The 72089-nt window shown below is 40.3% G+C and overlaps 1 protein-coding gene across 1 annotated transcript; it reads left to right on the plus strand.

The window, feature by feature from the left end:
• The first annotated feature begins 6204 nt into the window (after nucleotides 1-6204).
• Slc30a8 (solute carrier family 30 (zinc transporter), member 8) lies at nucleotides 6205-38229 on the plus strand. The gene is given in 10 exon segments (XM_013512711.1): nucleotides 6205-6275; nucleotides 13102-13301; nucleotides 19540-19686; nucleotides 23679-23832; nucleotides 28111-28261; nucleotides 29822-29894; nucleotides 29897-29926; nucleotides 34323-34457; nucleotides 35788-36425; nucleotides 37665-38229. Coding segments are annotated over 9 exon segments (1107 nt in total). The 3' UTR covers nucleotides 35934-36425; nucleotides 37665-38229.
• Nucleotides 38230-72089: the final 33860 nt, after the last annotated feature.

Genomic DNA, 72089 nt, shown 5'->3' on the forward strand with positions numbered 1-72089 from the left:
TTAGCAAGAGAGGCAGAAGTCAGAACTCAAAGCCTCCAGATTTGTCAGCTGAGTTCATTCAGCATGAAAGCTTGATCATTTCTTCAGAAGTAGATAAAACGGGGACTTGGCTTGGATTCAGGTATCCAGTATGCTAGTCTGGGGAAGAGCTGTCCTCAGGGGTGAGTTAATACTCCACTGGGTAGAAGTTAGGTAATCACATCTACTCAGTAAAGAGGTTCAATTAGCAGCTAGTGACCACACTGATTAGAGAAGAAAGCTCTCTAGCTTTTAATCTGGCCAGTCAGCGGTGCACAGGATGTATTTGCACAGACAATGAACACACTGTGTTCCAACTTCAGGGCTGATCAGTATACCCTCTGTGGATGGGGCCTGGTCTTTATTAAAAAGTTAATGAGAACTGAATATATAATAAAAAGTGGTTGAAAAATCTGATCCTCCTTTGTTAACAATATTCATAATAACTGGTGATTATAACAGGTACTAGAAGACCACATTATCTTAATGCAGAATTGATGTTTACCTGTATGTCTTTGAATAGAAAAAGTCTAAGGAATCTCTGAGCTTCTTTTTTACCAGCTTTCTTAGAAAATAACTGTGACTAAGAAATGCAGGTTATACCAAATCCCATTCTATCCACCTCTATCAAACACTGTCCATACTGTTCCATCATCTTTATTTTTGTTATGTGAGTATTGCTTGTAACAGAATGTTGTCAGTGTATCTTAGACATTATTTTTAACAGCTTAATATGAACATTTATAATAATTAAAATGAAACTTTCATTTTTTGAATGGTGAGGCATCACATTTCTGGTGAAGACTGAGTCATCTTTGTTTTAGATTCTAGATGTTCAAGGAGAATGTTATCTTGGCATATGAGGCTCCTTAAAAATCTGCTGCTAAGTAGACTTTTTTCAAGCATGCATTGTGTCTGCTTGTTTTTACTAAGTGAATGCTGCTCTCTTTCAGAGTGAGCTGACCGCAAAGTCCACGGGCCCTGTCAATGGCGCCCTGACCCGTGTCTGGGTGACAGGGTAGAGAGCTTAGGGTTGCAAGAAGGAGCATGAGGCCTCACTTGTCTTTGTCAGATGTGAATTCAAAGTTATCACCCTCTGATTGTCCTGGTGAGATTTGCTACAATTGGATTAGCAGCATTTTTAAAGTGCTGCCTCAATGAAAAGAAAAAAAGTGCAGCCTTATTGGCAGAAGATTCACTAATACCAAGGAAGGGATGAATTAGTTGGCATGCCTTATGGTTGTGCTTCTGAGCAGAAAAGACAGCTGCTGTCTTTTGACGAATTTTGGGTCTGAGGCAAAAAGCAATGGCTCAGTCTTTCCGGAGAAAGTTCCAAGGCGGCTTTTGTCTTGTCTCCAGGACTATCTCCTGAGAGGCAGGCTTGTCATCCAGGAGTCAAATAAATCCAGGCTGGGAGATGCAGAAGAGAAGATGAGCGGTGTGTTTGCCCTCTTGGCATGCATCCATGGCTCTCTGCTAAAAATCCTTCTCCTTAAGACAAATTATGGGTCCCTGAGGCCCTTCACCAAAGGAAAGTAAGCAGTACTCAGGCAAATTAAGTAGTGCATCCCGGATACAGGCAAAAGGGCTCAATCACTATTATTTTTTCCAGTTCAAGAACTTGAAGTTTTTTATTTCAGTGATATTCAGTGCATGTTTAAACCAGAGTGGGAATTATCTGCAAGTGAATATTTGTCTACCTTTTGCATGCTAATTTCTTAAAATCATGACTTTAGTCTATGTAATCTTCTTTTGCTTGACTGCCTACATAAAATAAAGAAGCCAAAAGATATTGCTTTGAGAAGTCTGTAAAAATATAACCATACCTAGCCTACGCAGTGATCATAAGGGTTAATTAATTCAAATTTGCAGTGTTTGGCAAAGAAAGTGTGGGAAAGAGAGACAATCGATAAAATATATCCTTCATAAACATGTCAACAACCTATCTGCAATATTTCCTCCCAAGCACTGCCAGTTTATTTTTGTATTATTTATTTGCATCCCTGAGACTTAATAAAATATTTCTCTTATTATTTTAATATCAATATTTTATCAAGTCTTCTCTTTCTCAATAAATATAAATTACATTTTGGCTATTTTCTATAGCTCAACTTCTTTAAAAATAAAAACGGTGAAAGAAAAATTTATATGGTCCTCATTAATCAAGAAGCAAATAAAATCAGATGGCTTTCAATCCATTTTCCAGTAATGTATGAAGTGTTAGATGTGGTTTGTGTTTTGTATATGTTTGCTTTAGATTAAAATGAAAATTTCATAATGCTAGCTGAAATACAACCCAATTAAATTTTTAATGTCTTTGTTTTCATGGTTCTGGATCTAACTTTTGAGAAACTTACACTGCAGTGACAACCATATAACCACCTTCCTGAGGCAATGCTGCACAACTTGGAACCAATGAGATATTTACTGTCTGTGTGGTGATATACAAGCCCAGCCTCCTTAGTAGATGATTACATGGTAGAGATTGAGTTTCTTTCCCTGTTATAGAAAAGAAGTCCTTAAAGGATGGCCAATTCCGAATGGCATTTGCTGGCTAATAGGTAGTGAGAGCAGGCATAAATTTGTAATTTGTGAAAGGTGAGCCCCGAGAATTTGAAAGAGCTATCCAAAGTCATATGGCTGATGGCAGGTTCAAGACCTCAGGCCTTCTTTCCAAAAAGCTCTCCTTCCTTGATGGATATTTCCATTCAGGGTGATCCTTAGCCTCATACAGAGACTGAAGGAGTATCTCAGGGCCAACCAAGATATGGCTAAGGGCATAGCCACACACAGCTATATAAAACAGTTCATATGCCAGAGATTCTGTGAAGAAATTTTATACATATTCTCTTTTTCTCTTCACAAGAGCTCTGCAAGGTGGATTTCATTATGTTCCCATTTTATGAGAAACTGAAAAACACCAAGGTAACTCAACTTGTTCGAGATCATATATCTTGGTCAAGCCAGAAACCAAACCTAAATCTGTCTTATTTGAGAGCTCATGTATTAAACTACTTCCCCACTCTACCTCTGCACAAGAAAGGAAAGGACCAAACATGACAAAGTCCTCATTTATTATTTTCAAAGGGCTCCTTCTTACATCTCCTTTAAAAATAGTCACAAACAATGGCCTCATGAAATGTTTCTGAAATAGGAATTTAAATTTGAAGAACACAAATTGTGGTAACATGGTAGCTTTGCATAAATATGTCCTTTTTGCAGATGAAATATGGAACAATGAGTAGGACCCCTGTGTGAATTATTTTTGCACAGGTATTAGCTACTGTTTGTAAAATCCTATTAAGAAATTTTTGCCGACAACAGCCAGCACTGGGAGCTAAACAAGTTCCTCCGTTATGTCAGTGATGCTCCTGTGGCTGACAGAATATTTATCCCCAGAGGTAACTGTTATAAATTGCATTTTACTCCTTCAGTTGGCGCAAGCTTGTGATGGAGAGTGGGTGGAGAGGACAACCTGCAGTTCAGGGTGGTTTGGAGCTGGTTGCCTAGGAAACTGAGATGTGCAACCCATTGCCCACAAAAACCAGCTGTCCACAAGAGAGGGGATTTTCTTTTTTGATTTGAGTTGCTTTTCAAATGCTCTTCCCATACCTCTTGAGGTGCTAATTGGGGCTGCTGGCCTTCTGCGGGCATGGCGTGGCAAGGTGGAAAGCAGCTTAGTGAGGCAGGATAGGACGGTTGTTATGAACACTGTGTATTCGGGATGGGGGTGATGGCGCGGTTCAAATGAGCTTCTAAGACGATGAGTTGATCAACAGATGAATATTTTATGTAGCGCAACATCTAGGCAATCTTGATCGTAACTTCTGTGCATCTAAATTTATAGCACCAAAACTTACTTTTGTAACATGAAAGTTTTATTTGCTATAATCTACTCTTCCCTGCTCTTGTGTTACTTGTGATAGAAGCCTTGGTTCATAGTATTTATTTTCAAGGGTAGCACTAAGAAATTCATAAATCTTTGATGAAAGTGGTGTCAAATTCCCCAATACTTTTAAAAGATACACATTTAATTTTTAAATGTGTCATGCATGTCCGCTTGCGTTTTATAGGTGTACGCATACATAGTTAATGTAGCTGGTATTTAACCATATGAAATGCTAATATTAGACCACACAAAGCCTATAAAAGTGTCAATCTTATACAGTTCAACTTAAAAATCAATAGCAGGAGTTGTAGGATGCTGTTTTTGGTATGCAGTATTCTTGTCCTTTTTTTTGCCTGCATACCCTATTTCCTTTCTTCTCATCTCCACCTCACTTTATCCTATTCTAGCCCCATCCAACCCCGACTCCCCTGTTCCAGGGGTAATTCACATTACAACCTAGAACAGAACATTCAGAGCCATGAAATCAGAAACAGATGTACACAATCTGTGCACTCGCACCCATCCCAGAGATGAAGCTTTGGAATAGAATCCCAGACTCCTGGATTGTTATTTACAGCCAAATATTCTCCTTCCTATAATTAAATGTTATGTCTCTTCTTTCCCCCTATCCTTAATGGGATTTTACTCTCATTTTGAGTAGTTTCCTTGTTTTTTAACTGTTCACTCACTTGAATTCTATTCCTCTCCTGTGTGCTAGAAATTGCTCACATGTGCTGAAAGCTGTAATCATGGCACGGTGTCACATGGGGCACTTGTAGTCATTGTTTTCTGGCTTCCTAACTTTGCCTCCACCTAATAACTTATTCGTTTGCAAAGTAAAAGTAAGTTTATTGGAGAAGAAAATACTTTTGCTTTTATCCTACTAGCATTAGACCCCAGATTTCTTGTCTTCTCCGGCCAGGACAAACGGCCTTCTCCAAGCTACCTTCCTAGTTTCTTACCGTCAAAGCAAAGTCAACAGTCAATTGCACAAAGGGGTCCCATGAAAAAGGGCCTTGAATGGATGTGGTTGGCCAGAGTGTTTGAAGTCTTATGAGTCTTGAGAGGTGCAGCTACCCACTGATGTGGTAGGATGTAGTATTCTCACTCTCACCGAGGACAGCTTCTCTCACTGCTTGCTCTGTTGTGACTGGACCCACATTTATTTTTAGGTCATTGTAAGAAATCTCTGCCCAACAGGTGGGCAAATGCCCACATTGCTGTGCCCCTGGGCTGCTCCGATCTCACCTGTTCTGAGTGTTCACCAGAGGGAGACAGCTCAGTGATGTGGGCCTCACTGCTCTTCTCCACTCTGCACCCAGCCACCTCTTCATGCTTTGCCCCCACACAGGTGCCTGCTGTGACCAGCTCTGGTCACTGGGCTATGGTCCTACTTGGAAAGGAAAGTGCTTCTTCGTAAAGAAAGAAACCATCAAGTTCTAGGAGGTTGTGAATGGAGCTCTCTGGACCAACTCAGGGGGCTCCAGTCCTGGAAGTTATGGGGTGGTCTCTTGTCCTCAGCAGAGAAAACCCTGGTTGAGGAGAACACTTTTCATGCTGGTTCTTGTGTAAGGCAGGACTGTTACTTGCTTAGAGCATGGGCTGCCTTTCTCTGGCCTGTCAGGGGGTTTCAAAGCTGCCATAGCAGGAACAAATTCAGATCACAGACGTCAGGAGCCAATGACCCTTGTCCTCCCCGTCAGTAGTGAAACTCCAGAATAGTCCTCCAGGATGGGAAAAAAGTCCTGACAGCTGCTTAAAGGTTGTCTTATAACTAATTCCAGAAGAAGTACTCTTAGAGAGAGACCATAAAAATAAAGAAGAAGAAAAATGAGACCAGTATACACAAGAATAGAAGGGCAGCTATTCACAGCTCATGCAGGTGTGCTCTGAAAGTCAAACCCCTGCGTCAGCATTTAGTAGGAAACCCTTGAGCTCTTCCACCTTGCAGAAAGCACAATTGAATCAAACACACACACACACACACACACACACACACAAACACGCTTCATCAGATCCCACCTGCAAGTCTCTGAGGAAAGAGGCTCCTGTGGGTGAAAAATGAGAAAATGAGGCCGGGCGACAGTCCAAGGACGTGGTGGTTTTAGCAGACCTACGAAGAACACCGATGTAAGAGGCTGTTCATTTAAGTCTCCTGACAGCCTTTTCATAGTTTCTTTTTAAAGTGCATGAGTAATTCTAGTGTTGTTTTGTTTCCAAAACTGAATAATAAGTCAAACAACAACAACAAGAAAACCACTACCACCACCAGGTCAACAACTCCCATCATGACCACTATGGAGTCTCTGGAAAGAACTTACCTTGTGAATGCTAAAGCCACCAGGATGTATGCCTGCACATTAGACAGGTAAGAGACATCCATGTCTGCTTTATTTCCTATGTCTTAAATATTCAATAAATTCCTATATCCTGTTGCTTCTTTGCAATTGAGCATATTTTGGAACATTTTAGAAGTGTATGACTGACTTGTATAATTCATATCCTGAAATATGCAATTCGGTTCCTTGAATAGCCTAAGGGCATGAAGGAAAACTTTTATTTAAAATATTTTTCTTCTGTAGTTTCATGACAGAAAATAGACATGTACAATCTAATGAGTTTACTTTTTCTTTCCTGAGTTGCACTTTTAAGACTGACAGTATATTTTATTAAATTATATTTAGAAACAAATCAGAATTTTGGACAATAGAGCAAACTTGTGGTTATACTGGTCTTAAACTTAATTGTTTATATCATACATACACCTGTTATAAATACTGGCAGAATTTAATGATCGTCATAGTTCCAGTGCCAACTGTTCTGTACCAGAGTGTCAAATGCAATATAGTCATTCATTCTTTCATCTTTTTAAACAGCTATAGCTTAAGCACACCTTTGGATGTGTTTGACATATGATGGAAAAGAAAATATTCCTAGTCTTGGATCTCAGTCATCTAGCTTGAAGTCTAATATGGAAACTATTTGAGAAAGGGACAACTATAAAAAAACCTAGCACTGTCAGGCTGGGGTATTCAGTGAGGAGATTTCAAGGAATATTTGGTTTTCTACCTGGGTTTTGGGTCAGAAAAAGCTTTGTCAGAACTGATAGGTTAAGAATCTCAGAATAGAAAGGAACTCAAACAGGGTTAGATAAATCCTACACAGGAAGTTGTTTTTGAGAAAATTTTCTGAACTGAGATTACTGTGTGGCAAAGATAGGGCGTATAAACAAGAGAACTGAGTGTGCTGATCTGAGTCAGCACTTAAGAGAAATGTGTTAGTACACATAAATGAATGGAGGAAAATACAAAGTGAATTGACAGTAGGAGGACAATTTAAGAGATTACTTACTCATTAAAAACACAGGTAATGTTTTTGCATGTTTTCCAGAATCAAATTAATACTCTGAAGAATAGTAATAAGTTTGACAGTATCGAAAAATTTTTTTAACAATACAGGGACTTTTTAGAAGGTTATTTATTTATAACTTTGCTTTAAAATTTATATAACAAACAATCTACCATATACACTACCTCACATTAGAATGACTGCTTTTCTTAGAAAATAATGTAAGATGTGAGTTTTTGAGGTCATGAACACCAAAAACAAAGCCTTAGGTCAGCAGAAATTTTGGATAACAAACTGTTAACACTATGGACACTATGAAGAGAGTCTCTCTCTCTCTCTCTTTCTCTGTCTTTATATATGTGTATTTCCCCTCTCACTACACTAGACTGTTAGCCTCTGTAGCACAAAAAAGCCAAGCACTTGTAATCACAGAATCCTGTTCCCCTCATCAATGGGTATGATCTGCACAGTGCAGTGCTTATAAAAGCCACGAGTCTCATCGTTTTCTTGTTAAATAAAAATATTAAATCTGGAAGAGTTATTTATTCAACTATTCATTTTATCAGGTAGGAAATCATGTGTGAGTGAGAAAAATGCCTTCCCTAAAGTCGGGTGGCCTTATGGTCAAGCCTCCTGGGCCCTGCTTGTCAGCTTAGTATTCTCTTCCTTCCCCTCCACCCTGGGGCCTGCTGAATCCTTAACCCACAGCCTGTGAGGTCGTAGGCACCTTGATTGTCTTACTGTTTGTCCCCACTTCTAGTCTCCTATTTTCATGTACTTTGCTTTACGGGTGACTTTGTCACTTTGTATTCCTTCTTCTGTCTCCTTCCTCTTCTACTCACCACTGGTTTTCTATTTAAAATATGACCTGCTGTTAAGAAACTTAATGAACAAATGTTGCTGGGAAAACTGAATATTCAGAATTAATTAATGTGCTTTTCTGACATCATATTAAATAATTCACTAAAAATGGATCATAGGTATAAATGTAGGAGCTAAAACTATAAAATTCCTCTAAAGAAACTGCAAACAATTCTTTCAAGAAAATGAAAAGTCACAGATTGGAAGAAAATGTTTGCAAATTATTTATATTTTATGGTGTGTGCATTGGAAAGTAGGACTATTATAATTCAATAATAAAAGACAGATAAGTCAACTATAAATGTGAACAATTCAGATAGATGTTTCCCTAACAAATATACAAATTTGTAATTAGCATGTAAAATATGTTCAACAACATTAGTCATTAGGGAAAAGCAAACTGAAGCCACAGTAAAATATTATTTCATACCCACTAAGGTGACTATACTCAAAAAGATAAATAAAAGTATAATAAGCATTGGGAAGCATGTAGAGAAATAGGAACTCATATATATTGTGTGTGGGAATACACAATGGTGTGGTGCTTCCAAAAACAGTCTTGCGGTTTCACAAAAGGCTTGTTGTATATTATGACCCAGGAATTCCATGGTTAGGTATTTACTCAAGAAAACAAAAAAATACTTCCAAAAATTTGCATGTAAAATTTTCCTGACGTTATTCCTCACATCATAATTGCTCCATTCATCCCCAAAAGAAGCAACCCAATGTATTAAGTGGTTAACATATATATACAGTATTATATATCCATACAGTGCAGCATTTTTTGGAAACAATGTAAGACTGGTACAATATTTGCTACATGATGAATCTTGAAACGTTATTCTAAATGCAGAAGCCACTCGCAAAAGACTACATATTACATGATACATCTATGTGAGATGAGCAAACAAAAGGTTGATTTTTGATTATTTAAGATTCTTATGAAAATGTCTATCTTAAAAGTTATTTTCCACTTTATTATTTCCAGAGAACAATGATAATGCAATGTGGTTCGTGAAAACAGCAGAATAAGTTAAAAAGTGCATCTTTCTTCAGAGTCTTCATATTTTGTTTTGCTAATCATTTCAGGAATATGAACCGTGTAATGCTACTTCCCTGCTCAAAACCTTCCAGTTTCCTCCCTTTAGACTTTGAATAAAATTCCGCACTGTACACTGGCGTCCAGTTCTTTGACATCTGTGTCCACCTACTTTTTTTTAACCTCATCTTTTTTTCTTTTCTTATGCCACAGGAGCCATTATGTAGTTCAAAATGAGCTCTTCAAGCAGACACTGCTTGTCTTGCCTTTGTGTATCTGCACCAAAATGCCTCTGCTTGGGTATTTTTTGCTCACATAGGTAATCCTGGATCTTGCGATCTTTCTGTTAAGGCATCACCTCCCCAGAAGTGAAAATTAAGTTGAAAGTAGCTGAAAAATAGTGACTTCCCCTTCACGTCTCTTTCCATCATACTGCACAGCCTCTGCAGCTACTGATGCGGTTACTTCTTGTCTCCCTCTACTAGGACGGCAACTCCTTCCTTAAGGACACTGACACCTAGGACAAAGAAAATAGAGCATTAGCACTTCTGAGAGGGCAGGCACCTTGCAGGCACGCAGTACATAGTCATTGGATGAATGAATGAATGAAGTGTTGGAATTGCGTGGTGCCACCAAAACCTTCCTTCCATTTTCTAACAGAATATATAGTGATTTGTGGTTCTTAGGCTAAGCGATGTGAAAGTATATATAAAAAGGTGTGTAGTTACATAACACATAGTCAACACATGAAAAAAACAAGGTAAACAATAAAATTATTACCAGTTCCATTCTGGAGATATAATAGGAGAAGGACTTTACCTTTACCACCAAATGAAAATAAAAATGAAAGATTCTCTATGATGATAAAACATAAAACCCTGTTTTCTAAATCCCATTTTAACAAATGCGCTTAATTTTCTAGGCTACAGGCATAAAATGTTCTAATATTTCTCTATTTTTTTCATTCTGCTTCTCCCTCTGTTACTCTTTTTGATGTTATCTGGCCTGTTATTTCTACCCTTCCAAACTGTAACAGCATTTGAATGCATGACAATCTATTGGGATTTATTCACTAATAGAAAATTCTCATTACATTTTTAGATGCATCATAGCATTTGCTTTTTATTTCACTTGCTTTTAAGCCTCCTTCTTAAAAAATACTTCTTGGAATTCACATTGCTTTTGCAAATCAAGAGCCTGTTCTGCATCTAGAGAACCTTAGATTACTCTGCTCCCATGCAATGATGAGGAGTGTATTCTAACTCTGGTTTATTAACTTCTCTTAGCAACATAGCCCCTTTTCAGAGATCAGGGAGGCCTGTGGGCTCCTTCCTTCCCTATAGAACACAGAGACACACGAAACACCTCGACACACTGCATCCAGTTTCACTGGACATTCATTGTTGAGTCTGTGCTCAGTGCTTCAGGACCAGTCTCAGCTCAGACCACATTCATACCGTCAGAGTCCGGAACTGGGAAGCAGGACTCCAGTGTAAAAACTGCCTAGGTTTTTCATACTCCTTTGGTGTTACCGAGACGCTCAGTTGGTGGAATTCCTACCTGGATCTGTCCTCTAAGCTCTTCCAAGTTAAGTTCTCCTGGTCATCTATGACCTATTTTCACCAGCCACAGATTGATGAGAAATATAAAGCCAAATGTCCCATGACAACAGTAAATTTGACAGTGCTAGAACAACGACAGCCGCGCTTCACGCCTGCTGCCTTCTCAGCATAGGGAGCAAAGCTCTCTGTGTCCACATCGGCACTCAGGCTCCTCTGGACTGGTGTCCATTGCCGAGCCATGCTACCGCATTCTACGACTGAGTGTTATATCATGAAATCTACTCACTTTTGGAAGTGAACATTCTGTGCTGCTTGCCAAATGGTTTTTTGTTGCAACAGAGATCTGCTCAAAGCCCTAAGTGCTAGCAACGTCGTTGGTATCAGCGTTTGAAAATCAGCTTGGGTATATATGACAAAATCCTTAGAAATGTACACTTTGACCAGGTAATTTCCATTTTAGCACTATACTTTAAGCAAACAATAATACAGGCTGAGCAAAGATTAACTGGAAGAATACGAGTTATAGGCAGCTTGTATGGGCAAATAACTAGAAATAAAATTGTCAACTAATGAGAAATTGTTTAGTTATGCTATGGCATTTATATTAAATCTAAAATTCTCCATATGATAAAACAGAACATTTAATATAGTGATAAAGTTTTCACTCCATAGAGCTGGAAATCAGGTTCTAAACTTGTATCTTTAGAAGGATCATTTTGCAACACTGTTGTCCTATTCTTACCCATCCCAGCCCTTTTCTACTGAGTTGTTGCCCTGACATTTGGGTAGAATTTACATTATTCATGGATATAGGAATCAGCATACTTGGATTCAGCCAATTATCTAAATGTAAACAGGGCTATGTCAGTCAGCTCATCTGTATTCATCTGATGTAAATGGTAGATTCTTAAGCGGCCCACTCCAGATACTTGCTAGCAGTTGTGAGGAGTACTTTGTCTCTGTGTATATGAAAAAGGAAGCACATAGCCTGATTACCTTGGACAGCAATCTCACTATCATGAGGAAGACCAACCTTATCTTAAAACATAACTGAGAAAAATAGAGAAATGGAACTGGATCAGGAGACCAAACAGTGCCTGAAGCTTAGGTTCTTCTACATGTTTTCAGCTACAGACCAATAATTCTCCTTAGTCACTTATTCCAACCAAAGCTATATTTTCCATACTGTAACCCAAACCATTCTAATATGGATCCCAAGTAAGGTAAAAATGTGTATTTGCATATCACAGTTATATAATAAAATGTCAATAACATTTGGCTTTTGGAGGTGTACTTACCAGTAATTTATCTCTCTGATTTATAGTTTTCTGTGTAGATTTTCTACAGTGAATATATGTTTATCAAAAAAATACAAGTACAATTATTACAGTCATCATAAAAATTAAGCCAAAACCATCAGATTCTTAAGTCCAGATGGTGATAAGCCAAATGAAGTACTCCTCAAGTGGAAGCTACTTACTGTCTTTATCTTTTTATTTTCCAGAGCCAGAAATGCCAAGTTCTTACTCATAAGAATCTCATTAATGTTTTCAAAAAAAATTTATTAAAAATTTCCAATCTTATTAGTTCAAGATCCATGGACACTGGCATCTGGATCAGTTGCACTGATGCTAAGGTAGGGAGGCTGTGCATGGCGTGGAAGAAGGACCACTTGGAATTCCTTGTCTGTTATTTCCTGGCAACTACTTCACTCCTCTGATCCTGTTATTTCTGCTCAGAAACTATGCAGGTGGACTAAATGCTATCTACTATGCTTTCATTTAAGAAATCCTAAGCTTCTGTGCATGGCTCTAAATTATGTTTTATTTACTGGAGCAGAACTGATATTCAGCATGTGCTTGGGAAGCTTAAGTAGGTTTCAAATGGCATGGTGGCAGTGACTGGTAGAGATTGAGAAATTGCCTACAAAGGCGTGGTGAGGTTTTTGAAGGGCCATACAGATTCAGTAGGAAAAAGTGTTATTATCCTGATGAGGCTGAGGTGTCTTTGAATGTTGTCTTTCAGTGTCCCTGACTATTTTATTATTGTTTCATAGCAGAGTGTACAAAATCTCTTCCCAGTAAAATAATGCAGAAAGACTTCACTAGAGTGTGCCTGTTCTTTTCCCTTATTCTTTTACTATCTCTTAATCATTGGTTACCATTGACTGGATAAGAGCTTGGCTAAATAAAAGAAAACATTTTAATGGTTGTGTAGTCACAAGTAAATTTCTTGCATGTTCCTTACACGGAGAGAGCTGTGAATTACAACTTCTAGGTAGATAGCAAATGTCCTCATAGGGGCGATCCTGAGAACGGGCAGGAGTGTCAGCGAGGTGTTTTTGCAGCCATGTTCACTTTTGCTTTTGCCACTTTCATCCACAGTATCGAACTCCAGCAGAACACTGCAAATAAAGATCAGGGTCCAGGAGAGAGATCAGAGCAACTGGAGCCAGGCAGCATCCACCACTGCCACAGCAACTCCAAGGCCACAGAGAGCAGGGCGAAGGAGCACGTGCATGCCAGGTGCAAACTGGGCGCTGCTTCGGCAATATGCCTCCTCCTCATGATCGCCGAGGTCGTGGGTAAGTACTGCCCCAGAGGACTCCTCTGACTGAATAAGCAATCAGACGTGACTGCACCCCATTATGGGAGGGTTACCTAAGTCCTCTTAAAGTAAGATTCAATATTTCCTGTAAGAATAAAGTAACAATATGCTCAGGGTAGATAAGCTGGGAGACAGAAGGAAACAAAATTCATTATTATCCCACATTCTAGTGATAACTTCCAATAACATTATGGAATATTTTGTGGAATATATTTTCCATGCATACTTCATGGCTTTTTTACATAATTGAGAGTATATTGAATGCTTTTAACTATGTTATCAAATTCTGCTCAAAAACATTTTTATGCCTGAACAATATTCTATAATATGCTCCACTGCAATTTACATAACCATTTCTCCATTGTTAGAAATTTAGAGAGATTTTTCCCCGCTTGTGGACAATACTGCAATGAAAAAGTCATGAATAAAACTCTGCCTGCCTTTCTGCTTAATCCTTTCAAAGAGATTTCTAAAGGTGGAAATAATTGGTTGAAGGACATGAATATTTTTCTTACTTCTTGAAGCATATTGTTATCCAGAAAACTGAAAATGATTTAAATGTTTTCCAGCTCTACCTAAGAGTTCTCTCTCCAAATCTCCATTAGAACTTACATAACCCTCTGAAAATCTTTGTTAATGCAAGGATGCATGTGCACTTTTTAATATTCATTTCTCTAATTATTACTATTAGAATATTCTTGCATGGCTGTTAGTTATTAGAGAAGAATATTTCTTCCTCTCATGTATCTCCGCCTTGCTTCTCTCTGTCTGTCTCTGATTGTTGTCTGTCTGTCTTTCATATGTATATTACTGGGGATCAACACAGGGGCACTCTACCACTGAAGTACCTCTCCAGCCCTCCTTTTTAAAAATTTTGAGATAGCATTCAATTAAGTTCCCCGAATGAGACTTGAATTTATGACCCGTCTATCTCAGTCTCCCTAAATTTTGGGGTTACAGGCTTGCATAACTACTCCCAGTTGTTAATGTCTGCTGTTCATTTTATTCTCTATATTGATCTCTGGAAGTTCCAGATAGGTAGGTAGATAGGTACATAGATAGACATAGATAGATAGATAGATAGATAGATAGATAGATAGATAGATAGGCAGATAGATATAAATATAGTTCTTTATATAGACAGTTCTTTATATAGACTTATAAATAAACCTTTGTTATATTATTTATAAGTACTCATAGTTTATTTTTTAATTGTTTTCACTTTAAGAAATTTTAAATTTCATATAAGCAACTGTATAAAACTTTTGAGCTTCTTTTACTACTTTTTTTAGTTTTAGTGCTTAGTAATCCTTCCTCATCCACTGAGATGATAATTGCCTGTTTTGGAAGGGTACTTGTTCAAATATTTGCACTTAATTTTAAACAATATGAAGTTAGATGTACTTTATGTTCTAAAGATTGACAATTCATGCTCTAAATGTCTAACAAAAGTTAAGCAACACTTTTGCATAATTATTTCCCCATTTATATTTGGTATGTTAAAATTATTTCTCAATCTTTTATAAATAGTGAAGTCTGATTCTAAGGTAGCACATTAATCTGGTCCTATTCTTTGTTAGTAGTGTACTTTGTAATAGTTTTAATGTCTGTTGTCTGCTCATTATTCCTTATTTAACAGAAAATAAAAGCTTTTCATTCCTGTTTACTATGCTAATTAAATATGAAAATAATTCTGTGCAGTTCTCCAAATCTAATCATGAGTTAATTTTGAACACAAGTTTTATTTATAATTTATTTCAACTATAATTTCCTTTTTGATGCTGTTTTTCCAGGTTTTTGAGTCAGGGTGATGTATGCTAAAATGAAAACCTTAAGTTTAATAATTTCCTTTTAATAAAAAAGTTATAAAACATTGTAGTTATCTTTTCCTTTGAGAAAACATTTTGTCCAACTCCTTTAGTCATTTTTATACATATGTTCTTCATTTATGTTTTACCTTCTTCCTCATTCATTGATATTCTCAGAATTTCCATTTCTTGAGAACATCCTGACCACTGATATTATCCCAAAGCCACTCATCTTATTAAGATTTTAAAATCTATTATCATATAATGGGACATGATAGCCTCACGTTGAAATTCGTTCAGTTCAAATATTTTGGAATGCAATATGCGTTTAGTTTTTCCTCAAGTGTATTTTCTAGATATTCAACAATCTGGCTGCCATGCTATTAGTATTTTTCTCCTACCATGTCCCTACATGACTACACTGTTCCAGCCAAATGTATTTATTCATTCTTTGCAAAATAATCATTGTACTTTACAGTCCTGACGGCTTCCATTTTGTTTGTTTGAGTGGGAAAATCCCTGTCCATCATTCACATTCATCAAAATCCTGGCCATCACTCCAACTCCAGCCCACAGCTCCCTGCCTTCCTAAGGCCATTCTTGATGCAATCAGAGAAAGCAACTACGGAGTCTGCCAAAAAATGTATACACACTTCAGTAGTTTGTTGTACTAATAAATGTCTGGAAGCTGATGGCCACCACTTTGAGGGCCTCTTGTAATTGTAGAAACCAAAGGTAACTTGTATGAATCTCATGACTTCTCAATAAGTTTAGTATTAAAATGTTTATACAAGTTTTTCTCTTCCTGGTGCATACAGTTTTGGCAGATTCTGTATTATTAGCATATCACTTAGGGGATCTGGGGGGCCTTTTGCTGGAATGGCCTGAATAAACAGCACACTACTAACTGCTACAGCTTGACAGGTAATAAACATCAGACCTTACCTGACAAGTAGTAAACATCCGACTTGAAAGATTTCTAGTGGGTCCATCTGAAACAGAATTTTCGAAATTTGGGTGGCAGTGTTTGTAGTAGAATGGCATTTCCTGTTCAGCAAGCTCATTCCTTCTCTTGCTCTGATTACAGTTCTGGTCTCTAGGCCTGAGGAGCTCACGCTCTGAGGCAGGACCCAGTGTGAGCTGCTACACTGAGCTAAGCAGAGCCTCTGGATCTTTGTATAGGGAAGTAGCATAAATGCTCTGTCTTTTCTCTACAACTACGGAGTGGACATGGTACAGGCCTGGAGCTTCCTGAGCCCCACATTTCTCATGGGAGAAAAGAAAGCCCATCTACAATACGAGCATGAATAGCAACAGTGGAGGCAGAATAGGGCTCTGGCATCTTCTGAGCCTTAGAGTATGGCTGTACCTGATCCAATCCCACCCAGGTTTGTTCTGATGAGGCAATACATTGTCATCTTGTTGCTGTTTAAGCAAGTTTGGGCATTGACGACATGGAAACGAAAGAGCCTATCTAAGGTCAGTGGAAGATGTGACCGAAATGGTCATTAAGAGGCAGTGAAGAAAGGTTGAGGTCCAGCTGCAGAGTCACACTGAATCTCTAGACCTTGGTGAGTCACTGACATTTAAGACAGGGGAGGGGCAGGCCACTGAGCTACGTTGGGGGAAATAACTGCCACAGAGCAGAGGGGAGGAAGAGCTAAGGAGAAAGGGATCTAAGCATCGTGAGTCCACTCTTCATGGGCCTTTGGGCCGCTGCGTTGAGACTGTTTATGCTGCTTGAGAAAATACCTCATGTAGAGGAGCGGTGGAGAGACGTACTTGTAAAATCTCACATATGTCTGTGCTGGAAGATACTGGGCATGGCCGGGGTCAGAGTGACTCAAGGATGGGGCAGACACACGATTGCTGAAGGAATGCAGAGCTGGGTGTGGGCTGGGGAAGGTGACAGCATCTGAGGGTGGAAAAATTTTCCTTTCCTAAGAGAACGATATCTGGTGGTGTGCTAACCACATATTGACAAGAGTATTTACTGTTTTCTATTACCTGGGTCTCAGTGGCTCATCCAACAAATATGTTGAGGTTCCTGGTGTTGAAAACTTAACAAATGTCAAAACATGGCTGTGAAAACTGTGATCGCTTATTGTCAGTGGTACCTCCTGCCTTCAGGATGGTTAGATAATAACCTGATGAATTTTTTGACACAACGTAGAATATGGGAGGGTATAACAATGCTGTCTGTAAGATCAAGAGATTGTTCTTTAAAAGCAAATTTACACCTTACAATGGTATAGCCTAGTAATGGGATGCCAGGCTTCTGCTATCAGAGGAGGAGCAGATGGCTCTGTTCTCATGGAACATGTCATGAGGACTTAACAGCAACTATTTGAGTTTGAGGTCATCTACTGTGGTCACCTCATCATGGGGGCTGTAGCTAGTCTGTCTCCAGGACTGAATCCTTTCTGTACCTCTACTGCCTCTTGCAAGTGCACCGTTCTGCACATCTTGCTAAGTACTTCAGAAGCACAAGTGCTACTGCCCTCCTTTGTTCATACCTTTCTCATAATTTCCTTTCGCTCTTGCCACTGCATTTTAATCTCCAGCTTCTCCCCGCTCCAGGTCATCCTACATATTCCTGGTAAAGGCTGATCTCAAATACAAACGTGAACATGTCACAACTTTGGCTCAAAATCATAACTAGGTCCCCTTGGCCCATAGAACAATATTCAACCTGAAGGGTGCCATGTTTTTTCATCTCTGCATCTTTGTGCCTGTTCTTCTTCCTTCCTGCGCTTGCCTTTTGCCTCCTTGCTAATCCTAGCTCCTCTTGTCTGTAAAAAGCTCCTCAAGGCTTTCAATGCTTTCTGGTTCCAACTCATTATTGGATCTTCAGTGCAGTGGGTGTTAGGCAGGACAGCACCTAAGAGAGAGATTGTGCTTTGCTGATCTTTATGTTCCCTGTCCCCGGTACCAGTCACAGTAAAGGCTCAGTAAGTGCCACCTGGATGATTAAATTGTCAATATACCTTATGCTTTGAGGAACAAACACAAAAGTAGCCACAAACCACCTCTTGCAACCAGTTTGCTCGATAGGATTCATCTGTAACCTCCCGTAGTTTCTGGATGGTTCTTATGAGCTGCTTTGATGGTTGCAAAATGATTCTCAGGGCCCAGGCCTCTATATTAACATGCTTCTTCCAAAGCAAGCTGTTGTTTTTCTCAGTCCCCTTTTGACTGAGCTGAGCCTGCTGAAGAATCCCTGCAAGATTTTATTTCCTTGACTTAGACTACAAGTTCAGCACAGAGCATAGAATCACCATCATTCATGACTGAGATGGCAGCACACTGCTCTTCCGTGTGTAGTCATTCTCCGGGCAAAAAATAATGCATTATTAACACAGCTTTATTATCAGGACCGAGTTTGGCAGATAGAGCAACATTAGAGGATAATTGGAAGGACAGCTGATTTGTTAGCAAAATGTTGCCTTTTGGCTAATAAATCATTCCGATTTTTGCACTGACAGCTCAGTAACAAGCTTGAAGACTACTTTGCTTCAGACCATTAAACTTTGACAAACCAGTTATTAACTCCAGCTAGAGCCAATGGTCTGTGGGGATTATTGCAATTATGAGCTATCTGTGTAATTTTTTTTAATCGTTATGCGAGACAAGGTGAGTCTGATGATGGAGGCGCTGATGATTGACAGTCACCTGCTTTGTAGCACACAGGGCGATAAACAGCTGCAGGGTGGACGAATCAGTCAGCGAAAGCTCTTTGCCGGGAAGATGTAGGGAAAGCAATAAAGGTTATTGCTCTCAGACACAGGCCCTGTTCCGGGCAGAAAGGACAAACTTTTACCTTAATTTCGGTACTGGAAGCTGGAGGGCTTTTCGGAGGAGAATTGGAGGGCTGAAAAGTGAGCAAGCCAAAAGGAGAGAGAGGCAAAGCAGGACTCACGCTGCTGGGGGTCTGTTTTTGCACTTCCTCAGACGGTTGTTGCACTCTGCGTGCCTGTTGGATGGTGTCTTCCTTTTTCCCTTTGGCCCCCACTGTTGAACTCAGGTGGGTAATATAAATCAGTAGAGCAAAAGAAAGTGTCAGGACTATGGTAAAACCACACAATGAATAATATCACACCTGCAGGTCACATTGCAGCTGTGGTTTATAGAAGATATTCTTATGCCCTGCATTTAAGGGTCATGTACCTTTTTCTCCCGGTCATGGTCTCTCCCTTGAAATCCACTGGTACGTGCTCAAATCCTATCTGGTTTGGGGCAGGGGTCTCAGTTCCTTCGTCAAACTGGAAAGAAGAGGTGGATTCAACCAACTTTAAGATCCTGTCTTTGGTGCAGTTGTGTGGGGCTGGTCCTTCACCAACTGTGGCTGGCGTGCACGCGTGTGAAGGTATCCTGGCCTTACCCCGTGTCGTGTTTCACTCCCCATAGGTGGGCACATTGCTGGGAGTCTCGCCGTCATCACGGATGCTGCCCATCTCTTAGTGGACCTGAGCAGCTTTCTGCTCAGTCTATTTTCCCTGTGGATGTCCTCAAGGCCCCCCTCCAAAAGGCTGACATTTGGGTGGCACCGAGCAGGTACAGTTCTTTGTGTAAGCAACAATGACGGGGTAGTTCTTCAGAGACAAACCAAGGGGAAAAATGGGAGGTAAACAGCAAAGCCTTATCCAAAAGAAATCCCTTAGGCGGGTATGTGGGATGCACAGGATAGAATCAATGTATTTGTGGGAATGTGTGTTCTTAATATTAACTTGGCAGGCTGCCAGATTAATGGTGCTAGCTCCTCTCCTATGGGACAGCAGAGACACGTGTACCGTTTTAGCAGCAACCCCAGCCCCAGGGTTTTGGTGTGGGGGAACAGCCATGCTAGAATTCACTAGATTACTCTGCATCCCTGGAAGAGAGAAATAAAGGTCAAGCTGCTGCCATATTGCAAAATAAGACGCAGAGCGTGCGGGAGTCAGACGCAGAGGGGTTCTTCCGCCCAGCCCGCATCTGGCCATTTCCATGATTGAAATGCAGCCTCCAGAACTCATGTTCCAATTTAGTTGCCACTGTGACAATATTAAGAGGTGGGGATTTTTAAGAGATGATGAGGTCATGAGGACTCTGTCCTCATCAATGGGCTTGTGCCATTATTATGCCGCTGATTAAAAGAATGAGCACTGCCCAGTCTCCTCTCCTCTCCTGCCCTTCTGCCGTGGAATGGTGCAGCACAGAGGCCCCTGCTGGCTGCTGGTCACTTGATCTTGGACCTTCCAGCCTCCAAAATGATGAGAAATAAATTTCTTTATAAATTAGGCTGTATATTCTATTATAGCAACACAGAAAGCATTAAGACAGCCCTGCTCAAATCAACCGTCAGTTAACCATCCACAAAAACACTGAAGAAGGAGAAGAAGGAAGGGGAGAGGGAGGAGGAAGAGGAGCAGAATAGGAGATTTCCTCTTTGTTCTTGGGAGAAGAAGAATAGCCAGCTCTTGTCTAGGAAGTGACCTGGGTCAGGCTAAAGCTTTAGTCTCTGGGAAAATTTTTATTTTGGTTCATTGGTACAACTCATGCCTCTCTCTCTGCACACACAAGAACTCCTCAGCCTCTGTCATTCCTCACCTCAGCCAGAAAAGCGTCCAGCTAAATGCTTTGTGCAAATCCTGGGAACCAATAGTTACAGTTCCATGTTTCCACACCGGTTAAGAAAATCAACATCAATGAGACTCGAGGGCAGAGCAAGGTCTGCCACAGGGGCGGCCTCCACTGACAGGTGCCGCTGGACACAGACGACGGATAGGAGACTGACAGTGTGGACCACAGGTCTTCACTTCAGAATGCCAGGAAGTTCTCATTTCCTACTAACAATCTATCACTGCAGGTGTTTTGAATTGCCTTCCTTTGGCATTCAGAGAAAGATGACACAATGAACAGCAATAAACATAATTTATGATGGAGTGATCCAGGAAACCTTTTAGTCCCATGCAGAGCTATGCTTGGAAGCCATCTGGCTTTGGTCAAACAACCATCATTTGTCTGTATAAATTTGTACATGCACTCAGTCCTTTCTGGTACCACTGAGCAGAGCTATTTTGTAAAGGTGGGATTGTTTATAAACACAGGGTGGACTCAGCTTAGATCGCTGCCGTACTTTGTCATTTTGGCCATGGAAATCCATGAAAATTGACATTCTAGAGGGCCAGGGATGCTCAGTAGAACTTTCTGTTGTGACAGAAAATATTTTACAGTACAAGTATAATGTGGTCGTTGAGAACTTTGTGGTGAGCACAACTGAACAATATGTTTTATTTTACTTAATTTCCATTTTGACAGGCACGTGATTGTTGGACACCACATTACATGGCAGCACAATAGACAATGTGAGCTCGATACACCCCCACACTGGTCTGGCAGCCTGAGAACCTTCCTCGCCTGATAGATTTCTCAGCAATCATAGTAGCATGTGTCAAAGTATCCTCATGCGTTTTTGTCTAACTAGTTACTGATTCCTGCTGCCCTATGTCTAGACCAGAGCCTTGATCTCTGCACTGGCTGTTTGAGCTTTATCTTGCTAAGCCCTGTCTCCCTATACCTCTCTAGTCATGAGTTCAGAGTGAACAATGCTCTACTTACATACCCTTATTTGGGATTGTCTGGGTAGGAAACACATTAATCGGTATCTGTAAACCCAATCCCTTTTCTAGCTAGCCAGAAATTCTTGTCTAATCCTCTTAAACTTTTACAAAGGGAGTTTTAAATTGCCTGGCTGGACTGAGAAAATAATAAATATTTCTTTAGTTTTTCTATATGTTGTATTAATTTCCCAGAGTTGCCTTAACAAAGTACTTCAAACTACATAGCTCCACTAAAAATTTATTGTCTTGTAGTTTCAGTATTTTTTTGGTACCAGGAATTGAACTCAGGACCTCTTGCTTGCCAGGCAGGTAGGTGCTTGTGCCGCTGAGCTATCTCCCTGGACCCTGTCTCATACTTTTGGAACACAGAGGTCCAGGGTCAAGGCATCAGGAAGGTCAGTTCCTTCTGCGGTCTATGAGGGAGAATCTGTTCCATACCTGTCTCCAAGATCCTAGTTGTCTGCAGGCAACGCCTGTCGACTCTTGGTTTGTAGATCTCTGCTTTAATCTCATGTTGTTTGCATGCTGTGCATGTCTGGGTGAAAATCTCCTGTAGAATAAGTCCAGCAGGTAGACAGAATTCAAGGACCCCTCTATTCTAGTATAATCCCATCCTAACTTGTCACAACTGCGAATTTCCTATTTCCAAACAAAGTGATAATAATGAGGTACTGACGTATTCAATTTTGGGGGCACACAATTCAACCCACAGCATATGCCAACTTATTTTACACATATTGCTATTATTATACCTTTCTTATAGATAAGGCACATCAGGCTCAACTAGGATAAGTTACTTGTATATAGTCTCTTGTGCCAACCAGAGGCAGATCATATGTATCTGGCATTTGAACTCAGACTCTTCACATTGGACCAGCGTTTCCCATACTGTACACAGTGTTCCACAGCTGGATAGTCAGGTGATTTTTAAGCATCACATGGGCATTCATTATACTTCCTAATACATATTAGAGAATAAAGTAGCACAACACGCTTGTGATATCATGGAGACTTTATTAAGGAAGAAGCTAAGTGCAAAAAATGACTTTATGTGAAGAAAAGATGAGGTGTTTAATAAGGCAATGTCATGAGGACACGGAAGAATCATGAAAGTTGTACGCCAGTGATTGAAGTCTGGGCAACAATGGCCACACACAGGCTGACACTATATTACTCTGCTTTAGAGGAGACTGGTATTCATTCGAAGGGAATAAGAACATCATGGAATGTGCCTGACTTAGTCATGCACAAAATATTTCTATTTCTGCCCTGGTTTTTGGAAGAGTTAAAGATCAGCGTGAGGTGTTACAGATCTCCCGCTGAGCAAAGGTATTTTCCCCCAAGGGCCAATTGAGCACTATCTTATCTTCAAATATTAATGTAAATGTCTCCATCCTGATGCTTCTCTCCCTGGCAGTTGCTCTTAAAAGGCAGTTAGAGCGTTGATGAGCCTCCAAGCTCGGCCTCAGTGTTTACAGTATGTCGGGTTGGCAAATGGAACTCGTTTTCATCAAGTACCACTGAAGGAGCTGGTACTGGCAAGTCGTAAATGTTTTATGATGAAATTAAGAGTTTCTAAACATATTTTACTCGTCGTGTCTCATTACTTCGTCTCCTAATAAGTTTTGACCATTTGAGCACCTGTTTAAATTACTATCCCTGAGGAAAACAGTGAGGGCAGCAATGAATATGTTCTAAAAACTGGCTTGAAATTACTTAGTAACATGGAGCATAATGAATTCAAACGCTGGTGTTTTATGAATGCGAGAGGCAAGGCCCTCATCTCAGTGCTAAAATCCACTCACACTTGCCTCGTGCATCACTGTGTAAACTAGTCTGCAGTCACGTGTTTTGGGGGAGGAAAGCAGAGAGTATTGTCATGTCTGAGAAGGAGGTGAGGGGTGGTGTGGTCCATGTCAGGGTGTCCTTGCGTGTTTGAAACTACAGAGATCCTTGGTGCCCTGCTGTCTATCCTCTGCATCTGGGTGATGACCGGGGTGCTGATGTACCTGGTGAGTGAGCGCCTGCTGCACCCTGACTACCAGATCCAGGCCACCTTGATGATCATTGTTTCTGGGTGTGCAGTGCTGGCCAGTGCTGTGTAAGTCACCCCCACACTGAATGCCCTGTGGCTTATCTCCAACTCTGTCTGCACAAGTAATTATAATTTTAATTCCTCTACTTGTGAAGATGGTACAGATCTGATGGTACAGTGCATGCATTCTTCTAAGATTGAAAATAGTGTTGATGACCCTACACTAATGGGTTTTAAAACATTGGCTTCTCCTAGGTACCACTTTCAAAAGCTTCCAATGTGCTAGAGCTTAGGGTAGTAGTATCTTTGGACATACACAATAAAGTTTATAACAACCGAACCTCACAGATTAGGAAACAGCTTTCGTGAGTTTACGGACATTACCAGTGAAGTTGTCCAAAGCTGGGATTCAAATGCAGATCCTCAGACCCAGAATCAGCTCCTGGCAATTCGCTGGCTACTGCATGCTGATGGTTGCATACAGCGTGAGACCTTTTCCCGTTCAGTTTTTGTTACATGAGCGGTTAGGAGTTCCCAGAGACCTGAGTTGGAAGGGATTTTAAAGTCCATTTATTTCAGTCCCCTTTCTACTTTAGCATTCCTTTTTGCAATTTTGCCATAAAATGTTCATGAGTTTTATACATTTTAAAAGAATGAATAGCAGAGAATTAAATAGTCTATTTTATCTTTTTGCATCATTGTAACTACACAACAATTCTTCTTCAACTGTGTTAACTAAGCTCTCTTTTGTTTTTCACCTGTTGATCTCTCATTGAGGCAATCTTAAATCAATCTTATTGGAAATGATGATTGGGGGTCCCTTGCCATATAGTTTCACTGTTTCCAAAATGAACTAATTCATTGCTCATGACAATATACTTTTGAGGTCAAGGCATTGATGCATTTGGGTCAGTTTTCTCCTTTTTTGATAATCTGATTATTACAAATTTTACTTAAGATTCCTATCTCTCTCTCTATCTCTCTATCACCTATCTATTTTTCACTTATTTATCCACCTTGCCATTAAATGTGGCACACAAAATAATTATCCAATCCAAAGGTTTCTACATCCTCGTCCTTGGAACTTCTGAATATGGGAACTTCCCATAGGAAAAAGAATTTTACAAGTGTGATTAAGGATTTTAACATGGGGAGGCTGTTGTGGGCTTTCCAGGTGGGCCCACATATCCACAAGGGTGCTGAAAGGAAAACGCAGGAGGTCAGAGGGAGAGAAGATCCCATGCTGCGGGCACTGGGGTGGAGGGAGAGGCCTGGAGCCATAGAATGTGCATGGCCCATAGAAGCAGGAGGTGACAAAATGGGTTCTCAGAGCCTCCTGAATGAATACAGTCTGAGAAATCTACTTGAGACTTCTGACCTACAGAACTCTAAGATAATAAAATTATGTTGTGTTAAGGTGGTAATTTATCATATCAGTAAAAGGAAATCACATACAAGTTAAACATCCCTAATCCAAAAATCTCCAATCTGAAATGTTCTGAATTCAGAAAATTTTCACTATCAATGTAATACCCAAAGTTGTAGTTGCTGCACAGTTTGGATTTTCAGAGTAGGGATGTATAACTAGTAAAGTCTATGCAAGTATTCCAAAACCTGACAACCACCAAAATCTGAAACACAATTGCTACCAACCATTGAAATGAGGTAATTGACTGGCACCACCTACTTACCGTCTGCCTACTTGTGACACAGCTTGCTGCATGCTATGAGGTAGGTTTTTACATGAGAATGAAGCAGACCATGATAGAAGAATGGTGCTTTAATCAGTGGGTCACAAGAGAGGCATAAGGCAGTCTCTGGAATCAGAGGTCAAATCTGGGCATGTGCAGGTTGAAAGCACTCCCTCAGGTCATTTAAAGAGTCTTCCTTTTGATGCTTCAGTTCCCACCTCTCACTTTGTGAACTATTGCTCAAAGTCTCCCAGCTAAACAATTAAAAGAATGTTGTCTGATCTGCCGTCAAAGACTAGGTGTTATCTCCTACCAGTTAACTTGAAACTGTACTTCCTATCAGCAATGGAAGAAAAGGTATGGGCAGATCAATGCAAATCTATCACCTTTAGGAGATAAACATTCCAGCGCACATACCCTGCTAACTGGTGGGTCAATACCAACATCTTTTCATAAGGAGAACAGTATGTCCTCAAAGCAGCAGGAAGAATGAAGATATTAATTATTCCCTGGGAGTCACATGGGTTGTGTTGATGCTACACAAAGCCAAAGGATATACCTAGCCAACTACCACATCAACCTGGGACCTTAACGATGGAATTTGACTTTCAAAACAGATACGATCCAGATGTTCTTTTTACTGCAACTGCTTTTGAGCACTGACCTTAGCATTGCAAGTACTTTCCATTCCTAGACAGACAAGGGCATTGAAAAGCGCTGCTTCCCTGTGCAAGCTGACAGTTATGTATGGATAAAGGTGCTGAGTGACCGTTATGTTTCCCCCAAGAACTGGGGTTACAGGTTTCAAGTGATACTAGATGCTCTGTTGTCTGAATATAGAGATATCAGAACTCAAACTTGGGAATAAGTCTATTTCTTGGGGCCCCCAAACCAGGGCAGAAAGTTCCAGTAGAAGTCATGCAGGGATTCTGTGGTGAGGTTGTAGACTGAGCCTTCAGACTATTGCAGGCTAAGCTTTTCTGCCTGAAATGTTCCCTCTTCTCATGCTATTTAACTCTAGAATAACCTTTTAGGTTTGCTGAGGTACTGTATCTCTCTAAATACATTCGATTTTTCTCTTGGTACTATCCATAGCACCAGTTCTTAGTAGACATATTGTAATTAGAAACTTCTGTGTGTGTGTGTGTGTGTGTGTGTGTGTGTCTGAAAGAGAGAGAGACAGAGACAGAGACAGACAGAGAGAGAGAGAGAGAGAGAGAGAGAGAGAGAGAGAGAGAGAGAGAGAGGGATCATGTCCTCATCAGAGAGGGGCCACAATGACTCACCTTTTTGGCCTGAGCATTTAACAGAGCCTGACATGTGAGTTCGCAACTGCACTTCCCTCTTTTTAAATGGAATGAGCAACGTAAGAGTGAATGACAATGTGATGAGCACAAACAGTAGATATGAACAAACCTGTTTCCTGCCAGTCATAGTAGCTGCCTAGAGAACCTTGAATGGAAACTCATAGTTAAGAGTGAATTGCTTCCTAAGCACTGACATTCACATTGTGCGTTCTGTGATGCTTAAATCTTTTTTTTTTTTTTTGTCTTCTTGAGACAGGGTTTCACTATGCAGTTCAAGCTGGCCTTGAACTCACTTGACACCCAGGCGGGCCTCAAACTTACAGTGATTCTCCTGCCTCAGCCTCCTGAGTTCTGGGATTACAGGTGTGTGCCACCACACCAGGCCTGCTTAAATCTTGGCAGACAGCGGTCATTCCACTTTGTGGAGAAGGCCTGAGATTTATCAAACACTTCATGTATGAAAGACTGAGTTGTGGTGTCCCAAACAATAAACTTAGGGTTTTTTTTTTTTTTAAAGTTCTTGTTCCCAAATGTTCAGAGAAGGTTCCTAGGTAAAATGCTGTTTGTTATCCATCCATGAAGCAGCTCTCATTTTACCTTCATTCTACTACCTCTTTAAGCAATGGAGAAATAAAAATCGGGTGCATCATTTTCAGTGCCTTCCACTATATCACTGTGACAAGAGATGCCACACTTTGCAATATGGCGCACATGTCCATGTATACACACACGGACTTTGACAGTACATCAGTGTACTCTGTTTGTGGAGACATTAACTACACCTAGTAGGCATATTACTCCTATCACTGGCCACTAGCAAGTTATTCCCATTTCAAATACTCATGGAAATTAACAAAATTAAGTAAAATAAAAGATTTTAAACCCCATTGATGATGAAATTCACCACTTCTTATTTTATTTTGTTCCTGTCTGCTGCTTTTTACATTTGGAACCAGTATACTTAGTCAAATTCTACCAAAGCTTGGCATTAAGTCTAACAGAGTGCCTAGTATTTAGCAGATGAATGATATTGCCTCTTTATTATCAAATGCTTGATTTTCATCAGAGAAATTATATTTTCCCAACTTTCGTGTGACATAGAATAGCGGTAGGTGGATGAATGAGAGAACTGCGGTGAAGTTTTATAGTTTGTCCTGTGGGAAAATTTTTAAATTCTAGGATACACTTCTGTTCACAATTAGTCCAAAAGAGCACATTTTTAAAGCATAAATATTTTAACTACCTTTCCTTTTGGATACCTTGTGCCTTTGCCAACTTCTTCATTGTGCTATGTAGGTTCTTAAGGGTTAATCTTGTGTGTGCAAAAGCATTGCTCTCTCTTTCAGAATAAGTGTGCTTTTGCATCAGGGATGCCTTGGCTATAATCACAAGGAAGTGCAAGCTAATGCCAGTGTCAGAGCAGCTTTTGTGCACACCCTTGGTGATGTGTTCCAGAGCGTCAGTGTGCTAATCAACGCCCTTATCATCCACTTTAAGGTGAGTGGATTAAATGTTCCCAGCATCATCATGGTTATATTGATTAGGTAGTACAGAAGCAGGCCCTCCACATTATCAATATACCAGCCTATGTTTACCTACACAAATTACTTTGCAAGACTAAAAGACACTCAAAGTTTGAAATCTTAGTCTTTCCCAAATTCCTAAGAGATGTGTAACTATTAGGCTGCCAGTCTTTCAAGAAAATAGCTGCTTTGTTGTGGTGTTAAGATAGACAGCAATGCAATGGAGAATACCTTAGGGTTTTTACACCATAAACAACAGGAAAGATCTCTGCCTCACTTAAGCAAAAAACACACTTATTGGCTGAAATTTATTGAATGTACTTCAGGACAGAAATTAAATTAGAAATAAGGAGGAACTTTGGTATCCAGTTTTCAGAAACCAATTTCTGTCCTGGGCACCATGCTGAAATAAATGTCACTCCACCATTTCTTTCCCTGTTCTTATCATTGCTGAAGATTCATGTTTCTGGGACAGAAAGTCCAACTGACCTAGCTAGAGTCTTGCAACTGACCTGCTCTTGGTTGGGGGAGGGTAGAATATCTCTTTTCACTGTCTAGTCTGTATTCGCCACAAGCCAGAGGTACTTAGACCTAACAGAGCTAGACTGAGGGGAGGCACAGAAAGAGAAGAGTATTTAGATCTGTCTTTTTGCATCATGATTGTTCAAATCATAGGGACTTATTTTCACTATTTTTCCTCAAGTGTGGAAGCAAGCAAGTAAAAATTACAGTGACACATATGAATACAGCTGAGCAAAATGCTCACTGAAAGCTTCAAGTTTAAGGCAAAAATACTTGAAAATTTAAGCACTAGTGGCAAGTTAGTGTCCCTTACAAAGTCTAGGTTGAATGCTGAGTTTCTCAGGGGAAGTGCGGCATGGACTTTTCCATGGCATTGAACTTCAGCAAGGGCAGAAAGGTATGTATTTCACCCTGAAACTAGCAGTTCCAGTAGAGGGGTGGAGCAAGAATGACATCTTGTTTTAAACCTTTAGGAAAGCATGACAGATGCCTGTATTGAGCATGTGTCATACTGGAGAGGGAAAGAAATAAACCAATCCCAGTCGGCCAAGACCAAGGGTGGACTGAAAATTGGACAGGTGGAAGCTCTGAATAAATGATACCTTTCTGCTCCTCATCATAATTAAGGTGGAAATATCACCTTATCATGTAGGCATCTTTGTGCATAGTTTCCTTACACCTTCTGTACTTTTACTAATTTGAGAGAAGTTAAATCAGGCCTTTTGAGGGAACACTTAACAATACTTCCCATCTTAGTTCTGAAGTTATGGGGTGAATGACTCCACTAGTCTTCTGTTCTTTAGTCTTTATTTAGGTAATTAATATTATACAAAGAAAAACTGAGTCTGCAGGAAGGACCTCTTGACAATCTCTTTCATTTGGAAGCCAAATATCAGGAGAGTAAGGGATAACAGAAAAGGATGGAAACACAGAGGTTTATTTATCTTCTTACTCGTGATTTCCTCAAGGGAAGTATGAATTTTCGATTGAACAAAGGTGCTGTGTTTTCCAGCCAGACTACAAAATTGCGGACCCAATCTGCACGTTTGTCTTTTCCATCCTGGTTTTGGGCAGCACTATGACAGTATAAAGGACTTTACCATCTTACTCATGGAAGGTAGGAGAGATTTTCAGTATTATTCCTGGGATTAATTTTTTTTTTTCTGTAACCACAAAAGGGGATGGCTGAAAAGCAGGCTCACTGTAAATCTGTATTATACGGAAGTTTTAAACTGATAAGGAATTTTTATGATGGCAAATATTTGATTTCTACTTACATGGCAACAAATAAATAGGTGTGGTTTCTATTTTGTACCACTAGCAAATGGTAAATGATATCCAATTGTTAAATGATATCCACTGTACAAACCAGCAAGTACAAACAATAGCTGTAACATGGGGGTGAGACTGCACAAAGGCAAATGCACTCCTGAATATCCCTGGAAAAGCCCTAACAAAGACAGTAAAAACCTATCTCCCAAGCAGCATGATAGTTGAACAGTTGAGCCTAATTGTGGCTGATAGTACAAGAACATCAGGGTGACCTTTACCTGTTTTCCCAGCAAGTGCTGGCTGAGCTCTGACTGTTAGCTGGTATTCTTAAAGCTAGAGTTACTGAGAGGAACAAATAGAGACTCTCTCTGCCCTCATGGGAGAAAGACTATTTAGATAATTACACAGAAATAGAACTTTTAGCACTACCAAGAAGCAGTGTGGGGATTTTAACATGGCCAGGGAATAGGGGCTGAAGGCCACAGAGGCTCAGGGAAGAAGGGGTGCTTTTGGGCTCACTCTTAATCCAAAATAGGATCTCATGCTTATTAACCTTGTTCCCTACAACCAGAGTCCAGCCCCGACAGTTCCTCTGGCTTGTTTGACTCTGAGTTTTCCAATTAATCAGGAATAGATGACAGGAATAGCTCTCATTGTCAAGGAATTCTTTCTTATATCCAAAGTTGGGTTGCGTCTTCTCTCCCCATTATTCAGTTTGGTAATTTTCTTTTCACTTGGCATAGAGTAGCTGAGGAACCGCTGGTTTCCCTGCTCTTTCTGGGACACATCTTTACAGCAAAATTAACTCCAAGACACGTACTGTGTGGTTGTAAAATCAAGGTCTTTGTTTCAGACAAACCGCACTTCAAATTTTAGTCGTGCAAATTTCTAGCTGTGGGACCTTAGCCTTAGACAGACACTTAACTCCTCTGAACTTCAGCTTTCTCAACTGAAATCTAGGAATACTGTATCCGCCTTGCTGTGCTGTTGAGAAGATTAGATCAGATAGGCAGCATAATGTATGGAACATGATTGAAACTCAGGAAATGCCACTTCTCAGCTAGCTCTTTTAGTTGACCAGAACATAGGAAATATAAAAGTAGCTGTAGAGTTGGTCATCAAACTACACATCAATCCTCATATCAAGAAATTCCCAATTTTGGAACATTTCAGACTTTGGATTTTGTTTTGGATCATGTTGGCACTCAAAAGGGTTTTGGGTTTGAAGCCATTAAAATTTTGTATTTTTGGACTGAGATGCTTAACCTGCATTGAAGTGGATCAGAGACATAGGCACTTGACTATATTTTCAAGGTGACCCTTTGTCATTCTATTGTCCATTTGCAATTAACACAAATATTGCATTTTCTATTCTATGTATCAGGAAAACAGATATTATGAAAAACTTGCCTAAAACCCTTGTTGGCCTAAGCCAGCAGTTTCCAAACTTTGGAGATGTCAGAATCACTTGAAGCATTTGCTAAAACACAGATTGCTGGGCCAAGCCCCGCAGTTCCTGAGTCAACAGGTTATTGTAGGGAAGAGAATTTGAATTTCAAGTAAGATTCTGCTGCTGCTGCTGCTGCTGCTGGTCCAGGGACCACACTTTGAGAACCACTGGACTAATCTTTTCCTATCACTTAAGGGATTCCCTACATGGTGACTCTGGGAATATCAGTCAAAACCATTACATCATCATGCTTCCAGATGATAGAAAACATTCAATAGTGCCTCAACTGTTCTCCGTCAAGAGTATTTGACCATGTGATACACAGCCTAGAGTACAGTCTCTTTTGGTGACTTGACTGAGTACACATTTCAGGATTTGTTCTTGGTGGCCACTATAATTATTGATAGATGACATGCACTATCCACTTCCCAAAATGAGTAACAAGCAAGATTTCCAGCTGTGAACATAAGTCTGGTTCTGTCAAGTCACCAGTGTATCCATTTTCTTTTCTGAAGTCCAAGGGCTAAGGTGCAGCTGTTGGTGCTCTTATGGAAATTATCAATTTAAAGAGCAACAAGAGAAAGTTGGTGTACAGTTTGAGATGACTATATCCCACTTTACCTGTAGCTCTTCCCTAACAATTATGCTTCTTCATATATTGAAGAAAAACTACAGAGACTGGGCTAGCTAATTATTGAACTAGCAGGTAACTCTTTTCTGGAAGATAATTTTTAAATTATGTTAGTATGAAATAATTCTTACATGACATTTTATAAATAATGCTGTAAAGTATGAACTAATATAAAATTCTCCTATATGACCACCTCTGAATTTTCGGTCCCATTCTTCAGGATTATGTCCACTAATGAGATGACACAATTTTTCCAAAAATATTTATACATTTATAAATGTGTAATATATGTGCATTTGTGTCTTCTTTATAAAATGGAAGTACACATTGATACCTAGTCCTGCATCTTCTTATTTATAACTTGGTTCATCCAACCACATATTTAAATACATCACACTCCTCGTCCTGGTCCCAATTGCTCCACTGTGTATGGATGCACTTGCTTATTATGGACATGACAAATAGTGTAATTGTGTATGTATATTACATTTACATATATACACAATTGCACATATGTATTTAATACCCGTATATCTATGGAGTAGTTCCTAACCACTGTATCGAATTTCAAAAATTGTGTGCATTATAAAATTTAGATAGATATTGCCATTTCTACCAAAGATAACATGCTGGTTTCTTTTCCCCTAGTAGTGTGTTTGAATGTTCATTTCCTAACATCCTTGTTTCCATTGGCTATAATCAAATTATGATTCTTTTATAATCTGATGGTGATATACTATATTTTATTGATGAGCCCATATAGTTCTTAGGGCTATTTAATGAATTAAGTACTACAAATTAAATGTTTAGCGCAAACTTTACACATAGTGGAACATCAATAGAGATGTGTTATTACTATTATTGTTAAAATATAACAATTTTATTCAGGACTTTATATTCAACCTATGATTAATGTGAGACAATCAGATTCCTTTAATCTGCTCCTAGTACCCTGCGCTCTTTGCTTCTCATAAAGTAAAAAATTATATTGGCCAGCTCTTTGTTTAGTGAAGCGAAGCTGAACTTTAACTATATAATCTCTTAAGTCATCCTTAGGCAAGAAGTAAATCCAATGAGTTAAATTTCTTAAACACTGAAAAATGAGGGTTAAGGTTTCCTTATTTCTTTGTGTAAGTGGATCTTGGCTCTAGATGTGCATTGCAATCATTGTATTTAAAAAGTACCTATGCCCACGCCTTCCACAGCCAGAGATCTAGATTTAATTGTCTGGGGTCTGGACAGCTTCGCTGTGTTGTACACGTAACCAGCCTTGAGAACACGCAAGGTAGAGTTGTTTAGGCAATTCATCAATGTTAGTGCAGTGTGAGCTCTTATACTAAGCGGGTTTTGGTTTTACTCTTTCAGCTTTTCCCTCTGGAACTAGCCAGAGCCACTGTCCTTCTACATTCACATTCTCCCATCTTCTATGTGGCAAACCATGCAACTTTGAAAAGAATGAGCACCCATCCTTTAGCCTTCTCTTCTCCAGGCTGGAGACACCTACTTCCTTCAGCCCCCAGGAACACTTTAGTCATCAGACCCTATTCTCGCACAACCCGCAGTGTTCCTGTAGAAAAAAGCATGGTAGCCACACTGTTCAGTTTTGCAGCTCAGACACTGAATGCTGACTAATGTAGCTAAAATGACAGAAAATTTACAAACCGAATAATGAAATGGCCTTACAATGTCAGGGTCACCTATTAACACAGCTCGTTAAGTGACCTGTTGGATCGTCAACATTTGTATCCCATCATAATTTTAAAAGAACAAATACCTTGTGAGTTGCTCCTCTAAACAATTCTGTGTTCTACATGTTGTTCCTGTCCCTCTTATTTTACTACAAATATGCTGAACATCAGAGAAGTTTCACAGTTTGGGCAAATTCAGAATCACTGGAGGAGAATACAGAACGCTAACCTGGGATTTATTGGTACCAAATCCCTGCTGTTTCATTTTGCTTTCAGAGTGTATGTGAAGACAATTAGGAAAGCACCATTAGTTTACTAATATACCCTAAAAAGTAGGACTGAGTGCTGCTGTTGGCTACTGCACAGTCAGTTCTGAAACTATTCTGTGTGAGAATTTTTGACTGATGGAAATCCTTTGACAAAGATTGGCTCCAGCTGAATAACTGCAGCCTCCCATTCCTTCCTGCGTCAGGGGCACCCAAGGGCCTGCATTACAACAGTGTGAGAGAGCTCATCTTAGCAGTCAACGGCATGGCTTCTGTGCTCAGCCTGCACATCTGGTCTCTGACAATGCACCAAGTGATTCTCTCAGTGCACGTTGCTACAGGTCAGGGAGCTCTGTAAACGCCCCGCACAATATTCAGTCCGAGTCCTGTAAAGCCCGTAATTATGCTTCTCTTTGTCGAGCCTCTGTTAGTGTCTAGTGCCCATCAAAACAACTGTAAAGTGTTTTGCACTGCCAAGGGCCTTGGAAAACCAACCTGCTTATCGGTATTGTCATAGCAACAGGGATACGGATGACATCCTTGAAGGTGACTATGGAGGGAAGAAGAAGAAAGGGGAGACACAGTATAGAGTACATGCCCCCCCCAATTTAAGGCCTCAGGCTCTGCATGCTTTGGGCGTGGTGCCCTATCAGTCACAATTGTAGAAATGAATTAAACAAGAAATTTTGATTATTTCTTGTGTGTAGCACATTTTGCCTGACACTGGACGATAGAAAGAGGAAGGAGACACAGATCCACCGATAGCTTGTAGCAAGCTAACAGATGTGCCTGTAGGAATTACGATAGGCTCTCTGCTGGATGATGAAGAATTCTGTGATCACGTGAAATGATTTTTAAGATATTGGGTTTTTACTACAGCTACTTTTTCCTAGTGGAATGTGATTTTGTTTCTGACATGTCCTAGCACTGGGAGATATATGAAGTGGGAGGTCTTTCACTGCCTCTAGAGAGAGCAAAAGCCGAGGATGATCTGTTAGGCTGCTTAAAAGTGACTCAAAGAGTTACTCTGAGGCAGGGGATGGGGACCTCAGCCACAGTCATTTGAGAGCTGAGCTTTCTCAGGCATCCTCTTCTCTGAGGGGCTCAGGTTGGGCTTCAGGGAACTGGCAGGATTCTGTACCCCAATATTTCTTCACAAAGGCGAGAATATAATAAACAATCAGGTCACTGTGGAGGGGACTGTACAGCCTCCTGATACCACTTGAGACAGAAAAAAAGATGGCAGAGAGGGTTGTGGCTCTAACAAAGGTCTGCCGGGAGCTCTAAATGCTTCCTGGTCCCTGTCACTTGCCTTGATATAAATTCTAATTAAATCCAAGGGCTGCAACCCAGAGATCCCGAGGGCTGGTGAGCTGGGCTGTGCATGAAACATTCATTGTGTCTCAGGTATTTCTCAGGCTTTTTTCTCCTTCCATACACAGCTCCTAGGAGTGCAGGGATCTAAAGCTAGTGGTAGCCAGGCAGAGCTCCTATAGCGATGCCCCCCCAACCTTGTCTGTGTGACCAAGCTGACTGTCCAAGCAAAGTGGCTTCTGAGAACTCTGCCTCTTCCCATCCCACCAGACCCAAGACAGAGCACTTGAACCTAAGGCCCTCACTGTGCCATTGTAGGAGATCCATGCTAATCCCTTCGTGGTTCTTTACCAACAGTGGCCGGCTGGGACAGCCACATTGTTCGGAGAGGGGTGGCCAGAGCCCTCAGCAACAGTCTCACCGTGCACTCCCTCACCATTCAGATGGAGTCCCCAGCCGACCAGGACCCCAATTGCCTTTTCTGTGAAGACCCCCAGGACTAGTGTGGCAACAGTCAGCTCCCTGCATGTGATGGGCTACAGCACGAAGCTAAGCAGTCCCTGGACATCAGAAATAACAACCAGAGAAGAAATGTGAGAAAGTCATGATACGGTGCAATGCACATCTTATGCTTCTTTATTTAGCTCTCTCCACCATGAATGAAGATGCATTTAGTTTCATCAGTCAACTGGATTGTACATTCACCAGTAGCTGTGTTCTATTACAGGAACATATGTGTAGGTTACCCCTAACTCGGGTTGAAATAACTGCTGTTTGTAAGCACATGCTATAGAAGATTCCTGGAAGTGAGTGAGAAAGGAACATCCTATCAGGAATCAGTGGTAGAAACAAATACTCATATAAAAATTCTCCAAATGTGAAGAACATATATAGGAGAAACCTCACCAGGGATAAAAGAATCTGAAGTTGTTAGAAACTGACCCTTGCACAACTCTTAAGCAACACCTTCTGGTTCCTATCAATATCACTGTTCAGTAAGTAGGGCAGAAACTCTCTCTCTCAACCTTCCTGGCCAAGTATGTTCTTACATGTTTGAAAGTATTGGATCATATTTTATTTTTCTACATAAAATCTCGGGCAAAAGAAAGATTATGAAATTGCTGCTGTTTGGATGTATGCCTAGAGTATAACTTCATAATTCAGGAAATATAGAGGCTCAAAGAGGCACCCTACTTATCCCAGGCCACACAGAAAGTAATTCAGTTAAAATTAAGATTTAAAATGCTCTGGGTTTTAATAATGTTTGTGGAGCACTAACTCCTGTGCAGTTATTGTACTCAGCTATTAAGCTTCACTTCACTTCATTTCATTCCAACAATAACTTTGTGAGGTTGGAGTTAATACCTTTGTTGTACAGATAGGATATAAACCTCAAAGAGGTTCAATAATTTAACCAATGCTCTTTAATCATTCTTTTAGAAATCTTTTTGAGGGTGGTTGTGGTCCTCACATCTGGAGAATATTTTAGTTTCTTGTCTCTACAACTGAATTCCATAGACAGATTAACTTAAAAAGGAAAGAGGTTTATTTGGCTCATGGATTTGAAGACTGGATAGTTCAAAATCAGGAGGGTGCATCTGATGAGGTTTTTCTTGCTAGTGAGAGAAGGGCAGAAAATCATAGGATGAGAATGACTGAGCTCCCTGGATGCTTTTCTTATAAAGCCACTGCCCCACTGGATTAGGGCCCCACATTTGTGGCCTCATTTAACCTTGTCTAAAGGTCCCAATCCAAATACCCCAGTCAGATTAAATTTCTACCCTCTGAATACCTACTGGCGGGTATTCACCTTCAGCATGAGTAAACTCCAACATGAGTTTTTGTAAGGCTTGTTATGGTTCAGATCTAAATTGTCCTCCAAAGCCTCATGCACCCATAAGTGGGGCGTTTGGATGGTGACTGGATCATGGAGATGCTGTGCTCATTAGTGGATTAGAGCACTGACATCTTTATACCAAAATGGGATGAGAGGAGGTGGAGCCTGGTAGGAGGGGGTGGATCACTGGGGGCGTGGCCTGGAAGGATCTGTTTCCCTCCCTTCACCCTGTCTCTGCTTCCTGACTGCCATGAACTCAGCACCTCTCCTCCGCCCGGCCCCTCTGCCATGCTGCCCTGCTTTGGACTCAGCTGACACAGACTGAAACTACTACAAACCATGAACCAAAATAAATTTTTCCTCTTTTAAGTTGTGGGTGTTGGGTATCGTATTTCAGTGATCAGAACAGTGACTAAGACCAGGCCATTCCAAGGACAGGAGTGAACCCAGCCAACATGGCTTTTGCCTTCCTGGAGCTCTTTCTCTTTTTGGCAGAGAATGGATAATGTACTCGAGAATACACTACAACAAGTGCACCAAGTGATATAAATAAGGAATGATTGATTTAGAATGAGGGAGGTTCACCAATAAATTCTTTCTGAGGAAACAGTACCTGTACTGAAATGAGAAGAAAAAGTAGGTACTAGCCAAGTGAACTGTGGGAAGAACCATATTCTAGAAGCAAGGAAATGAATGAAAAACCTAAAGAACTGATGCATTTGAGTACCTGATGAAGGCCCTTGTGTCAAAGTGTGTGCAAAGTAAGGGTTGAGTTAAAATACACAAAGGACATAAACCAGGAGAGAGAAACAAGGCCAAGGGAGAAAGGAACTGAGTCAGGTCTGTTTTATCCTAACCTATCCATACTCTCTCTGTGAATACTTTTGTTTTTGGCCAAGGAATCTGTGTTGACAACCAGTCATTATTCTGGAAGTGCAATCAAGAGGCAAGTCTGCCTTCCTCAAAAGAATGAGATGAATAAAATGTTGAGTTTAGAAACATAGCAGTGGAAGTGCTTCCTTGATGCATCCTGTCTGTCATGGACAAATGGTGCTGTTTCTGAGCAGCATTCATCACAAAAGTCTGGCTAAGGAAAGGGCAAACCTGAACTAATTGCGACAGTTTTGGGCTGAGCTGCCTGAAGACCTTCAACCAGGCAGCTGGGTCACTCCACTGGCAATGGTGCTAAGAAACAGGGAAGTTGCCTGGGAAAATAGGGATGTGGTGGGGGAATGACCACGAGGGAGAATCAGAAAATGTGGTTTCTATCACTGTCTGCTTCCTTCCAGACCTCTAACCTTGAACTCATTTTCAACATTTCTGGGTTTCCAATCCTCATCTGAAAATAGGGATTCTGTTTTCACATGGGATTTTTATCAGAATTACCTGGGACAATAAACATAAAGAACAGGTTCTTCGTGTAGTAAACGGAGTGCTCCCCAGATGTCCCCTCCAGCACAGGGTTTCTTGAGCTCTGCGTTATTCCTATTTGGGTCCACATCAGTCTGTGATGTGGACAGTTGTCCTGTGCATTGCAGGCTGATTAGCAGCCTTCCTGGGCTCTACCCACCACCTACCAGTTGCACTCCCCACTCCTGGCTGTAACAACCACACACAGGCGCGCGCGCACGCACGCGCACGCACACACAGAGGCACATGACCTACAGGCTGTTACAGGAGAATAAAGTTGGCTCATGGAGATTTGGAGCTTGAACGGCTGCCTTTAATCAAGAAGCCAGAGGATAAGGAGAGGTAACTTGTGGCTGTTCCTTTCCTGCTGGGTCCACTTCTGCCCACACACATTAGCTGGAGTCAATTTTAAATATGGTGTGTCTGAGACTAGGACATTTCACTGGGCTAAGTTTTACTACTCTGTAGAATCTGTGTCTTTTGAAGCCAGGAACCCCTGCTGCCATGTTTTTCTTTCTTGGCCTATTGACAAGTGAACTAGGTAGACCGTTTCTCTGAGAGCCAGGCCCAGGCATGGTTCTCTTCTTTCCGACTCCTGTGGGCCCAGAGTCGAGGAGGTAAATTAGATGAAGGTTTTCTCTGTAGACCTGCCTAACCATCCTTCTCTCTCATTCCTTGTCTGGCAGGGAAGATTGAATGGACTGCTCTTAAGATTTCAGTTTAAATAATAGAAAAGAAATGGATGGCTCACTGCAGGCTTCAGCCTGAGTGTGCTCTGAAGCCATGAGACATTTCACTGGGTTATTGAATCCTGACCCAGATATTAATCAAGTAGAATTTTGATTTGCATTAGGTTATTATTCTTTGGGCTACTTCTCCCAGGTCCCCTATGGGGAAGGAGGGCACATGGCAAGCCAGGATTCTGTCCTTGTGAGTCCTTGACCACGTAGTACCATCTTACTGGTCTCTAAACCTCAGCTCTTACCTCTAATCAGGAGAAAGAGCTGTTTAAGCAAGGAAATAAGAAGTTCCATTTTCAATATGTTAATTTTGATGGTGCAAATGCCCATCAAGTGGCCAGAAATTTGGTCATAGATCTCAGACTAGATAATTCTTGAGTTTTTTTTCCCTAAACTGAATTTGGACATATGCCAGAATATGCAGGGAGTCCCTTTAAAATTAATCTTCATTTCTTTGTCCTATTTTTGGAATAAATCCCGTCTGCTTTGAAATTTTAACTTATTTATTAACAAGTTATTGATTTATTATTAAAATTTCATAAAGCCACTGTTCAAAAGAAAGTATTCCTACGTACAGGGTTTAAACTCTGGAACTCACCAAAGAACGTGGCTATAGGAGGTCAGAGATTATCAAGAAGGTAATACAGAAACATTTGGGTTAACCCTTCAAGTTGGTGTCACTGTACTCAACCCAAGAGGAACAATAAAACAGATACAATTAATTGATTCAGTCCACCAGCTTGACCTGAGCACCTGCTTTGTTCTGGGGATTGTGCTTGACATTGGAGCTATGAAAAGGAATCAGACACAATGGCCGCATTGAAGTCTTGGTTGTAACTCATCCACCTGTGGAGAATAAATTAAGATAAAGATGTTCAGGCCAACAACTGAGAGAGTCTAAGTCAGGGGACTTGGACCCTGGACTTCTGCATTGGTCTATGTTACCCAGAGATGATTCTAAAGAGGAGCCAGGATCTCAAAGAGCCTCAAGCCCAAGAGGTACCTGAGGAGCAGAGCTGGACACACACCCAGATGATGACAGTAGTATCTTGAATTGCAAGGATGTGACCGGAGAGGAAGGGGAAGGGATGAGGATTGATGAATGGGAGGAGTGGTCAAGGCTCATGTCACTGAGATGCCGCCAAGCTCGTCTTTGGGTTAAATAGGAAAGTTCTCTGACAAAGACGAAGAGCAGGCCATTCTAGACAAAGCAAAGACAGTGTACAACCACTCTTAGGTTTACCTGTTTGTGTGTCTGCTTGTGTGTGTGCATGCTTGTGTGAGTGTGTGTGTGTGTGTGTGTGTGTGTGTGTATGTTGCTGAGGATTGAACCCAGAGCCTCATACATTGTTAGGCACATTGCTGGGCTGAGCTACACCTTCATTCCTTTCTTTAAACATTTATTTTGAATCAGGGTCTTGCTTAACTGTCCAGAGTGGCCTCCAACTTGGCGCCCTCCTGCTGGAATTACAAGGGTACATGCCACCATAACTGACATTCATCTGTTATTTTTCTTATTTAAAATGGAAAACACAAATGGCAAAGGAAACTGTCAGCTCTCATTTTTGAAGATATATGATTTTTTCAACTTTATGATAATTAATATTGCAGAGGAGAGGATTCGTGTCTTAGATGATTTTTATGTCATTGTCAGACTCTAGCAGGGTGCTGGAGACTTGGCGGGCATTAATAATTGCTGGAAAAATGGCTCTCATACTCAAGAGCCATTGTCATTATTTTTTCACTTACATTTGTATTTTTCTCAAATTTAGAGGGCCAAGAAAACATTGACTTTGACAGAGGAGGTCACATCTGTGCCATCTCTGCAAATCAATCAGCGCTGCTGAAATGCTACTTAGCATTCTGCTGATGGCTTTCCTTGCTCAGTGGTGACAGATAGACTTGTCCCCTACCTCAGTGAGCACGCTTAGGCAACCAGGATTAGAGCTGCTGAAATTCCTAATGTCTCCTGCCACATGGCTCTCAGAAAGGATAGGACACTCCACGCAGAATCACTTCTTCTGTCTCAAAGGCCCACTGAATGGTTCTGGATGTCCGTATTTTATGCAGGACAAAGGCCTGAAAACCAGATGACCTGACAAATACACCCATTCTAGCACAATTGGTTCCTTCTGCTTTCTTTTACAAATAGTATTTAGATTTGACTTGTCAGAAATGTACTGAATGTCAGGTTATCACAAGAGAGGGACACAGGCTTGTTAAGCTAAAGAACTGTCCCATGATTTCTGCTATTTCTCTGAAGTTTCACTTCTTTAGCTGTCTGGATTGAGAAGTCTCGATGGTAAAGTGCAAGACAATCTACAGTGGGCATTTTTAGAATTTTAAGATGAAAAAGCAGGTACCAACAAGGGACTTTATACACCACCCACCAGGTTTAGAGCTCTAACTCTCTCACTACCACTTCTTTGGCCTAGTCAGAACCCCAGGCCATTGAATTCACTGGGATAGCACCGTGGAATTCTTTACTTTAAGACACTGCATTCTCCCAACTATCAGCACATTAATGACCTTTATGTCTTTCAAAGCAATACGCTTGATTCCTCTAGGTACTGAAATCAGGTCAGCTTCACTGCCACCTCCATTGTTAATATGCTTCTCCCTCATCCAGCACCCAGTTAGGATTTATTGAGAGCTCCATGGTGAAGTTAAGGCCCATAAAGTAAATTGATGTGTTGCACATGTTTGGTTACAGATGGAAAATGGGCATTCTGAAGGGCACAAGGAGAGAATGTTTATACACTGAGCATCAGTTTCAAGTTAGATTGCCTGGGTTTGAATCTTCGCTCTTCCTTTATTAGCTCTGTGACCTCGAGCGCCTGCTCACTTAAGTGGTCTTGTCCCCCACTTTCTCCGCAGTAAGGTCTCCCTACTCAAGTAGATGAGTATTTAATACATTAGAACACTTACTGGGGTTGGCCTTGTGCATATAATGTGTAGTCAGCATGCAGGACACAGTAAGCAGTATTTATCATTACACGGAAATTGAGTTCATGTATGTGAGTACACACCTTTAACTCCTCCTAAATTTAAGAGCTTTTGAGTTATTGATACAACTCTCACAAAAGAGTGGCAAAAGTATTGGTGAGAAGTGAACAACCTTTTTCTAAGACAGAGCAATTGAGAATCGCTGACTCAAGGCGATTGCTCAGAAAGCGTTACCTAGTGAGGGAGTCGCGGATTAATTAAAATAGTCGAGAGTCTTTGTGACAGTCTGTGAAAACTACTTTCATCTTTGAAGTAGAGATTGAATTAGTTGCTCAAAGTACATTTATTAACCAAAAGGATGACTGCCCAGTTCAATGAAGACAAAGTCAGAGATCTCCTGGATCTGACTCTACCTCAACTCCCTCTAGCCAAGTGCATTTCCTTCTTCTGGTTTCTAAATTGCCAGGGGCAAATTTGAGCCACTTAATAGCTGTTAAATTTTGTGAGCCACCAAAGACCTTTATCACACTGGTGTCAAAAAGAAAGAGTGGTGCTCCCAGGCATGTCTGCTTAATAGATTCCTGGAGAATGTTGCTCTCCAGCTCCAACCCTATCCAATGAAATATGGTCCAGAAAACCCTGCACAGAGACAAGCTTCATTTTCCACAATTAGCTCTAAAGTAGGCCTGCAGGAAATGGTTTCCTCAGCTCATCTCCCTGCATTCCCTGCTTTGGATCACAGGGCAATCTGTTTAAATGACTAATTACAGAAATCATTAAAGGCACCAAGCAAATGTTGTCTTTGAATACCCACTTTCCAAGTTTTACAAGCCTTGCTTGGCTTGACAGTGATGGGGCCACTTAACAGTCCAGTGCAGGCGGATGTTAAAAAAAGAAGAAGAAAATAAGGTGACCATCTGTGGTTCAGTTTCCTCACTTTCAAATTTCACGCTTAACGTTTGTCATTTGGTTACTGGGCACCTGTTTAAATTCTACTTTGAAATGTTAGTGTATGTTGTTTAGCATAAAATCAGGGAAAAGGCAGTGCAGGTTAAGTGGCCATCTTTTTACCATCAGAATTATGGCAGAAAAGATTTTCCATGACAGCAGGGGTGACTGCAGTGAAAATACACTCACTCACCTGCATCTTTTTATTGGAGGAGAGAACCTGGCTGGGGAAACATATTGGTCTGGGAGACATGGAGGATGATCTCAGAACCAGAGACACTGCTGGAATCATCGGGTCATGGGTGTGAGTCTCTAGTGAGGGAGGAGGATGGTGGTCATGGTCAGTACCCCTTGAAAGTTGTAAAAAGCTGACTTGTGCTTCTTTCACCATAAAGGCCAGGAAACAATGAGAGATGTCTAGCTGAACTGCACCTTTCCCAGGGGTATCACTCAAGCCCTCCGACAATGTATCAATATAATTGCCCAATACTTCCTTTCTTCAAAGGGGTACCCATTTGCTAAAAACATGATTATCCTCTTTATAGCCATCAAAGCCATATGGCTGCTATACACAGTCTAGTGGGTACAAGGAAGTGCTGTTTTCTTACATGTGTAGAGTTGGTGAGCGTTTGGGGAAGAAGTGCTGAGGAAGAAGAAAAGGGCACATTGTTCTGAGACATTGTAAACCATGATGAGTTAACCTGGACAACGGAATTAGGATCAGACAGGAACTTGGGGTCCTTTTTGAAATTAAAGTGCATCTTTAAGGGGGAATCAGTAGAGATTTAATAAACTGATGCATTGGTGATTTTTCATCTCCTTTCTCATTTTTCAGAGATAAAGAGGGAACTTTATTTGGGATATACACGAGATTAACAAACAAGAACCTATTACTACGGTATTCTCCTCTCCAAAACTGCCGTGGTATGGCACAAGTCCATGATCAGAAAACCATGAACCTCTCAAGCTGGTGTGTTTTTAAAGCAATACTTTCTATGAATAATTAATAGCCCTGAAAGATGAAGCCTCTTTTATTGGTTTATATCTTTTCGTGGTGTTCAGCACCTTACATCAGTTTGGATGAGGAAAGATAGTTCCTATTCCCCTGGCTCAGGAATTCATAAACACAAAGCAGGTTTCCTTTCCATCCATTGTCCATTACTTCTATACATAAAGCCACAAAGCAGATTTTTCACGATCTCATCTTTCACGGTGACTAAGAAACCAGTTCTATGAGAGGTGCTGTGATCAGATATTACTGACAAGGGGCTACAATTATTTTCCCTCCTATTACTTCTCTTCCTTCTTTGGTCTCTCTTATCTCGTTGAATTATAAATGCTCTACAATTTGCCACTTCTCTCTACTGTAGAGGTCTTTTGCTTGAGTATAAACATTTGCACTAATAGTAGTCATACATAGATGATAGATTTTGAAGAAAACTAATCCTTTTACACTGAGACTTTCCATTCATTCAATTAACTTATTTAATTCATTTACCTGTTATTTATTGATCAACTACATATCAAGCACAGAGCCAAGGAGCACACTGTTGCTTCACATTAGTTGATATTAGACCAGAGGACTTGTATTCATACCAGGGATTGAAAATGACTGAATTGCTATATCCTAGGTGTTGTGAAAGCCTCACATTCATGGCATCAACTGTGAGAAATAAACATCCTATACTGCTTGTCCCTTGAAAACTACATCTCACAGTGGTTTGCTGAGGTGCAATCAAATCATGGAATTAGTCACATTTCCTGATGTCTTTTTCCTCTTTACTCCAGAACTTGGTGAGGTACTTTGCTTCGCTTTCCTTCTCTGAGTACTGAGAAGGTACTCTCTCGGGCACTGAGATGTCAGCATCTGTACTGCATAGTAGTAAACACTGAGTAATGCTGTGTGTGTCTCTGAACTATGCTTGGGATGATAGTGTGGGGGTAGATTTCAGAGGTAGATCTGGTAAGGGCTATGAGGAAGTGTATGTACGTCATGGGAAAGGATTATAAATCTAGTATGAGACACATTGAGTTATCAAACAGTGAAGTTGTTAAGGAGACAGTTGTTCACAGGAGCTTAGAAGTCAGGGCTACAGTTATAAAAAGAGTAGGCTTGTTGGCTCCACAATGGGGAGGAAGCCTGTGCCATCTTGTAAACTGCACCACCGGGGAAGAGTGGAAGAGGGAAAAGGCGAGAAATCCTAGGTCTTAACTGCATTTTACCCTTGTAACTTGTGGTGCTTTCTGAAGTGGAATTTCTCACTTCGGCTCAGAGTCCACCAAGCACCACACCTCCCTGCAGGAAGGCTGGAGAAACACAGACTCTTGGATGACTGGAGGGCACTCACCGACACTGCCTCAGCAAGGAGAAGGCATGGCTGCTGGGCCAGTGTACATGAATAAGCAAGAAAGCAGGAAATCTCACGCACGAACAGTGGCTTGGCTGTAGAGCTGGTGTTTATACCCGAAATAGAGCACCTACCGTTCATAACAGCGTTCTGCTAATAGATGGGTGGACAGGGCCAAAGCAGCCCTGCATTCCCTTCTGATTGCTTCATCTTCAAGTGAAGTGGGAAGCAGGGCCATCCTCTGAGTGTAATAATGAAGGACAACACTTTGGGAATTTGAATTTAGAGTAAAACGAAATAGTCATCCAGGAGATCAAAGAGTGAGAAGACAGTAAGGCATGGTGAGCGCCAGGTCGCACCAGTTGTCAACCAGTTGCTGCCCAGCTCCCAGTTCTTGTACTTGACCTGTGCTGCTGGGGCAGGGACTGTGTTAAGTGCCTATCTCCTGGGCTCACTGCTTCCTGTTAGGAGACCCTTGAGGGAGCTCAGCGCCTGGATGAAGAAGGCTTTCGTTCCCTTGTGGTGAATTCCTGATCAGTGTCAGCTCAGCAAGCTGTTTGCCCCCTGGAAGCACAGCTTATTCTCTTTGCCACAGTGCTGTGGATTGTGGTTTACCCAACACTTGCAGAACCAGCTCCTTGGAAGAGCACCAGCTTGCTGTTCCCTGTCCCAGAGCTCTGGGTCCAAGATCAGCACGGGTCTCCCAGTGCCTCCCCTCAGAGGCAGGGCTTCAGCCCTGGCGGTTGTCATCCCCTAAGCCCCTAGTTCCACTTATTCCCCAAGCCCAGAAGTGTTAACTGTGCTTTCTGCAGTCCTGCCTCTACCATCTCAGTGTTCTCCTTCTGTATTCAGTCCTTCAATATTTACCTAAAATTTTGTTATGAAATATAAACTAATTGATGTGGTCTCATGGGACACCCTCCAACACAGGGCCTTCTGAGCACAAGTCAGTCAATCTGTTTCAACCTCAGCTTTATTTTTGTTAAAGGAATTAATGATTCCTGCTCTTGGGTGACTGTGAGGATGAAATGAGGAGCTGCAGGTAATCATCCAGCACAGTGAACCACTCATACTAACTTCTGGATGCCTTCTAGTTATCATCCTTGCAGTTCAGGAAAATGTCCTCCTATTTGAGCTGGGTTCTTTGCCTACAAAGAAAGATTTATGGACATCTGTGAGGAATAAAATGGTCAAAACACACCATGAGAGTTTCTCTAGCTCATGTCAGAGGATCTTAAAAATTAGATTAGTTCTGTTAAATGTAGAAATACTTTAAGGAATAAGTAGACATGAATAACAGGTGGGAAACACAGCTTGGAAGAAGAAAAGGACTTTTTAAAAAGAGGGTGGCAGAAGAAGTAAAGACAAAATACAGTATGATGTATGCATACCCATGTTTATAACTGAATTTGCATTAGCTAAACTCTGGAAGCAACCTAGAAACCTATCAACGGATAAATGGATAAAGGAAATATGATACATATACACAATGGAATATTACTCAGCCATAAAAAAGAGTGAAATAGTGCCCTTTATAGGAAAATGACTAAGTGAAATAATGTAGACTCAGAGTGCTAAATATCAGTTACTTCTCTTTTATGAGAAGCCAAAGGTTGTGGTTTATCTCTAGATGTGCCCTAGATCCTCATGCATTCACTCACACATAGGGCTTTGGAAAGAGGATTGAGCTATGGGGCCACTATAGCTAACTTGCTGTTAGGATGTGGGGGGTGGTAGGAAGAGGGAATCATTGCTGTGTGACCTGAAAGAAGTGTTTGTCTCCTCTCCCAGTTTCTCACTTTCTTCCCTGGATTTCTAGCGGCCATGACAAGAGCAGCTTTTCCTCTGCTATAACTCTTGGCTGTGCCTTCCCTCCTTGGACCTAGCCTCCTGCAGACGAAAGCATGGGCCCAATAAACTTCTAAGTTGTGGGCTTCGGGTATTGTGTCTCAGGGGCGAGAAAAGCGACTGTCTTGGTAACTTTTTTCTCACTGCTGAGACAAAATACCTGACATCTAAACTTAAGAAGGAAAGCTTTACTTCATTCACAGATTGTGAAGGTTTCAGTCCATAATCAGCTGGCTCCAAGGCAGGGTGGCATGGCAGAGGACAATGCCTCAAGGCGGCAAAAGACAGAAAGGTAACAAGAGCAGAAAGGAGAGAAGCAAGCTTCTTCTCCTCCCTTGCATTGTAAGAAGGCTACCAGCTCCAGGATGGGTGTAGCACTCACACCATCTCCATGCCCTCCTCTTGCACAGAATGAGGATGTTTACAAAGTGAGGACCCTGGCACCCTGCTGAGTTGCTTCATTAAACTTCTGAACTTCTCAAGATGATACAATGTATCAACCATTACAGTGACTAAGACACCAAATCAATGAATGAATAAATTAATGAATGAATGATAGGAAGCAGAAGGTAGAATTTTAGAGATGAGGAAGGGAATTAGGCAAAGAGGAGAAGAAAGGGAGGAGTGGGCAAAGGGACTTAACCTGAAGACTGAGATAGGCTAAATAAATCCAACTGAGAAAAATAAAACATTTTAGTAGAAAAATACTGGTGAGAGAAACAACCCTAATGTACTGTGATCCCTCCAGAGATAAGCATTTGTTTTACTCTGGTTAATGTTTAGCAAGCATATCTCTGAAGATGAATAATTTTGCTACCATTGTGCACAAAGTGATCATTTTGGACCTTTGTCCCTTGTATATACATTGAGTTTTCTTCTTTCTTTTAACATAAATTATACTCAATTTGAAAAGAGAGGGTAAGTGGGACTGCTCTTCCATACCATCACTTTCCCCAAGTACCCTAAATTTGGAAGGCATTTATAGCAATGTCATTCACAGATACTATTTCTGACATGCTCATTGGTGTTGGGTTAATAGTTATTGTGGGCTGATCAGGCCTGCAATCTCCCAAATGAGAGGATGGTGAAGGCTTAAATAAATGAGACAGTTGAAATGATTTTAGGACTCCAAGAGGGTCCAGCTCTTGTACAGAATTTGAGATTCTCTGGGTTAAGACAAAGAACTTCCCTGGGCAGGCCGTATTTATTTGATTTTCAAACAAAGGAGGGGGATACTGAAAGAAATGCAGGAATCTGGGCAGGACTTGGGAATCCCTGTAAGGACTTCTCCAAGTAATAATTTATGTTAATTTAGGAGAACTATGTTTTCTCCAGGAAGGCTTTCATCACAGGAGTCAGATGCCTGCAGCTACAGTCTCCTTTTAGTCAATTGAGGTTGGAGCCAAAAGTCCACACCTGTGGCCTTGTCGTGTCCTTTGAAGCTTCATGGCATTACCCACCATTACAGGCCTCAGTAGGGACCAGAGACTTATAGGTAAACATGGAAAATCAACTGGTTAATTGAAGTCCTGCTCAGAGCTGCTTCAGAGTGGTCTTCATCACCCTGCTATGCCTGGCCAGTCCCTCCTATGGCCCTGAGATGCTTCTCCTCACTAGGGCCTTTTTGCTGTCTGCCATCACCAGCATTTAAGTAACATAAAGAAAATAAAGCCATATCTTGCTCTTGTTCCTTTCAAAGCTTCCCAGTGTCCACCCAGGCTATGCCTTTCCTTCATGCAGTCTCCAAGGAGAGGCCATAAAGACAGCGTCCCCCTGCCTCCGCGATCCTTTCCTGTCTACACCGCTCTGCCCAGGGCCTCCATCCAGAACAGGAGTTTTAACATTATTAACCAAGTCTTTCTGTGCAATGCTTATGTACAAATGTTGCTATCTTTTAAAAAATTAAATTCTGAAAACATACATAACACAGGGCTAGCAACTAGACTTTGCAGTGTGGAGTCCTCTAGCTGCTGTTTTATTCTCTGCTCTTCCATACCGTCACTTTCCCTAAGTACCCTAAACTTGAAACACAGTTGCTAATTTCCCCCCCGAAAATAGCGACCCTTCCTTTCTTTTCCCATCCCTTCCTTAAAAACTCTTATAAGTCATCTTTTAAGGCCTTGGTGAAGATCAATGCTTCTTGCAGCTTTTCTGACTTCCTTCCTCAGAAGGCTTCATTCCTCCCTCATCGTGGCTTCTTTAATACTTTCTGGGTCCTCGCCACGTTCCACAGGAACATTCATATATAATTTCAACCACTCCAACCAGATTCTGAGTTCCTTAAAAGCAGCAGTGTAGAAGTTACTTGGCATTTTTTCCTCCCCAGAACTCTTCATGGCTCCTAGCAGCTGGGTCATCTCTGGATAGTTTATTGAATGAGAATTATGCAGTTTGTCAGCTTTTGAAATCAACAGTGGGTTTAAGGATCCTTAATTGAGCCTTTAAATAAGCAAAGGCAGCAGGAACAGTGCCTATACACAAACTTAAAATTCACACGGCTCCTCCTACGTGAGAAACCCAAATATAAGGAGCAAAATAGATGATAGATGATAAAAAATAGGAAGCTCAATCCTTTTCCAATGGAAAGGGGACCAAGAGATGGGGGAGGAGGAGGAAGGGGAGATGAAGGGTGTGAGAAAAGAATTTATGTAAGTTGTGTCCAAGTACTAACTGCCCACAAGGACTGTAATCATCATGAACTGCACATATGTAATAATTAAATAATAAAAATTGAAAAAAAAAAAAGAATAGGTAGTATGAAGAATAATGGGGTGGGTGTCAGCATACCAAGTTCTGTTGATGTGAATTCCTCATGGCTGACACTAGGAGTCTTGTCTCTGCAAAGGTAGGATGGAAGTTAGGGCCCTGGTCTTTCTTATTTCCTTCCATTGTTGTGGAGGTCAAGTGGCATGTCACAGGCTAGAGCTCTGTGTAAATCGTACATAATTCAGGACACACTTGGCCTTTGAACAACTTTTAGGAAAGTAGAAGATCAAAGTCTGGGTGATTCTAGAAGCTTGAAAAACATTTTCCACTTATTACAAGAGAAAGAACCTAGCATCTACTCATGAAGATTTACTACTGAGGTGGCAAAATCATAAACCTGCAAGGATGTTTGGACCTCTTAAAGTGAGGGTTTGGCAGAGGGGTTTATTGAAATTACAGTTCTACTTTATTTAGAGGAAAAAGTATTTTCTAATGCACCAAACCAGCTTACATAAGTGAGATGAAGCAGCAGAAAACTTGGGTCTGATTGATGTGAGCTCCTACACATCACACACCTCTTTAGGAGGAATTAGCATCTTAGACAGGAGGGCTTGGAGAATTTTAATGTTAAGTTAATTAAAAGCCAAATAACTTGCTCTAGTTGGAGGCCCCACAGGTTTCCTGGGAGTCCTGATTGCTCTGGTCCAGATGGTCTTTCTGGATGTGCTCTTCTCAGCCACACATCCAGCCAGCTCCCTGCTCAGCTCAGAGTGGGGAGCCTGCCGCCACCTCCTCCTGTGTTCCCACAAATGCTGTACCCTCTCAGTGTTCAGTGAATATTAAATAATCAAAGTGGCATTAACAGCTTGAGCTTGGCATCTACCTTGAAAAGTCTTGGATGAAGAACAGGAAAGACTGAACTAGCTGCTGGAAGGACAGAATAGGGTCCTGATCTTTCTGCATTATAAGAGATAATCGTAATAGCAGGAGATTATCCATACAATGTCAGTAGTAAAACAGTGACTGGAAAGGTGTCAGCCACTAGGCTAAGTGATGAAACGCATTTTCTTATTGAACTCAACAAATGTTATGATAGAGGTATGATAGCCTCCATGTTATAGATGAAAAATAGTTGCCCAATGGTAATAAATGTCAATATGAAAATTCAAACTGAGATTTGTGTCATATCAGAACATAGGCTCTAAAACCTTATTCTATGTTCCTCACCCAGCCTGTTTCTCACATGGTTATATGGAAAATTCCTCAGAGGGCATGAGAAAGACTTCAACTCCCTGGTTTAGAACCATAGGAGCAAAATTCCTCAGCAGAAATGGAAGGCAAGGTGATAAGTAGAAAAGTGGAATGAACAGACTGATAAATAAAGAAGGTAAAGTAATAAAAAGTTTTGCAAATCACCTCCTAACTCTGCTGTTCCCCAGAAATAGTGAATTTAGTCTCATTTGAGAAGTTCATTTACACTAACAATCGTGGTGTTGTTAATGGCCACACAGCTTCAGAGAGAATTTTCCCAGCTTTAGAATAATAGTCAAATATTACCAAGGCTCATTAGCTATAAAATTGTAAATATGACCACTAAGTATGAAATTCTGGGAGCATTAAACATTGTAAGAAACTTGCTAGTCTTGACTGTGCTTCAATTTATTTTTTTTAAAAAAATGGGAAAGTAAGATTTTGTGCACTTTATTATCCATTGTTGAAAAGGGAACTGAAATGGCTTTACTTGGGAGTGTCAACATCTTTCACACGCTCTTTGAGATTATCAAACAAAACAAGTACAGTGTGGAAATTCAAACTTGCATGGTTCATTTTCAATCATACTTGGAGACAGTCGTGATCTGTTAGATATGGTATATGAATGATAATTTCAGCATTAGCTGAACAGAAGATATATGAAAGAAATTAAAAAGCATAGAGAGGACCAGCAGAACACAGATCACAAACAGTTAAATTCAAAGATTTTTACTTCCAATACAGATAGAAGATTTGACAAAATAAAACCTTTCATATAAAGAAAGAGTTCAACATGCTAGAAATAATAGGTAGATTTCTTGATCTAATAAAAACATATATTAAGAGCCCAAAACTGACAACACAGTAAATAGTGAAAGACAGAAAGCATTTTATTAGATGAAGAAACACTTAATAATATCTGTTTTTAAGGTTTCAAATCCATGTCATATTGTACATTCTAGCCAGGATGACTAGGCAAGAAAAAGTATTTAAAGACAGTTAAAAAGGAATGGAAGAATTAAAATTATCTCCATTTGTCAATGATTTGATCTCATATGTAAAAATTCTAAGAAATCAATGAAAATTTATTAGAATTAATAAGTGGGTGTATAATATCCAAGATCAATATTCAGTGGCACCTTGGCTCGTGAGTTTAATTCTTTCTGCAATTCTGGTTTCAAACTGAAATGGACAAGAACAGAATCAATTTTCCCCTTAAGGTTGACATTGAACCTCACCACTGAATTTGATTCAGTTTTGGTTTAATTTGATCTGCTACCAGAATTGTGGAAAAAATTAAGTTTGTGAACTGAGGACCCACTGTACAAAACTCAATAACATTTGGACATAGTAGGAATGAGTAACTCAGAAAAAGTTCAGGTCATAGCTTTGACATGATTCCTAACAAAATCCCACCTGCCTTCTTGTAGATATTGATAAGTCATTCTCAAAATCATGAAATACAAGGGGCCAAGAATGACAAAAATATTAAACCTTGTAAAATACAAATAAATAAGAAGGACACTTAATTCTTATTTCAAAAGTTACTACAAAGACATTATTCAGTTTTTCATGCTTATACCTGGTAATCCAAACAACTGATTTGAAGACAACAACATGCAATATAACAGCCATTGTTGAATTCCTGCCATCTTATTTAGTGAAGCTCTGTATCATTTCTAATGATTTTTAAAATTTTATTTTAAAGAGAGTAGCACATGAGAAACAAACAAACAAAAAAAAATAGAACAGAACATTCAAAGTGACACAGGGTCTCAAGACAATACAAATCAACAGTGGTTGTTACATTGTATATTGCTATCTTCAACTACATTGCTCAGATTATCAGATGTAAGAATGAAAGGTTGCTCAAACCATTAGAGAGATTAAGAAAATAATTCTTCAATAAAACCTTAGAGATAATACAGAGTTTCACTAGACAAGATGGTAGGAGTTCACCACTGTAATTCCATTGCATATCGTTACCTTCAAATCAGTTGCTCAGACCACCAGACACAAGCATGCACAGTTGATCAGAACATAAAAAAATGTGATCTAATGTTTTTAAATTACTTTTTATCCTCTTAAATTGTTTGATCAGTCTTGCATTCTTTTATGTGGTAATCTGAGCAACTTCATTGAGGATAACAATATGTAATATAACAACAACTGTTAATCCCTATCATCTTATTTTGAAATCCTATATGGTTTGTATTGTTTTTGTCTTTATTATTGTTATTTTGTTATTTTTCTTCTCTTTAAAATAAAAAGAGGGGAAAAAAAATATTCAGGACTGTAGTACCATAATTAAGGATAAGTATAACTTAATTGCATAAAAACTGTGAATCTAAAAATAAACCTTTAGTTTTATTGTTAATTGTTTTTCTAAAAAAACCCAAGAATTTAAAGACGAAGGTTTTTTTTTTTTTTTAATCATATAGGGGCAAGTGCATCTCCACATGCAAAGGAAATAAGTTGGGCCTCTTTCTCATACCACCAAAGCACACAAAAGCCCACTCAAAGTGGATCAAAAAGCAATATCAGAAATGATAAAGCTCTTAGGAGGAAGCCCAGCAGTAAATCTTCATGAAGCCAGGAGAGGAAATGGCTTCTTAGTTATAAAACCTGAAATACAAACAATAAAGGGAAAAAAAATAGACAAATATGATTTCAACAAAATTTTTAAAAATTGTGCTGTACGTGATACCATCAAGAGAAAAGGTAAACCTATAGTGTGGGAGAAAATATTTGCAAATACATATCTGATAAGGAATTTTATATGGGAAATATAAAGAATTCTTATAGGTCAATAATAATAAGACTTATAACCTAATTTTAAAGTGGACAAAGGATTTGAATAAACATTTCTCCACATATAATCATACAGCCAATAAGCCTGTTGAGTAAAGAGATATTCAACATTGGTAGTCATTAAGGAAATGAGAATCAAAGCCATGAGACTGCACCCACGTACAATAGAATGACTATGAGGAAATGATAGACAATAAAAAGTGTTGGTGAAGGTGTGGACAAACTGGAAAGCCATCTAGTGCTTGTGGAGATATAAAATACTGTGAAAATTATTTGATAGTTCTGTAAAATGTTGAACAGAGTCCCCATATAACCTAGCAGTTCTACTCTGTGTGTATACTCCAGAAAAATGAAACATATTTCCACACAAAGACTTGAACACAATTGTTCACTGCAGCATTATTCATAATAGAGAAAAATTAGACACAACCCAATGTCCATCAGCTGGTGAATGAATACAGAAAATGTGCTCAATCCATACAATGGAATTTAATTCATCAACAAATGTTAGGAAGTGCTGACACATGCTAAAACATTTTTTTCTCTTTAAAAACAAGAAAAAAAAAGGGAAATCCTGAAAACATTACACTAAGAGAAGGATGCTAGTAACAAATCACAAAACGGTGGTTCAATTTAAATTAAAGGTCAAGAAATAGGCAAGTGTATAGAGATAGAAAGTGTGTTGCTATTTCTTAGGACTCAGGAAGTGAAATTTTGGAGAGTGGTTGGAAATTGACTGCCAGCAGGCATTAGGTTTCTTTTGGGGATGATGAAAGGATCCTAAAATAAGACTGTGTGATATAAGACAATTCTGAGTTGCACAGTTTAAGTGAGTGAGTTGCATGTTATGTGGCTCATGTTTCAATGAAGCTATTGAGAAATGAAAAGTTCATGGTTGCTGCTATAGTGTGGATCTTGTCTGTCCCCTGTGTTAGAGGTTTAATTCCTAGGTCAGATCTGTTTGGAGTGTATGGAGCCTTTAGAAGGTGGGGCCTAGTGGAGATCCTTACACCTTCAAGGTGTTGGTTCAGTGGGGATTGTGGGACCCCAGTCTTCACTTTCCTTTACATTTTGGCCATGAGGTGAGTGGCTTTGCTGTACTACACATTCCTGCAGCAAAGTGGTGCCTTCACACAAACCCAAAGCAATAGCGCCGACTGACCATAGACTGCACCTCCAAAACTGTGAGCCAGGATAACCTTGTTCTCTTTGTAAGTTGATTATCTTTTTTTTTTTTTTTTTTGTACTGGAGTCAAACTCACGACCTTACACTTGCCAGGCAGATGCTATGCTGTTGAGCTATATCCCTGGCCCCATAAGTTGCTTAAGTATTTTGTTATTATGAAAGCTGACTCCGTTTTGCTAGCCATCTGTTCAGTAGTCACATGTAGCCAATAGTTTAAGAAAAGAATGAAGAATTTCCCTAAACCCTTGTAAGAGAAAAGCGGTAACTTCAGAATAGTGGGCTTTTTTCTTTTAATTTTAAAGAGAAAAAAGATGAACATAACTGAGTTTCAAAACAGGTTAGTAAGACAGTTACAATAGTTGATACATGGTGGACTGTTGCCTTCATAGTAGTTACAGAATAGTGTGTTAAATGCTGACTTGTATGTAAGAATAAGGAAAAAATAAGAGTATATATTTGTATATGTATATGTCTTAAGAATCTCTGGAAGCACACATAGGAAATGAAATATACATACGAAAAGAACAAAAGTGATCTGTTTGGAGGAAATCTGGTGAAAACTAAGTAACTGAGGGCTGGAAAGAGAACTGAAAATTCTCACTGGTTTTCTCCATATACAGTATACACGTGTACACCTCTGTCTCCATAGACATTATAATTAGGCACACATGTATACATGTATATAATTCTTAACTGGACAGGTAGCAAATTGGATTTGTATTTCTACTGTGAATATATATTACTTACTTAAAAGTGAACTTCATTAAAAAATCACCTTCAACATCTTAAAATGCTTGATTAAAATATATTGACTGCAGTTATATGTCTATAGTTCCTGAACTTTCCACATGAGCTTTTTATATTATATTTCCCTTGTTTCTCACACTCAGGGATTTAGTAGGGCAGAGTTTCATGTGGAATTACAGGAAAAGCACACTTTTCTATCAGGGTGATTTTCACTGCTCCACTAAAGGAAGGTTGGGGGAGGCAAAATCTCAATCATTTCTAGGCTTTGTGATCGAAAACTACCCAAGGGGCCAAGATCTAGATTTGACCTTGTGCATATCACATTAAAATTATTAGACTGTGATATCAGGACCAGAATATAGGGTGTTTGGGTAAATACGAGGAGAAGACTTTCACTAAGTAAAGAGGATTTTATTAATCCTAGGCTTGCTGTATAGAAGAAATGAGGGGACGGTATATGACAGCTTAATGGAAGTAGCTGAAATATGGACTGCCTTGTACTTTTGCAGAGCCTCATAAGTGCAAAATGTCTAACAGGTGCAGAAAGTACTTCTGCTAGTGATGCTCACATTTGTCAAAAGGCCTCTGCCAGCCTCTCACTCCCAAGGCAGATAGATGCCCAGTGATTTCTTCTTGAACTCCTGGTCTGCTCTCATTCATGGACATGCACCTGAAGAAATATGGACAGAACGTGCTTCCCAAGCCACTGCCTTCAAAAACACAAAGCTGCTCTCTAGGGCCAAGTGCAGATAACAGTTCAGCTGGATTCTGGGGCCAGGTTGCCTGGCTGTGAGTCCCAGGTCCACTTTGTGCTGGTTGTCTGACATCAGTCACTGAAATTTTCTAATGCTGAACTGCTCCCTCTGCATAATAGAAATGATAGAATTATTCACCTGGCGGGATTGTACAATTAGCCATGTAAAGAGGTCATAAGACTTCCTGTCTCATTCTTATGCTGCTGCCCAGCATAAAATCCTTCCCATGACTTCCCAGTTTCCTTGTAACAAAGTCTGAAATAAGAACAAGATGGACAATGTCTTCCTCATGATCCATCTCTTCAGCAGCACCTAGGACTTCGCTTTTTTCCTCTGTTCCAACTCTCGCTTATATCTTCATCCATCTGAAGTCCCAACTTTCTCCTTCAAGAACCTTTTATATATTGTCCTTTCACCTGTGGGACTCTTAGCTTAGTCCTTATAGAGCAAGGGCTAAACCCCTATGCAAGGCTTGATTTAAAGCAGGCCTGGTTTAGATCTCTTGTATTGCACTCCCATAACATCCTGAACTCCTTTGTGTCCCTAGTTGCATTTTAATTAAACATATTCTGCATTTCTAAATATAGTCCCAGTCTATATTGGTGCAAGTGTATGTCTGGGGATGATACTTAAAGATGCTGAAGAAATATGGTTGAATAATGGAATCAATGATGTAAGCTACCTGGATACTGCTGGTAACTTGCATTATACAGTAATAAATGTGGTTCCTAATTTATCCATATAGACTTGACATGGCAAGTCTCTGGTGTTAACTGGGCAACAGTACTAGCATGTTTGTTATAGGCCTCAGAAGCTACTCTTAAGCCTATCTGTCTGCTAGATTCCATTCCTCAAAGAGGAGAGCCAAGGGCTGAAATATAGTAACTCTAACATAAAGTCTGTATAAATTAGTTAAAAATAATTTTTAAAATGTGTAAACATCGTATTGTCTCCCTAGTGCAAGAAACTGAAGGAGTAAATAAAATCTGAAAGGTACAATAGATATTGTGAAAGGAAAAGCAACTGCTCAAAAGGAAAGGACAACTGGGATGGGGGAAGGAAGAAAAGAAAGATGGAAGTATACACACACACACACACACACACACACACGATAGCTAAAATAATTGTACTACTAATTTCCACTTGTTTATTGAAAGAAACAGATAATGCTTAATTGATTATCAGTTTTGCATGACTATATCTGGCAATCTGAACAATCATTTTGAAGATAACAATGTGCAATATAACAACCATTGCTAATTTCCTATCATCTTGTTTTGAAATTCTTTACCATTTTTACCTTTTTAAATTATTCTTTTATTCTCTTAAAAAAAGATGGCTGCCTTCTGTTCAATGCAGCCACTTGGCTGGTGAGCAACCGAGGTTCCCTATGTGAGCACAGACACGATACATATGGATGGCCATGGCAGGTGACACCGTAGGGTACTGTCACAGTTATCTGAGTGCAGATAATGCCCAAGGTTGTGGAGCACAGCACCTGCCCTGATTGTGCTACACTCCAGATAAGCAGTTCTGCCTACTACCGACAGTCTCCTGTCACTTTCTTTTGCTCCTGCGTCCCAGTGCTGTCAAAGCGCTTTCTGCTCAGAACCAGCCTGTCTCAACTTACATCTGCTGATGTACCTCTTGCCGTGGTTGCATCTCAGCTCTTCAGGCTGACTGCAGGTGGTTGCAAGGCTCGCTTGTGTCTGTGTTTCAATAGCCCATCTACTCCCGGCTTCTTACAAACTGTGGCTCAAGCATGTGCAGCTTAAACCCTCAGTAATCTTGATCTGGGTATTTCAACATAGCTCTCGTGCAATGTGAAATCAGTGTGATTTTGATCTCCCCATAAACAACCTAGAGAGGTAGCTAAGAGTGTGAACTTGGGAATAGAGCAGACCTACATTCAGTCCTGCCTCTGCTAAGTGCTAACTATGTGGTTTTGATAAAGCTGAGCCAGTCTCCTTAGCTTTTAACAAAGTAACTTTCAGGTTGTCAAAAAAATTGACTGAAGCAATATCTGTACAAAGATCAACATGGAAACTATTACTTCTGCTGCTGCTATTACTACTAAACCACTACTGCTATTATTATTTCAGGCTAACACTGAACTGATTGAATTTCACCCATCCATACAACCTGTGGTGGTGTCCAGAGACTGTTGGTTTAATTTTTAAAATTCCTGAGAATATCCAAGTAAACTCTTTTGTGCTCTTGTGGGAAGCCTTAAGCAATTCTACAGAGTTCTCATGCTGAGGTTCAAATGATGTCGAAGGGAAGAAGGGGCAGATGAAATGTGAGGATGATAAAAGACTTGTAAATTGAAAGTTGTACCCGAGAATCACATGGAAGCCCTGGCTGTCTTCTTTGCAAATTAGTTTTCTTTTCACATTTCAAAAAAATCTTGGCTTTGCTAACTAGCAAGTCAGTGGGAAGCAAGATTTCTGTGAGTTTCTTACAAGTACTGCGTATTCATAATTCATTTCATAGTGTATATAAACAAACGTAATATATTCTTATGAATGTATGTAGGGGTTTGACTTTCAAAATTACTGTATGTTGGCACCAGACAACTGAACTCAGCCTGCGTGGGACAGTGGAGAACAAAAACAGAGGCCTGGTGGGGCTCAGGGCAGATGCGGTTTTCTTGCTCCCCTGCTTGGCTCTCTGTTGGGGAAACTTCCGCGTGGAGGGGGGTGAGGTCAAGTAGCACTTCAGGCTCCTTTGCAGATGAGCCACAAGCAAGGTGTTTCCAGTGGAATATCGATGCAGACTTGCAGGTGCATGCATGTCCTTCATCTTGGTTGGCTTCTTCATGGTTTTAACTCACTCAGTTGGGCTTGGGAGTCATCAAGTGATTGTCCCAAGTCTTGAATTCCAAGACTCAAGATACCATCATGTATGGCTTATCTACTAGTGGGTCTTAAGGCCCTGTATGAAGTTTTACTTATTCTTATAGAAATTTTATTTCAGCAGACTTCCAACTTGAAACTTCCATGTAACAATATCTACCACCTTGTTAGGTAATTCACAAAGATGAATTTATTTATTTTTAGTATTTTAGGAGGAGTACGAGAGATCAAACTCAGGATCTTGTGCTTGCCAGGAAGGTGCTTGTACAGCTGAGCTACATCCCCCTTCAGAGATAAATTTATGATGCTTGTAAATATATATGTGCATGAATACCTGCATACATATGTTTATTTAAATATATGCAAATGTGACATATACACATATATGTGAACCATACATGCATGCATGTCTGTGTGTATACATGTTGCCCAATGCAGATAAATTTATACAGTTTCTATCAGTTTACTTTATACATTTTATAGCATACCAACGCTACTATTCCTATAGCTCTTCTCAATCTGTTCTGAGATGGGAAGAAATCTTGCAAAGACACTTTCTCTACGCTACTGCATGCAACCTCAGCCACCGTCTGGTGATGGATATTAGGAGTTTGTAGCATATTGATTGACTCTTGCTGTCTTTGCTCTTTTGACATTGAGCAGAGTCAACAGTCTCAGTGCAGCTGGTGTCAGTTTAATCACTGGCACCTAATGTAGCATGATACATATCAGTATTGACCCAAGGTACATTATGGGTAATTTTCTGAGATTTTTTACTTTGAGAGAGAGAATAGAGTATCTGGGGGAAAATCTCTGCAGTAATACAAAGAAAACTGACTTAAGAATTTTTTCTAGGCTAACGGAATATATGAATGTTGCCACTTTCACAGTATTACTAGCCATTTTTTAAAAGCCTAAAATGTACCACTTAATGAATTGGTGGCTTTATATATGCTTATAATCCTTCAATTCTTGAGTCTTTTCCATGTTCTATAAAGTTCTAAACAATCTGGTTTCCTTAGACTCCACAACTGTATCACTTTGAAGCTGTGAGTACTAATGTACGTTGACTATGTTGAATAAAAGACATTTAAAAAGTGGGCCAGAATAGGGGAGAATCAACCTTTCTCACACAACAGTTTTCCAAAAGTAAGATATCCAGGCACTTGATGGAGCTGGTTATCTAGTAATTAGGTTCCTTTTATCTTTCTTCTGTGCTGTCTTTCCCAGTTTTTCCTCATTGCCACAAGACAGCTGCTGCATCTCCAGATACTAAGTCAGTGTTCCAGGCAGGAAGAAGGAAGACTCAAAAGTGGAAAAGGCAGGAGTTTATTGTTTGAGACTTTGATACTGTTTATAATTTAGCATGAACAGCTCTGAGTAGGGAACATGCCTCATGTTATTGTCCACAGCTGTGCCACATGACTACCCTCACCAAAGGTCATCTGTTACTGTTCCACACCAAATTAGGGTATTGTCAGGAGTGAACAAAGGCAGAAGGGGAGACAGTCAGTGCCAGCCTCAAACACTGCATCTTACACCACTCTCCATCTTATTCCTCATGGTCCGCCTGTGCTGGCTTCTTCCTTCAGTGTAGCAAGGTTTTCTCCGCAGAGCATGTTTCCTGTCATGGCCTTTTCTGCTTAGACTGTGTCCCCGGCCCCTTCCCACAATTGGCTTCTTCCTGCATAGAGTGATAGGCCACCTCCGAGAGACAATCAGCTACCACTGAGAACGTCCTCCTCTTCCTCTATGTTTTACGGCTTAAGCCACCATCGCTGATTCATTTATTTACTAGGTAATGCTGGACTGAGTGAAATCCCCATAAAGATCTCCAAAGTTTTCTGGTCTTTATTACTGTGTCTCCAGCACCAAATGTGTCAGGTGCATGACAGGTAATAAATAAAGAGAAGCTGATAAATGAATATTTCACTTTGCATGAATATTCTTTGTAGCATGACAAGCAGGCATTTGCGAGAGACTGCAGAACTAGCAATGTCTTAGGGCCAGATTTAGAGCTATGTCTGTAGGCTCTTTCTAAAAGCACTGCTTCTCATGAAAAAGGTGCTCATTTAGTAGTTCTCAGAAGTCACTCTACTTCAGGGCATGGAGGCCAGGCCCTGCACCCAGCTGACTGATGTGTTTGCCTATGTAGGGCAGCCAAGGTTACTGACATTAGCACTGCCCTAAAAAGCCATGTTTTTCATTTGATTTTCCTAAGAAGCCTAGAAGCCCAAGTATTTGTGGTTGCTGTTGAATGGCTTCATGTTTCATGGTGGAAAATTAACTTTATTCTGCTGACCAGCGAGTGGAAAAGACCAAGTCTTTGTGTATTTATTAGCAAAGCATTTTACTCATTGTCTCGGTTAGTTTTCTCTCACTGCTGGGACAGAATACCTGACGCCCAAAATTAAGGAAGGAAAGGTTTATTTCACTTACAGTTTGTGGAGGTTTCAGTCCGTACTTGGCAGATTATAAGGCAGAGTGGCACATGGCAGAGAGCTACATCTCAGGGTGGCAGAACACAGCAAAGCAACAACCACACCAGGGCAGAATGAAGGTGGAGGAATTGCCTCAAGCACCCTTTTCCTCTCCCTTACATATGCAAACTATCCACCCCAGGGCAGGTGCAGCTCTCACACCCATATTCAAACTCTAATAGCCTGCCCCATGGCCGCTTGAGGCTTTGGGGGGACACACAGATTCAAACCATAACACTCAGAGATAAGGGAGTTATTTTGCTCAGAGTGAAAAACCCTTCCTGGATTCAACTCGGTTAATTCCATGCATTATTTCTAAAAATCTGCTTTGAATGTTAATCTTATTTAATGGGACCTTTATCAAATTATTGATCCAAAGATTTGGTACTTAGAAATGGCTCAGACCTAAATATGGATCAGGTCTGGAGGTCTTATGTAGAATAGAGTGACTACGATTGGTATATGTGAAGTTTGTTAAGAAACTGATCTCAGTTGGCCTTACACACACATAGCCATCAATAATCATTACCTCTGTGAGGTGATGCATATGCTCCTTCGCCTCAGTTTGACCATCATTTCACGGTATCTATGCACATCAGAACATCACATTGTTCCCTAAACATACACTTTTTTATTTGCCAAGTATATCTCAGAAAAGCGGAAGTAAACAAATGGATCACATCTCACTAATTGTCTCTTTCTTCCCCTTCCCAATTCAAAATTTCTCCCTCTTGCATACTTGGTAACTTTTAAAATCTCATTCTGAGAGCTCCAACACCTTCTGATTCCTGCTCTGGAAGTTTCACTGTACCTCCACAGGGTTCGTTTTTGCTTTGGCTATTGTTACTGCTGTTTGCTTATTGGTTTACTTATCTGTCAATCATGTGTTTCTCTCTGCTTCTGTCTGAGTTACTACCAAAATATATTTTTTCAAAGCCTTCATTTTTTTCAATCTTCCAGATTTTGTTTTTAATTTAATTTAGAATAAGATGTAAAGATTTTACTTTATTTGTTAACTTTGTGTCTCAATAATTTATTGAATAATATATCTTTTCCCCCATTGAATTGAAATGATACACTGATCATGTATTAAGTTACTATTATTGTCTGGTTTTATTTCATTCCATTGGAATTCATATGCCAGTACCAGTACCCTAGGTTTGTGATCTTTTTTATTATGTGGAAGAGCTAATTCTCTGATCTTTTTTTACAGAATTCTTACACACAGTCTGCATTCATTTAACAGCTACTTACAAATCTTACTATGTGCCATCCAGCACCCTTCTAGGCACTGGAAACATAGTACTGAACACAAATGTGACCCTTTAGAAAGACTAGTTGAAAGACCATGGCTGTACTCCTTGTGGAGAGATGAGTGTAGATGGAAGCAGAGTGATTTCAGTGGAAGTTATGAATAGTAGTCAGAATCTGATTATACTTTGAAGGTAAAATTGAAAGTATTTCCTGAATTATTGGATGTAGAGCATGAGAAGAAAAAATCTTTTAAAACTCTAAGGATAGGGGGCTGGGAATTTAGCTCAGCCAGACAGCGCCTGCCTGGCAAGTGCAAGGTCGCGAGTTTGATTCCCGGTACCGGAAAAAAAAAAAAACCTCTAAGGATTATTTTTGTGTAGACTAATAGAGGGCTGCAGTTGTCGCTAAGATAAGGAAGACTGCAAGTGGAACGGTTTGGGGAAAACCAACCTTCTGTTTGTAGGTTGTACTAAGTTGTCTTTGGACATCTGAATGGAGATATTAAGCAGAGAGTTGGACGTACACATCTGGAGTCCCAGAGGATTTCAGAACTGGATTTATACCTTTACAGGTCTTCAGTATATTGATGGCACTTAAAAACATGAGTCGGTCTTTCACAATTTTTTGTATAAAAATTATAAATAAAATTTTATTTCTATTGAAATTAAGATTATACTTTATACTAAGGAGAACTGACATCATTTCAATACTGTTTTCCCACTAAAGAACAAGCTATATCTTCCACATCTCTAGTTATGCAAGTCTTTGTTTTAGTCCCTCAATCTGATTTTTATTTCTTCTTCACATAGATGTTATATATGTGTTGTTAAATGTATTCTTAGCATTTAGTTATTATGTTTTATGAAACACAAACATCATATTCTCTGAATCAGCAGTTGGAAAACTTTTTGTAATTGGTCAGCTAATAATTATTTTAGCCTTTGAAGGATACATACACGACCGTCACATGCTGTGTACATGTGCAGATGTGCACCTGTGAGCTCAGGTGTCCATGCACGTCACAACCCCTGTAGGATATAAAAACCATTCCGAGCTTGCTATCTTTGCTGTCAGACACGTTAATCAGTTCTTGCTCTGACTGGTTGTTTATGTATAGGAAAACTGGTAATTTACATATATATATGTTATAAACAGCATTACTTAATTTATTAAATGAGTTTTATAAAAGAAGGCTGATTCTCTTTTTAAATTTCCTGATATGTAATATCATCTGAGTGTTACCTTTGTCTTTTTATTTCGAATTTTAGAAGATTTTTTTTTCTTATCTAATGCTGAAGGCAAGTATCTTCTGAAATCTGATAAATAATGGAGGTATGTTTTTCCTGACTTAAATGAGATTTGTCATTTCAACACATGCATTAAGGCTTAATATTAGCTGAAATGTTGTATCCTAAAGTCACTCCAAGGAAATATTTGTGCCTGTATTATTATGATTTTTGTTTTCAGAAATAAATGTATAAATTGTATCAGATGTCTTTATGACCTGTGTGGCATTCCTTAGATTTTCTTTCTGAGGTCTATGAAACTATTAATTTCAGTGGGTGTCGACTGAGTGTCAGTGGGTAGGATGTGTGTCTGCAGGGGAGAAGTCACTTCCTGGCTGAGGGAGCCAGGCTGAGGAATGCTGGTAGGAGCCAAAGTCCTACCTCCCTCTGCTGCCCCTTTGGGCAACTCGGCCACCACTCCCCCGTGGAAGAGCAATGTGCCTGTCCTTACAGTGCATCAGGATCAGCGGGGGGCAGCTTCACCAACATCACTGGCTTCTCATTTGGTGGGTGCAAGTGGGGCCAAGAATCTGTTTCTTACAAGGGCCCAAGCAAAGCTGATCAGACTGGTGTGGAAGTCACAGCCTGAGAACCAGTGACCCAGGAGGGACATGCGCAGAGGAGCCCTAGCAAGGATGGACAGCTGTGGTGGTGGAATGTAGGCATCCAGACAGTGAGGACACTGTGGAAAATGTGCAAACGTAAGATATCATAAAAGTGGGGCGATGGCGACCCGGGTTGGGTAGACTCTGACTAGGGGCAGGAGTCTGTTCACTGAGAGCCTATGAGAGATTAATTTGAATAGAATGTCTAAGGTGAAGGTGAAATTTAAAGAAAGAAAGTTAGAAGTGAGAGAATGATTACCTAGAAATTGAAAGTGAAAGGGTGGATAATGAGAGAAAAGAAAACTCCAGAAAGGAAAAGGTAGGAAGGAAAACTGTAGAAAAGGCCAAATTTAAGACAGACATATGTTTAGGATAAAGTAAGGAATTTATAAACTGTTTTACAAAGATGCGATGCCAGGAACAGAAACCGGAAATGTTAAGTAAGACAGAAATGTCCACTCCATGGCAGGGTGGTTCGGTCCACAACGGGAAGTGTGGCAAATTTGGGGGACAAGGATGCTAAGATTTGCTTCTCGATATGGCAAAATAGAAAATAGCAAATCCATGGAGAGAGATGTCAGTGTAGTTGGTGTTGTTGAGAAGTAACTGACATCCTTCCTGTGTGCCTTTGCCTAGTAAGAAAGCAAGAAAAGAATGCCCTTGAGGCTCATAAAGAGGAGCAGTTCTATTAAAACAGATCACTGTAGAAAAATAAATCCACCCAAAACTTTTTCAGGCTGCCAATCAGCACCTCAAATACCTTAACAGCAAAAGGTACTGTTCGGTTCAATCTTACTCTTTTCACATTTTTCCCTGATACAAACTCTCCTTCTTTATTTTACTCAATTGCTGGCAAAGAAGGAAGGCCAGAAATAGCTAGCCCCAGACCACTACAGTGCAGCTGTCTTTGTCAGCTACTCTATAATGACCACCGATGAACGGGCAGCCCCAGTACTACGGGCAGGAAGACATCCTTCCTTCCTTTTCAGAAGGAAATCTAAAAGAGTTACCTCAGATATTTGATTTCACTGAAATAAAAACTCTTACAACAGATAAATTGGAAATCATCTTAATTATAATAGAGAAGAGCAGTACTCAATCCAGAACCAAGACTTGCATCTGTCATGTGAACAAATGAGAACCAGATGACTAGTTGATAAGGGAATAAATGCACATGTGTATTGTATTTTATTAATTTATTTTTTTTTTTGGTACCAGGAATCGAACTCAGGACCTTGCACTTGACAGCAGGCACTGTGCCACTGAGCTATATATCCCCAGCCCCACATGTGTATTTTGGACTTTGTATTGCATTAAGCAAGTGCAGTGTGGAATACTGCCTTGGGCACTGCAAAGAATAAAATATTCTAATTTACATATTACACATCAGAGTGGTATCTGGCTCCAAAGAGGCACACAAATTTTGAGTAAAGATGAGTCATTGTGTACATGTAGTTCATTTTGATCCCTCCCATGATCTGGAAAAGGCATGTCCTTATTGGCAGTAGTGAAAGGGTGGGAGATGGTTTGACATCCACCAGGCAGAGAGGAAAGCTGCCGAGAGACCTACAGTGCATGGAATACCAGCTTGCGGTAGAGACCTGCTTCCCTCCCTATGGTGATAAAGCCCTGTTCCACACCTCATGATGTGGCTTATGGGAGCGTGAAACTAGCCTCAGAGTTAAATCCAAGCATAGTGAGTGATGTCCAAGCTGGATTTGAACATCAGTTCAATTCAATTCAATTTCTGCAGTTTCATGTTAGTGTTGATTTTTCATTTGCTACAACCCTAAGTGAAACATTCAATTTCTTGGTATCTCTCTGCATTATGAACTCCAAAAATGAAGAGATGGCCTACTTTGCTCGCCAAATGTGGTTTTTGTGACAATCAAGTAAATTGTCACATATTAAACTGTTCCACAAAATAAGACTCGCGTTTTAGAAGTGACATTAGCATCAAGACTACAAATCCAAACTCCAGTGTCAAGAGTGCCAGACTTCAAAGCCAAGCTCAGCTGCTTCCTATTTTGACCTTGGCCAATTTTTTAAAACCTACTTGTGGGGCTGGGGATTTAGCTCAGTGGCAAAAGCGCCTGCCTGGCAAGCGAAAAGTCGTGAGTTCGGTTGCTGGTACCGGAGAAAAACCAAAAAAAAAACCTACTTGTGCCTAAATTTTCTCATCTGTAAAATGTGGGGAATAAAAACTGTCCACATAGTAAGATGATGAAGTTAGACAATAAATAAAATTGTTTTAGAAGAGTGCCTGGTACATGCTAAATAAGTGATAAATACCATTACCATTATTATTAATATGTACTTACAGGTGGCTAATTGGAAGGGATAATTCTTTCAGTTTTTCCAGTTACTGCAGATTAAGAATCCAGTTAACTTCACAACCCACATGCCTCCCACCTTGTCACTCTCCCCTGTTGGAAATGGGAGCAAATCTTTATCAAACTAAATCGCTCTGAGCAATACAAATGATCAGAGTTGCGAACTCAGAAGAAGGCAAACAACAGCACATCCCTTCCCTCTCAGCCACCAGAAGACTGAAGATGAAATAAAGAGGACAAAATCAGAGTTGGGTTACCCAAAATAGGTCTGAAAGATTGCCTTTATATAAGCTTCAGAGAGTACTTCTCAAAATTTACAAAACGCTCCATTTTAGGGAGAAAAATCCCCATGGTGTTAATTATTGTAAAAGAGCCCCACAAAGTTAAACCCTAAATGTACATGTGTATTGACCTTCAGACAAGTCCTGTAGATTTCATTTGCAAAACCCTCCTATTAGAAGCTCCATGGAAAAAGTTTTAAATTGATCCTTTTTAAGAGGTATAAGGGCAATGTCATAAAGCAATTTAATTTCAGGTTGTCTCTGATGCAATGACAGTACGTACATGATCTTTTAGGTCCTGGCTCCCAACAGAATACTGGCCTTGCAATGAACTAAATATAAAGTCACTGCACTTTAGAAATAATTTTATTACTTCAATTCTGTACAGCCACAGTGGCTGTGTCCTTCTCTCTAACCATTCCAGTGGGGAATAAGAAAATCGTTAATAAAACAGAACCCACAGGCACACAGTTTCATGTGCAGTAAATATAAGATAAAGGAAATCATTCATTCAGTCGTAGTAGTTATTGGATGCCAGTGCTATGTGTCAATCATTGTATTAGAGATGGACAAAATGGCGAATGAAGCAGTCAAGACCCTGCCCACCTGTGGGGAAAGCGAGGTACACAGGACTGAATAAATGGTCACTGCAGACAGTAGTAAGTCCAATGAAGGAAATAAACGCACAACTAGTTGTGAAGAAGTACCTAGGAAGATTGGGAGATGTAAGGAGAAGATATGAGGGGAAAAAAGCAAACTCACTCTGGAAAAATATTAGTTTGAAAATTCAGGGCTGGTCCCTGGGAGTTTTGTATTCTCCCAACATCCATTCATCCGGACTTAATCCATCCATTTGTTCCAGGCTTTAATTCATCCTCAAGGTATTACCTTTGCTTTTGAGGTGGTTCAAGATGACTGTGGGGCTATAGTTATCACATCCACGTCCCATGAATTAAGATGAGCAAACTGAGGACAAGGTGATAGCTCATCCCTTTGGAAGAGCGCCAGAGCCCAGGGGAAACTTCTGTTCCCTTCTCATCAGTCTGAGTTAAGTCACTTGTTCTTATGCAACTACAAGAGTATGCAAAATGGAGCCTTTTGAACAAGCAGCAATGTGCCCAGTGAAAAACTGTATTTTGTTCATTTAAAATAGAAGATTGGATATTGGGTAGAAAATCAATTGTATCTTCTATGAGGGCTACTTTAGAATGGGGAGTTGTGAGTGGTTTCCCACCGGGTAGTCTAGCTACAGCTTGGGCTACAGGCAGAAGGGGAGTGCAGCAGCTGCAGGAGAGCTTGAGCATGGCTCTGAGGGCACAGAGTCTTGTGGACACAGGAGCACTGGCACAGTGTGAGTGTTATTGTTTATTGTTTTTCTGGGGTTTTTTTTTGAGACGGGATCTCAGTGTGTCAAGTGTGAGTTCAAAAAAAGGGAGAATAGATGAGTGTGAGGTGTGATTAAGCTGTGGGGCACGAGGAGGACAGTGGTCCTGGTGAGATTAGAGGGGCTGGCCGGGACCCTGCACTCGGGGCTTCTCAAGGGCAGTGGTAAGTGCAAAGGGTCTTAAGCCGAGAAGCAGTGTGATCAGATTTTGCAAGTTTGTGAGACCGCTCTTGATCCTCTGTGGAAAGCAAACAACAGGGAGGAAGAATGGATACTTAGAAAAAATATGTCTACACCCCCCACCCCTCAGGAGCAGGCACAAAAAGGGCAGAGAGCAGCATTTGTTGCTCCGCTGTGTCTTCCCTTGCCTCTCCTGGTCTGCCTTCCATGTTCTCTCCTGCTGCATCAACAGCCACCCTTGTTCCCTGGCTTCTCTCAGAGCAAGGAAGGGACTCAAAAGGAGATAGTGAACAGGATGAGGTGATTCGGGGGTTTGGTTTTGTTATGTTGCTTATCTCCCTGTTAGGATACCATAGTTGGATTGGATGTCTTCACCCAGTTCGTGTTAGATGAGGTTTTCGCTGCCTACTGTCTGCAGTTCTGGTAACCATCTCTTACTCCTCAGAGAGATGTGTGGTGGTGCTCCCCACCATGCTATCCTTGGAGTGCTACATAACCCTGTAGCTCTGCTGTTGCCCAAGTATGGAAAGTGCATACAAAGGTCCATGTGCCAAAGGAGAGGGCTAAAGGATAAGGAGGGTGTACTGGGAGATGCTGTGAACCTACAGGCTCACTACATTAGAGGAAGCCCCTCAAGTTATTTACCTGTCTTCCTGACTCCTGGTTCATGAACACCTTCATCTACCACGAATTTCTGCTGTGATATATCTCCCTCACCAGAAACTCAAAGAAATGGAGTCATCCTATCTTGGTTTAGAACTTCCAGAACTATAAGCTAAATATACCTTTTCTGTTCATAAATAAATTGCCTAAGGTATGTTATTATAGTAATGTGAGGGTGACTAATACAAGTTCCCTAAATCTTATCCTCACCTTTGCAAATGGTCTAACAATTAGACACTCTCCAATGATTCAGTTTGAATGTGCTACCTACTTACTACCTGGACTAAGATGATTAAGGTAACTGCAAAATGCCAGGTGGTATGAATTAAATATGGAGTGTGCTCTAAAGACTCATATGTAAAGGGACGTGACCCAGTGTAGCAATGTTCACAGGAGTGGCCCACACTGGAGAATGGATCATAGAGGCACTGACCTCATCAGTAGACTGATCCATTGATGAGGTATAGCTGAATGCGTTTTTAGGAGGTGGAGCCCACATGGAAGAAGTAGGTCCTGGGGGAGGTGTGATTCTGAAGGAGAGATCCTGTGCCTCATCCCTTTTTTCTCTCACTCTGTCTGGTTCGTTGTTGCCATGAATTGGGAAACTTTCTATCATGGGAAACTACCGCCATGATATTTTTGCCTCACCATTGGTTTAAAAAAAAAATAGAATCAGCTGACCATGGACTGAAACCTCTGAAATCATAAGTCAAATAAGCCTGTCCTCCTTTTAGAGTGTTTGCTTCAGGTATTTTGTCACAGCACTAAAAGGCTGCATGACACATCCTGTGTGCTATCTGACTTAACTTTCAAAACAAAACTGTGGGTCAGGAGTTATAATCCCACCTTAAACATGGAAATATTCATTTTGGATATATTAATTAACTTAGAAAGTAGGGAGCTTTCCATTCTGAGTTTATTAACTTTCTTTCTCATCTCAATCCAAAATGTGACTACTGCATTTTTTCTTTTTTCCCTTTATGTCAGTGGTCAGGGTCTATTTATTACCATTTTTTTTTTTTACTTTGTTTCTTTTTCTTTACACACTACACATGTGCATTTGAGGAACTTCCCTGTCATTTTTTTAGGGATAGCCTGTGAAATGAAGGCCTGGAAAAGGCCATTTCTCACCCACTACAGGTACATAAGAGCAGTAAAGAAAATAAAGTTCAATTCTTGCAAGTGACAGCCACAGATAATAGACAGTATCAAACCAGGAATTTGAGAGTGGGTTGTAAATCAAAACAACACAATATGCAATCAAATAGATAGGGAATAGGAGTGATAAGGGCACTTTTCATCCATATATTTATCCACTCTCAGCAAAAGACACTGGCTCTAGAAAATCGAAGCTCCTGGAAATGCCAAATCTCATTTCTGAGAAAGGTTGGACGCTGACATGTCATTTCACACCCAAGCACCAAGCTGCCACTCTGTTCTCCATGGCAGAATCTAGCAGACGTGAGAGAAGGTTGCGATGGAAGCGTACATACTTTCAACCAAGGTGAAGGAGGTAATAAGGTCCAGCAGTGGAAGCATGCGTCAGAGTGGAGGTTGACAGATGTCTTGACAGTAAAAGGGCAGAATGTTCCCTTGATGTAATGCCGAGAAGCTGGATGGCACTTTCCTATCATGATGGTGATAATGCAATTTAAGGTTTATAAAGCCTTCTTTATTCTGAAGGGCAGAGTGAGAAAACCACAGGAAGCACTGCCTTTTGCTACTTGGTGTTAATTGCCCCAGTTACGAGACAGTTCCTAGAGTCTAGAGAATACAGCTGGCTTCTAAACAAACTCTTCCCTGGT

The sequence above is a fragment of the Chinchilla lanigera genome, unplaced genomic scaffold (genome assembly GCF_000276665.1).
Source record: "Chinchilla lanigera isolate Chin_1 unplaced genomic scaffold, ChiLan1.0 scaffold00016, whole genome shotgun sequence".
Lineage (NCBI taxonomy): Eukaryota > Metazoa > Chordata > Mammalia > Rodentia > Chinchillidae > Chinchilla > Chinchilla lanigera.